This window comes from Ailuropoda melanoleuca, chromosome 11 (assembly GCF_002007445.2).
Source record: "Ailuropoda melanoleuca isolate Jingjing chromosome 11, ASM200744v2, whole genome shotgun sequence".
Taxonomy (NCBI): domain Eukaryota; kingdom Metazoa; phylum Chordata; class Mammalia; order Carnivora; family Ursidae; genus Ailuropoda; species Ailuropoda melanoleuca.
This window is the reverse complement of record NC_048228.1, coordinates 5,535,584-5,599,582: the sequence shown is the minus strand read 5'-3', so window position 1 is coordinate 5,599,582 and position 63,999 is coordinate 5,535,584. Positions and strand designations below refer to the sequence as shown.

Below are 63,999 nucleotides of genomic sequence, written 5' to 3'. Positions count from 1 at the left end.
ATAAGAGAATTTTTAAAGGCTGGATACACAATGAATATATAAAAGTATATATCTGCATTTCTACATACCAGCAACAATCAGAAATTTTTAAAAGGTCTTTATAAATCAGAAATTAAAAAAAAAAGAAATGAAAGATGAGAAGCAAGGAAGAACTAATAATAAATTTAATAAAAGATGTGCAAGCCTTTGCTGGAGAAATTAACAAAACTTTATTGAAAAGACATTAGATGTTAAAGAAGACCTACAGGAATGGAAAGCAGACTATATTCTTGGATAAGACTCAATAACAGAAAGATTTCAACTTTCCACAAACTGCTCTACAAATTCAATGCAACCCCAATAAGAATTCCAAGAGTATTTTTTTCTGAGATTTGGCAAGCTGATTCTAACATTTCTCTGGAAGAGCTGAGACTGCCAATAGCCAGGGTATGCCTGAAGGAAATGGGAGACTTGCCTCCACCAGGTAAAGAAATTCGGCTGTGGGGTATTGATGCCAGCAAGGAATAATAGACTGTTGAAACAGGGTATTTGGACAGGACTGGAACTGCAGGTTAGTGGGGAATAAATGGATTCACCAATTGGTGCCAGGAAAACTAATTAACCATGTGGGAAAATAATGAAATCAGATCCCTACCTCAACATACACAAAATTAATTCCAGGTGGCTTACATGTGAAATACAAACCTGCAAATAATTTAGAAAACAATAAAAGTGGAAGTCTTCATGATTTGAGATAGAATTTAGCACAAACTATAAAGACAAAAATTGATAGGTTCTATTATATTAAAATTAAGAATTTCCATTTAACATGGATACCATAAAGAATAAAAAGGGCAAGCCAAAATCCAGAAGATACTTGCAACATATATAAATAATACGGTTTTTTTCTTTATTATTCATTTAAACAAAAGCAAAAACACTGCACCCATTTCTCCCCCCTTTCTTCTCATATAAAGAGTTCCTAAAAATCGGAAAAAAAAACAAAACCAAAAACCCAACAGAAAAATGAACAAAAAATAGTCATTACAGAGAAGGAAAAAAAAACACATGGAAAGATGCTTCATGAATAATCAGGAAAATGCAAATTAAAGTTTCAAGGAGATACTATTTCACACCCACCATATTGGCACTAATTTGAAAGCTGGACCATAGCTAGTATTGTCAGGAAGTGAGACGGCAGTCATTCACCATGCACGGACTATAAAGCACCATGACCACGTGGGAGAGGGGTTAGCATTTCTTAGTGTGGGGATTCTTAACTTGGGGTAGACAGATGGAACTCGGGGCTCTGTAAACTTCAATGAGAAAAAAGAATAACTATATATTTTTGCTAATTTCTAGCTGCTAATAGGCAACCACAGTAGCATTAGTCATGCCTGTGACTGCCACCAAAACAATACAGATTATCACATTGTCATATTAAACGTGTTGCTGATATATCAAAATATCATTTATGCTCATCACAACTTCAAAATTAGGGTAGGTATGGGGCACCTGGGTGGCTCAGTTGGTTAAGTGTCCAACTCTTAATCTCAGCTCAGGTCTTGATCTCGGAGTTGTGAGTTCAAGCCCCACATTGGGCTCCTTGCTGGGGGTGGAGCCTACTTTAAAAAAAATTAGGGTAGGTATGAGACTGATTACTAAATATTACCATTTAATGGTAGGAGAACATATATTTTATCACGAATTTGCTTTCTTAATATTTTGAAAACTATATTCCAATATAATTGGTTTTCTTTGTAATCCTGTGTGTTCTGTTTTATATATTTTTAAATGTTGTTCTGAGAAAGTGTTCAATGGCTTCACTAGTGTGCCATGAAACAAAAACAGTTAAGGACCCCTGTTAGTCCTACAATAAAGCATGAGAAGTCCACAGCAAAGTGTCTGCCCTGGAAAAGCTCCCGCATGTGGATATCAGGAGACATGTGGACAGCACTGAAAGTGACCCAAATATTCATCAGTGTATAATGGGCAAATTGTGGGATATTCATGCAGTGAATTCATGAAAGTGGTTTTACCTTTGGGTCTTAGGTTGGGGATTATGCCTGGGAAGAATCATCCAGTAAAATACTGGTGAAGTTCCTTTTCTTAATTTGGGTGGTGAGTAAACAACCATTCATTTAAAACTGTACATCTGCATACTCCTTTTTTATTATTTTTAATTTTTAATTTTAATTTTATTTATTTATTCATTTATTTTTTAGAGAGAGAGCATGTGCAAATGATGGCAGGGTTGTGGGGGGAGAGGGAGAGAGAGAGAGAGAGAATCCCAAGCAGGCTCCATGCCCAATGCAGAGCCCAATGCCAGGCTTGATCCCAAGGCCTTGAGACCATGACCTGAGCCAAAATCAAGCCCAACTGACTGAGCCACCCGGGGGGCCCCAAGTACATCTGCATTTTCATCCAATCTTTGTATGTCAGCTATTTCACAATGAATATTTTTACATAAAAAGATGGATATGGAAGTAACCCCTGTGTCCATCAACAGATGAATGGATAAAGAAGAGGTGGTATGTATGTTCAATGGAATTATTACTCAGCCATAAAAAAGAATGAAATCCTGCCATTTGCAACAGCATGGATGGATCTAGAGGGTATGAGGCTAAGTGAAATAAGTCAGTCAGAGAAAGACAAATGCCATATGATTTCACTGATATGAGGAATTTAAGAAACAAAACAAACAGAGGCACCTGGCTGGCTCAGTCAATAGAACATGTGACTCTTGATCTTGGGGTTGTGAGTTCAAGCCCCATGTTGGGCATGGAACTTACTTAATTAAAAAAAAAAGAAAACAAACAAAGAAAAAAAGAGACAAACCAAAAAACAAACTCTTAACTATGGAGAATAAACTGATGGTCACCAGAGGGGAGGTAGGTGGGGGGAGGGGGATATACGTAAAGGGGATTAAAGATTACACTTGTCATGATGAACACCGAGTAATGTATAGAATTGTTGACTTACTATATTGTGTACCTGGAGGTCATGTAATACTATAGGTAATATATTGGAACTAAAATTTCGGGAAAAAAGGTGGTTAATAACCAGCGTTGCTGAGGATAGGGGAAGCAGGCAAATTGGAGAACAACTTGGCCATATCTGTCAAAATTAGTGTGCCTGCTTTTTGATCTAAAAACCTCTCTAAAAATATTCACAGTTGCACAAAGCTGTACACACAAATTTGTCCCCTAAAATGTTTTCTTAAATACTGAATAACTGTAAAAAAAAAAAAAAAACCTTAAAAATCCTTTAATATCACTGACAAAAACTCTAAACAACCTGAGTCAAAAATGGGCAAGAGACTAAACAGACATTTCTCCAAAGCAGACATACAGATGTCCAAGAAGCACATGAAAAGACGCTCAACATCACTAACCATTAGGGAAGTATAAATCAAAACCACAGCGAGCTATCACCTCACACGCATTAGGATGGCTGCTATCATTTTTTCTAAAAGAAGAAAAGCATACGTCTTAGGGAGGATGCAGAGACCCTGGAACCCTTGTGCACTGTTGCTGGATATGTAAAAATGGCACAGCCACTATGGAAAACAACTTAGTGGCTTCTCCAAAATTAGAAATGGAATTACCATGTGCTCCAGCAATTCCACTTCTGGGTGTGTACCCCAAAGAATTGAAAGCAGCCTCTCCAAGAGGTATTTGTACACCCATGCTCACAGCAGCATTATTCACAGTAGCTAAAATGTGGAAGCAGCCCGTCCATCGACAGATGCATGGATGAGTAAAACACAGTCCGTCTGCACAAAGGAATATTATTCACCTTAAAAGAGAAGGAAACTCTGACACGTGCTACGACATGGATGAACCTTGAGGACATGAGCTAAATGACATAAGGCAGTCACAAAAAGACAAATGCTGTATGATTCCACTCCTATGAGGTACGAGGAATAGTCAAAATCATAGAAACAGAAAATGGAACGATGGTTGCCAGGGGCTGGGAGAGGGGGGAATGGGGAGCTCATGTTTAATGGGGACAGAGTTCCAGTGTGGCAAGGTGAGAAGAGTTCTGGAGATGGAAGTTCACACAACAATATGAATATGCTTACTGGTACTCAACTGTGTAGTTTTAAATGGCTAAGACAGGGGCACCTGGCTGGCTCAGTCAATAGAACATGCCACTCTTAATCTCGGGGTTGTAGGTTCAAGCCCCATGTTGGGTGTAGTGATTACTTAAATAAAATCTTTCAAAAAGGGGGGGGGGAAGGAAAAACAAGGTGCAGAACTTCCTTTGGTGTTTAAAAAATTATTTAAAAGATGGCTAAGATGACAAATTTTATGCCATGTGCATTTTACCACAATTTTAAAAACTGGAGGAAAAAAATCCATCCGTAGAGGATTGGTTACAATACATCTGTGCTGTTCAATTGTCACATAGACAAGGTCAAGCTGGTATGGGCAGATCTCTAAGACATTTTAAATCTTATGTATTTATTTATTTATTTTTAAGATTTATTTTATTTATTTGACAGAGACAGCCAGCAAGAGAGGGAACACAAGCAGGGGGAGTGGGAGAGGAAGAAGCAGGCTCATAGCGGAGGAGCCTGATGTGGGGCTTGATCCCGTGACACTGGGATCACACCCTGAGCCGAAGGCAGACGCTTAACGGCTGAGCCACCCAAGTGCCCCAACATTTAAAATTTTTTAAAAAATTGAATCTGCAAGATGATGTACACAATAGGATCCTATTTTATTCATTCCAGAATAATTTTTAAAACCCTAATGTGCATATCTGTGTGCATGTGCAACCTATTAGAATGTGTGTGGGTGTGGATGTGATCATTAGACTCTGGGAAATTCATAGAAACTAGACCAGAAGAGAGACCCTAAAGTGGGACTTTGGGGCAAGGCTGGAGCGAGCGAGGGTAGGAAGGCACACTTTCGAGTCCTGCTTTACGTATTCATGTATCATCTGAGTCTTTTCCAATGAGCAGGTATTGACGTATCCATTGTATAATTAAATTTTTTTTAAGTGTTTTAAGACCCAGGTGGCAGTGAGCAAGATGCCTCATGGAGTAATGACATAGTATTATCCACAATCCAGAGATAATTTGCTCTGCCCTAAGTACATTGAGTGGCTGTCATTCTCGGATAAGGGACATAGACGCACAACCAAGTATTAGAAGAGAGGGTGATCTCATGCCTGCTGGTGAACTTGCACGTTTTAGTCCTGCACTGATTCACAGTGTAAAGCGAATCGGAAGGGATAGTCTCAGGCTCCAAAGCGCGGCTATCAGCTTACGTACCATCTTCTACCTGCCTCTCACCTGGTTAAGTCATCCTTCACAAGGCTGCCACCTTACAACCCTTCCCGCCCATCCCCAGCGTTGGTCATTCAGCAACGGGAATGGAGAGAATTGTGCTTTTTGTGAAACTGACCACACACCACACCACGCTGGGGCCCCGAGGCTCAGGGCAGGCAAGGCCCAAGGCCTCCTCCACCCAATGGCAGGGCTGAAAGAACAGATCTTCAGAACACAGGAATTCAGGACTGACACTGGCTACATTCCATCTGGTTGTAAAAACAAAGCACCACTTTCTCTTCAGTAAACTTGGTGAAATTATTCTCCCTTTGAAAGAAGAAACCTTAGCCAAGCATACTTTTTATGGCATACTCACCTTTGTTTGGCTTAAAAAAAAAAAAAATACTGAAACAGAGACGTGGCTCCAGCAAGGCCCAGGACCCTGATCCTGGCTGCTCTCCTGCAAGGTAGCTCCCAGAGTCTATTGTCCCCAACCCGAGGGCTGCGTCTGTGGATGGCTCCTGCATTACCTACACTTTTGTTCTGGTCTTTGTCTTTTAAGACAACGAACTTTTCATTTGAATGTTTCTTTTTTTAAATACTTTTTTTTTAAAAGTAATCTCTACCCCCAACATGGGGCTCAAACTCAGGACCCTGCGATCAAGAGTTGCATGCTCCACTGACTGAGCCAGCCAGGTGCCCCTCTCATGTTATTTTTAAGCCAAGTAAAAATTTCCAAGAGCAGGCTGAACTCAAAAACAGAATACTTTTTAAAAAGAGAAGACCCGAGGGGCACCTGGGTGACGCAGTCGTTAAGCGTCTGCCTTCGGCTCAGGGCGTCATCCCGGCGTTCTGGGATCGAGCCCCACATCAGGCCTCTCTGCTGGGAGCCTGCTTCTTCCTCTCCCACTCCCCCTGCTTGTGTTCCCTCTCTCGCTGGCTGTTTCTATCTCTGTCACATAAATAAATAAAATCTTAAAAAAAAAAAAAAGAGAGAAGACCCGAGGACATGGTCTCACACAGACCTGAGAAAGCAAAATAAAGCAGCAGAGCCATGAGGTCCAGTGGGGAGACCTCATCTGGTTTGATGATCGCTGCCGCTGGCCCAGGACTGGTTTGGGAACCTGGAACAGCCCCTTTGGGCTGCAGGAAGCAGAGAGGACCGTGTGATGAAGATGATAGTGATGGTGGAAATAGTGAGCAGGTGACGCCTTCCTCTGGGTCCCATGGGAGCCCCCAGGCCCAGGGCCTCAGGCCAGAGCTGGGACAGGGCAAAGCGCCAGCTCCAGAAGGACCGCACGCTAGGAGCACCCAGGGTGTGTCCCGGCCAGATGCAAACAGGATTTCCTGAGCCCCTTCCTGCACACCTCACTGCCGGCCCGTGCACGGGAGGACTGAAGACTCGGCAGGCAGGTGTGACTTAGGAAGGCCCCCCTAACTAAGGGCAAAGATGGGGAATTTCCTTAAAAAAACGCTGAGATTATTCTGCAGGAAAATTTAATGTTCTCCTCATTCCTTAGGGAACCAACATCCTAGAAAAGAGAACCCATAACCAGACTTTAAGATGAGACAGTTGGCCACAGTAAAAATACTTCACATTTCACGTTTCACAGTTGAAGAAAAGGTACTTCCCTTTCATTGTGGCCTTCGAGCCTTCTGGCAATCCTGTACAGCACAGGACAGACAGGTTCTCGGCCTCTGAAGAGACAAAGTTTCTCTCCTTTTTACACTGAATGGCAACTCCAGCCACGTTGTAAGGCTGCTGGCACTGAGGACTGGGTTGAATGGGGCAGCACGCGAGTCTCCCCGCACCGGTAGAGAACACGTGCTCTCTACGGCAGAATCAGTGCCCAAACAAGGGGCAGGACAGGGTGGTGTGCAGTATGACCCCTCTTGGGTAGAGTGGGAAAGAAATGAGTCACCCAGCTCGGAGCTCAGTACACAGGCGGCGCTCAGTAAGCTAGCTAGCCTAGTATTCAGCCCCTAGGGACCTGATCAAAGCCTTTCACATTAATACCCTAAATCAGAGCAAAAGACAGTCACTGACTTCCCCTTCAGAAGAGTAGGCTGGCCGTCACTTCCCTGGTCAGGCCCCAGGAATGGAGCCTGGCTGCCTTCTGCCCTGCACCAGGCCATGTCCCGCCAGGACATTTTCCCGTTTCTCAGGACCAAGCTCCCAGCTAGAGCTTAATTTCTGGACCCACTCTCCTCCCTAATCATCCGGGCAACCTGGACATACCGAGGGAGTTCTCAAAGCTGTGGCTAGTGTCCTTAAGGTTGAGCGGACAAAGTGGGGGCCAAAGTCCCTCTAACTTTGACCTTCGGTGACCCCAGGCCTAGGAGGGGTCATCCAGTCAAGCTGGACAGGCCACACCCCTAAACTCCAACTCCAGGTACTTTGAAATGTTCCTAGGTTTGGTTTGCCTCCCTCTCTCCCCCAGCTTCCTAGGAGGGCCGCAGGTGTGCTGAGCACAGAAAAGCTGCAGCGAGAGGGTGGAGGCTTCTACCTGTTATCAACGTGCCTAAAGCCAGTAATTCTTGACCTAGTCAGAAAGGGCCCTAGGGTTAGATGAGGCCGCCCTGCTGCCCCCGCCCCAAACGCTGTCAGGAAAAAACCCTTCCCGACAACACCTGAGCTCTGATAAAGGATCCTCTCAGAAATGCTCTTTCATCGTTGGCCATTCTGGAACCACCTTTTCTGGCTGCCCCAAGGGCACAAAAATTCAAATTATCTACTTTGCTGGTTCCCTTCCTGTAGATGCCTCTAAAATTCCAGGGAGCTGATTCAGAGCTAGGGGCCGCTGGTAAACCCTGGTAACTTGGATTTTACAAATGCTACTGTTCTCAGGTCAGGGACTTTCTGGTTTCTCGTTCCTTAGTGAAAGTGTATTTTATACACACCTCAAATTTGTCCATCTGATCTCTACATTCACCCTACCTACCCTTAACCACTTCCTCCAGCTCCTGACACAGACGCTCCATTTGACCTTGTGTTCAAGTCCGAGATGTGGCAGAGTGCCTTAGGCGACTCTTCTCCCACCCGCCTCCAGATGCCCCACTATTGCCTTTCCCCCCATGCCTCAAGCCTCCCATCCCGGGGCCTGCAGCGGCCCTTCTCAGCAGGGCCTTTGAGCCAAGTAGGACTGGGTCCCTCCACGATGGCTCCCTCTCTAAGTTCTAAGCCTTGGCTCTGGCTGCCTCACCAACTTCACCCCCTAACCCCCTGAGTTCCCCCTCAACTGCTTTGCAGTCCCTCCACATCCCACGTGCTCCTGCCTCAGGCCCTTTGCACTTCCGGCTTCTTCCTGGAATGCTACCAGACCTGCCTCATTCACACCCAAGTCCCCAGAGTTCCCGAGGTCCCTTCCCAGAGAGGCCTTCTCTAACCAGCTGCAGAAAGTAACCCCATCACTGCCTTCTTCCCCTGCTTTCCTCTCAGAGCACAGTCCCTCCTGTTCTCTCTCCCTTAGCAGTCTCTTTATAGCATCACAGTTTATCAAAATGTGCAGTTACACGTCTGTATTTTTAAAAAATTATCTGCCTTCCCTCCCAGTCCAGGGGTCAGCAAGGCATAGCCTGAGGGCCAAATCCGCACAGCTGGCTGGTTTTGTAAATTTTGTTGGAACACAACCACCACCCCTGCCTAACGTGTCTCGTCTGCAGCTTTGGTGCTACAAGGCCCCTTGAGTAGTTGTGACCGAGACTTTCTGGCCCACATTTAAAATAGTTACCAGCTGGCCTTTGTTCTCTGCCAGAGGAGGGAAGGGGGAAAAGGAACAGGAGGAAGGAACAAAAGGTATCATGCGATGAGGCTGTTCGGCTAAGAGTTTTACTTAGTAGCTCAGCTCCGTGTTCTGAAGCCTTGACCCTATTCCACCCTTTCAGAGATGCAGCCATCTCTCGTCAGGAGACGAAAACGCCCAGGGAATCTGCTGGCTTCCGTGAAACACCCAGGAGTCGTTCCTGCTCGGGTCCAGCTGGATCCCAGTTAAAGTACCATTCTCAGCCTTCTTGGGCAGGCTCTCCTGCCTGTCCTCTCAGCCACTCAGCAAACAGACCACCACCAACAGGCACAGAGGCCCCAGGATGGAGTCGCACGTGCTGGTGGGTCTCACCGGGGTCACGTGGGCAGGGACAGAAGGGGGCTCTGGCTGGTGGGCCCGGGGTGCGTGCGCGTCAGCCCCTGGTGTCTGTTAACTGAAGAAGGGAAACAGAGGCTGGGACAGCCTCCAAAGGTTTTCACTTCCATCTGAGGACCCTTTCTGCAACGGAAAAAGGAACTGGTGTACAATAATGCACTATGACAGCCAACTTCGTCGGTATTTTTAATAGCACATTAACGATACACAGTTAACAAATGGGAAAAAAAATCACAAGCTTCTTTAATCTTTGCTTTTACACTTTTCCTCCTTTGGCATGTCAAATGTGCTCACTGCTCGTGTATCTCAGTAGCTCTATCAACGGTTAACAGATTCAAGTGAAGCTGATCATGAATTTGGCTTCACACACAGAAACAAGGTGAAACCAGAAAAAAACAAAGTAACAATCGGTAGTCTGCTAAAGGCCATTTTCTGTGTCATCAAGGTTCAGGACTGTGGGGACGCGGGCACAGGCAGGAAGCTCTGCACGGGGGCAGCAACCAGGCTGCTCGGCACAGCAACCGCCCGTCTTGCTTCAAGTGAACATGGTGAGAATGATTACAAACGGCCTGTTTCTCTACTTCTGATTCAAGATTTCTACTCTAATCTTTAAGAACGAGCGGGGCCTTCACTTGGTCAGCCACGTCCTTGCCGTTCAGTGCCTCGACGATGGCGAGAGCAAACTCAAAGCTGGTTCCAGGCCCACGGCTCGTGAGGATCAGGCCGTCCCTCTCCACACGGTTCTCAGAGTAGCTGTAATGACCTTCAAAGTGAGAACGAAAAAGGGTTACATCCTAACGGGCTCTGCTGGACAACAGTGTGTACCGCTCCGCAACTCAATGCCCTCATACAGCAGGCTGGTCTCGCATAAATTCTACAAAACCCAAACCCACCACCGCACCCCGGCCGGCACTGGGGACCACGGGTGGCCCCCGAGTGCAGCGTGGACCACGGAAGTGGCCGCCGGCAGGGGTGAACACACACAGCCGCTGACGGGACGCAGATCCGCACACGCGGGCCGAATGCACCGCGAAAGCCCTTGCTGTGCGCGGCTGAGAGGGGAAGGCCGAGCATCCACACTTGTGCCCTCCACAGGGCTCAACGGTCCGCGCGGACACGCGGACAGTAAACGGAACGTGCCTCCCCACGTGACGCCTCGCGACGGTGACTGCTTTGAGCTGAGGCACTTGCACAACAGCTGGCTTCCTCTGGACCCCGTCTCCTGCCTGAAGACAGGTCCCCCTCGGCGGTCGTGTCCCCTCGGGAGTCCATCAACGAGGGAGGAGGGACTCGTGTCCCAGGAGAGGAGACCGAAGTCCACACCACACTCAGTCACAAACGATCACACCTCCCATCTGTGCTCCCAAGGGCCCCTTCGTCCTTCCTGAAAATCATTTATTCTCTCCTGAGAGGCCTACCTTCCCTTCCCCTTCTCTACAGACTGCCTGTCACACAGACTCCATGTCGGACTCCATGTCCCAGACTGCCCGCCATGCAAACTTCCTACCAGACTCTGTGTCACAGACGACCCGTCACGGAGACTTCCTGTCATGCAGACTGCCTAGCATGCAGAGTCCCTGTCACAGACTGCCTGTCTCTCTCTCTCACACACACACACACACACACACACACACACTCTGTTGTCTCAAAAACAAACAAGCAAAAACTACACAGGACACACGGGGGGGGAAAGGGAGATGCATGGAGGGAGAAACCACATTCATTTCTCGGGGACCCCTTTCCTTCTGTGTTCCCCAACTGGCTTTTTGGAGGCAAATATAATAAAACAAGAAGTGCTTCTCCTATATTCGAATTGAGTGAATGATGTGATATCTGGGCAAATCACTGCCACAAAGCTGGGCTTCCTTGGCATCAGCTCCCCAAGGCCGTACCCTCCGCACAAGATATCACCAAACCCTCCCTGTGCACAGACTGCAGGGGCAGCAGCACCCCCACGACTTGGCCCCCACACCTTCCCCAACCTGCCCCCACCGGGCTCCCACCTGGTGCTCCCCGGCCCCCTGCTTCCAGAAAGCTCTTCTCACCTCCTCCCACCACCCCTCTGAGGAGGTATATGTGACCCCTCCCAAGATCATCCCTTGGGTCGCTCCACCAGCGCCTCCCAGCACTGACGTGGTATGAAAACAGTCTCCTTGTTCACGGTCTGCTCTTTAAAAGGCTGGGCCTCCCGCCGGCTTCCTGTGGCCTAGAATACTAATGGTACCACAGAGGTGCCCCCAAGAATCAGGGGAACCTATGAACATGTCTGTTCTCTCCTCCGCATCTGCCTCTACTCACAGGATCTTCGCGTTCCAGCTCTGCCTTCCAGCTGCCCTTCTCTCCACTCACTGCTCAGCACCACAAAAAAGTCAGCTTTCCAAAGTGCACATCAGAGCATCTCCAGTTCTGCCCCTAGAAGGCTTTGCTAACTTTCTCCAGCACCTAAAGGTGACACTATATTCCAAGTCCTGGTGGGCAAACCCTCTGCGTTGGACCTGCACAGAGACTGGACTGGAAGGAACCAAAGGAGAAGACAGAAAAAAACTTGCCATCCTGGTGGGAGCTTATGGTGACCTGGGTGGGGACAGTGGGGACAGGGAAGAAACGAAGGTCTGAGAAACCTCTTAGAGACAAAATGCCCAGAACTTAGCCCAGGGCTGAACATGGGGAGGCAGTGAGGACGACTCCCGGCAGCCTGTGCTGGGCAACGGAGTGGGTGGGGGTGCCACACAGGTCCCGCTTGGCCTCTGCCATATTCACGAGCGTTAGAAACCACGCACTGATGTGCATGTCCTTTCCAAGTGATCCAGAACACCCAGGGTAGTTCATATCTCACTATCCTCAGTAGAAATCAAGCCACCCACTGAACTAACTGAATACAGCACATCACAAGTTTCTGAGTTATCCTACTATAGAGGAAAAGAGGACCTCTGGTTTGAAGGGAAAAGGTTTTCATAACTTAACCTCATTTACTGATGGTTAAACCGGGCCAAGGCAATTTTAGATGCTAAACCAGAAAACTGGCTGGGTCGAGTCTTCCAGAGCTGAGAGATGAACTGCCAGACTGCGGCAGTGTGAGGCAATTTCTAAGTGGCTCACTGAACAGTCTCTTCGTGGGCAAAACATTACAAGTACAACTCAAACTGGTTAAAGACGTTTCAAGGTTCCACGGTTCTTTTCACAATTTCAGCCACGAAGAACAAGAGGTCTACACTTACCAACTACCCCCACCTAGCGGCAATGACGGACAAAGACCAGGCGCCCACGCCGAGTGCGGGGTGCACAGAGCTCACCTGATCTGGATTTGGGAACTCTGCAAACTGACACCCCACAGCCAACTGGCATAAAGCATTAATTATTATTTTCTTTTTAACTTTAAGCAAGCACCAAAATCCAGGAAGCCTCTTCAGAGAAAAGGCAACCGGGGAGCCTAGACCCAAGGGGTCGGCACCGAACAGTGGCTTTTACTGGCACACGTCTCACCTACTTGGTCAGTGGCTCCGCAACAGCAGAGTGGCTGCCATCTAGACCGGAAGTCCCAGAAAGCCCAAAATATTTACTCTCTGGCCCTTCAAGGAAAAGTCTGACCTCTGAGCACAGCAGCTCTGGGTTCAAATCCCAGGGCTGACACTTAGTAGCTGTCTGATCTCTCTGAGCCTCACTTTTCTCTTCTGTAAAATGGGGAGGATACCACCCTCGCAGGGCTGCTGTGGGAGTCCAGTCCCGCGGAATACCAGGACCAAGCGGTGGGGTCGTTACCACAGACAGCAGCCGGCTGAGGGCTCCCGGCACTCGGCCCAGAGCTGGGCACTTACCAGCTCTCCCTTCCCCACGCCGGCTCGTGCCAGGCCACATTCTGCGGGCATTACACACAGTAAGTACCTCACGGGACCTGTCAACAGCCCTGTGAGGCAGGGGCCACCGGTACCCTCAAAGGACAGGGGAGAAAGCGAGGCTCGGCGGGGGAAGGAGACGCCGGCAGCCGGGAGCCACACCCGTACCGCCACCCGGGACGCAGCTCCCCGCGGCTCAGCTTCTTGCCGCGCCTCCAGATGCTTGCTAGAACCCCCGACACAGAGCAACTGAAAAGGCTATTAAAGTCACGGTTTCTTTTAAAGACTGAGAAACGGGAAAACTGTGCCCTTCCCACTGGATGGCTTAACTGAGCAAAACTTTCACGCTTATCTACTAAGTAGTGACAAGGACAAGGAGGACCAGAGGAGACACCAGGAGGTGACGAGCGCTCCCCTCTCCGAGCGCTCTGAAGGGCCAGATGTTCCCGGCTTTTCTTCTCACAGTAGGACTTCCTGGCTGAACTCAATACCTCGTAACTGAAACGTGTGTGGGAGCCTCACGAAGACAGAGGTGGGCCCGAGTGTCAGCCTGACGCTGGGCAAGTCGCCTGGCCTCTCAGAGCCAGCGTCCTCATTTGGGAAGTCAGTACCTGCCTTGCTGGGCACCCAGGCCTGCGAGGCTCCACGGAGATAATGCTTGTGAACGTACTTTATAAACCCTGGGAGTTAACAATCTAATCTACTTCTATTCCTAATCCACCCCAGTGTTCTTGAGGCATGACCAGAACAGACACAACAGATCCACCTTCAGATAGGGGAGGAACGTGGCTTCCTACTCGACCCTTCCCCCAATATGTCGTAACGACCTAGGAAGCCTGATTCCGATCTTTCTAACTCTCCAAAACCTGTTAGCTCCAAGTAAACTCTATTCCTTTATTTTTTTTTTTTTAAGATTTTAGATTTAAAGATTTTATTTATTTATTTGACAGAGAGAAAAAGAGAGAGAGAGAGAGAGAGAGTGCACGAGCAGGGGGTGGGGTAAAGGGAGAGGGAGAAATAGACTCCCCACTGAGCAGGGAGCTGGATGCAGGGCTCGATACCCGGACCCTGGGATCATGACCTGAGCTGAAGGCAGACGCTTCACCAACTGAGCCACCCAGGAGCCCCAAGTAAACTCTATATCTACATTAAAAAATGCCCAGCAGCCAGAGCCTTTAAAAAAAAAAAAAATCACTTTTCACACCAATGGTTTTATCGACAACTTAGTATCTTTCTAGCAACTCAAAGTTACAGATTTTCAAGAAAATACCACCTTGGATCAAATTTAAGAATATTCAGAATATCCAACAGCAAAAGCAAACCCTAACGTAAACAACGGACTGGGGGCCATGATGACATGTCAGGGCGGGTTCACGGACTGTAACACAGGCACCACTCTAGTGCAGGAGAGGAACGTGAGGAAGATGGTGTGTGCGTGCCTGGGAAGGGCGTGTGTGCGAACTCTGCACTTTATGCTCCATTTTGCTGTGCACCTAACACTGATCAAAAAAGCACGGTCTGTTACTTAGAAGGAAAATGCAGTACAGTGAAAATGCACAACTCGACTTGGCTGTAAAGACAACATAAGCGATGTCACCTGCCCTCCTTTCTGTCTTAGTTCAGAATCAGCCTCCAGCAGGACTGAGGCAGGGGAGAAAATGGCAGTTTCCAAATCAGCTACTGATGTCACCGCGTTGTCTTCTTGTTTATTCACGGAAATCAGATTGGTTGATGTTTTACCCAGAGCCAGCCACTCAGTCTCCTTGTTGGCTGAATGCCAACCAAACCACTTCTGGCTTCTAACTGGACATTTCAGATGCTCTTGCAATTATCCACACTAGTGTGAGTTTCCTTTCTCTTTGCAAGTTCCTGGGTCTCTGCCTCTCTGTTACAGGCACTCCAGGGACAGATGGCAGAGGAAGATGCCACCTGTCTGACAAAAGACACGACCTGGTTGGTGTTCTGACTCTCACGCTGAGAAGTGGTGGCTGATATGAGGAAGGATCAGTCAGTACATCGTTGTACGTTCAGATGCTTGGTTATACTGCTTTGCTGTGAATTATACATTCCCTTCTATTTAAAGAAATGCTTGATAGATGACCCCCGCCACACCCAAAGAATACAATCTTAGATTTAAAAAGCAAGCTGCAGAACAATATATTTAGCAGATCTCATCTGAGTAAAAACATTAAAATACAAAGGATAATGAGTATGTGCAGAGAAAATTCTAGCGTTACACAGGGAACTTTCTAACAGAAGTTACCTCTGAAAAGCAGAAAGGGGGTGAGGAAGTGAGAAAAGGCATATTTATGTTTTGACTTCACCCCTCTTTTGTACTTTTTGCACTCTGTACCACGAATAGAATTGTTTTTATAAAAATAAATAAAAGTTAGCTATCTAGCTGGTATTTTTATAAAAGAAACATGCCACCCAAGGGAGCACCTGGGTGGCTCAGTCGGCTGAGTGACTGACTCTTGGTTTTGGCTCAGGTCATGACCTCAAGGTCCTGGGATCAAGCCCTACATTGGGCTCCCTGCTCAGCAGGGAGTCTGCTTGTTCCCCTCCTTCTACCCTCCTCCCTCCGCTTGTGCTGTCTCTAAAAATTAATAAATAAATCTAAAAAAACAAAACAAAACAAAACCATGTCACCCAAGGAAACAGACCTGCCACCCAGGAAGAGAGCAATATTCACTTTACTTTGGACTGCGGGCAAAAGGGCACTTTCTGAAACTGCTGTCGAGGTTTAAAGTTTACCCTCAGGCCGCTGGCAAAGTGTTTAGTAAAAATTCCTAGTTAACCTGGCATTTCATAATCACTCCCATCTAGGACAATCGGATTTCTGGCGGGCCTCTGCTTAGTCCCTGAGCCCCTGGCAGGGCACACGCAGAGACAGGCACGTACCACCTCTGCCCCATTGCTCGCTCCCTCTCTCTACCCTCTCTCTAGTTGGAACACTTGAGAAGACAGCGAGGAACAGCCTGCACCTCAACCCACAGAGTCTCTCTGCATAGGGTTACCCTGGGTGGGAAACAACGCTAAATAGCAGCTTTTTGAGAAGGTCTTTCTGTACATTAAAATAGAAGCATGCACTTACTTCCATTCATCATTTTGTCTTTAGCAAGTGGGTGTGTTGTAACTTTGCTTCCAAAACCAATTTCATGAGCCAAAAGAGCTGTAGGACCTAAAAAGAAGATTAATAAAAAGATTTAAGTGTGGATACAGAAAAACCAATGGTTTAAAAATTGCAACAGCAGAAGTATTCTTCAAAACCAGGAGGCTCTTACTTAAAATACACTTACGATTCTGAAATTAAACACTTTTTCATATGAGAGGTAAAGTATGTTTTAATAAACCATCTGCTGAGCACATCTGGCAAAAGTGTACAAACTCAAAATACTTCAATACCCATCTAATCAAATCATACAGCGGAGCCTCCAGATAAACAGAATGTGGTCCCCCTCAAGGAAATGCAAGCGAGGGTCCCAGGGGTCCTAGAAGGAGAGACCACCAAGGTCTTCCTCTGAGCACATGAAAGGCAGCTGGTGCTCTCCCAACTTCTGGACTATCTCACAGACTAATTTTTTCTTCTTGAAAATGAAAGATTAGCACTCATTCCTCCATCTACCCACCCAAAGATCCCAGGTGGTAGGATTATTACAATGAACAGGGCATTGTCCAGTCCTGCGAAATGCCCACAAGTCTGAGATATAAGAACACTAGCATTTCTTTATTAAAAACCACTTAAGACCATGCACAAAGGTCAGTTTCTGATCCTCTAAAATATGCAGTTGCTAACTTGAGACTTTTATCCAAATGTATTCACTGAAAATGATCAATTTCATCGATAATCACAAGCATATTTCATATGTAATGGTCCTCAAATAAGGACTAAAACCAAAAATATCTTATAACTTTGTTATGTTACCTTAAGACTTTAAAAAGGTAGTTATTCTAACTTTTTTTTTCCAAGCTTCACACCACACCCAGGAAAACCTGCTTCAGCACAGAACGCCACCTCCAGCATGGGCTGGGGAGCCACGGTGAAGACCTGAGACAGAGCCTGTGTCCTGTAGCTTCAGCCAATGCACGCACCTGCTCTCACGGACCTTTCATGTATCCACACAGTTCCAAGGAAAAGGGAGTTATAGACCATACCTACCGGCTAGATCACAGCTGCTGTTCACAGGAAGATCAACAAATAATACTTAATTACATAAGCCTTCCGCCTGACACCAAGCCAAGTCCTGATTTATATCTCCTCAATCAAAAGCCTCAAATAGATTTGGTGTCTCTCACCACCTTACTTTTATGCTACATACTGGACAGCCATGTATGGGGGCAAATTTTAAGTCCGTAAAGACTGAATAATTACCATTCAATTTTTATTTGAATGGACTCATCAATTACCCTGAATTCTTACTTTGTAAGATTTTAAGAGATAAGAAGTAATTCCCTACATGATCTTGTACTGGAACGCAAACCTCGAGAGGTGATCGTACAGTGAGTTAGGAATTTTTAGGCTGCTCCCTTCAGCTGATGAAATCGCTGCCTACAGTAACGTTTATAAATTTATGTTTCGGTTGAATATAGGAACTCCATGATGGCTTACTCATCATGGTAAGCCCGTAGTTACTACTTTCTGGGGTTTAAGAATCCTATTTGGAGAATTCAAGAAGAGATATTTACTTGTCATTACTTGAAATTCTGATGGATGGAATCGTTGCTGCGTCTGCAGCAGGGACCGAGCAGGACTGTGAGTGGAGGGCACTGCAGGCAGGAGCCCCTTGGGCCACCACGACACGGAAGCCAACAGCGCCACCATGTGGCAACATGCAGAGAGAACATCAGGGTCACCCCCCCAACCTCCACGTCCGGGAGCTGGTACCCAGAGCCAGGCATCTGACAATTCCTGGGCCCTTCACCTCCAGGCTCCTTTCCCTTTTATCTTATCAAGATCGTCTCCCTTCCAGTTTCCGTCTCAGTGACTACATATTATCCCTCAATACCAGGGGCTAAGCAAACTGTCTTTTCAGTACCCGGTTCCCAGTTCCTAACAGCAACACTTAAGAATCACCTTGTTTTTCATCACACTCCTTATTTCTGGCCATACCCAGAGAAGCAGTACAGGACGTTCAACAAGACAAACACAAGGCTAGAGGGCTGTTTATGGCTAACGTCAATTTAAAGGATTATAAGGTCTGAGCTCCTTAGCATGGCATTCAAGCTGCCTGCGCACCAAACACTGAACCAGATGTGGCGAATAATTCTGCCACCTCAGTGACAAGAAGGACAAACTGACATGTGGTTTTTACTTTCAGCAGAGTCTTAAGGGAACAAATCCAGCCCAAACCCTTCCTTTCTTCCTTTGGTTAGAAAACCTAAGAACGAGGCTGCAGTGACCGCAGTGTCCTTCAGCAAGGAGAAAGCCCTGTGCCCAAAGGGCAGGTCACGAGGCTAGTGCTGACTGGAACCCGAGAACAGGGCTTGCCAGGGTGGTCACCTCTGAGGCCCTCACACAACCGAGTCGTAGGACCCCTGAGCTTTTACGTGGGTTACATCAATCAGTAACTGCCATGTTAGAAATTAAAACTGGGAAATTTTTACAACACAACAATACTTGAGCATACATGCCACACCCATGACGGCATCGTCCCACTCTCCTGTCACTCCTCTGAGAATGGGAAGGAAAAGGCCAAATAACGTCTTGGTATCTGCTTTCACCTTACGACCCCCTTGAGAGAACTCCCGAGAACCTCTGCTGTAATTATGCAAAGTCCCCAGGATCCCTGGCTTCTAACTTCTTTAACAAGTCCATCAAACTGAACAAAACGTCATGTCATTTTATCTAGCCATCCATCTATTCATTTATTTATTTGCTCTTTTGACAAAGATTTCACAAAAACCAATAACAAAAAAGGCCCTGGCCAAAATTACTCAAGATGACAGAATGCCATTAAGACTGGATTTTACAACGGAATCAGAAAACATAATATTACTAAGTTTCAAAGACGTGGGGACGTCTATGAAGTACCAACAACCTTCTTCTAAATTACGTGACAGATGACACAGTGCCTAAGATCTAAATTTTAACACTGAGGATTAGCGGAAAGCACCGCAAGGCCTCTGAATCTGCAGGGTAAGCGCAGGACAGAGCGGTTATGTTTATGTCTCACTGATTCTTGCTGACTGGGTGCTGGCAGATACACTTTCTGGCACAGAGATTTGCTGTAACAAGCTGTTTACTGAATTCCAGAGGGCGTTATTTTCCTCAGAGGTCAACCAAACACGGAAACCATTAAGTTTCACGGAACATAGACCAAAAACACGGAGAGGCAGAAAATAGAACAATTGTACTCATTTCTGAAATGACACCAACTTCATGCCACCCAAATTAAATATGCCAATACGGATGTCCTTCATGCTTTGTGAAGGGAAAGAAGTATTTGAACAAAATCTTCTAATTCAACACTACCCTGTCACATATTTTTTGAAGAAAACCCAACAACACATTTAACCCAGGATGGTTCTGCACGTTACCTGCACAGATGGCTGCGATGAGGCCCTTCCTTTTTTCTTGTTCCTTCAGTATCTCCTTCACAGCAGCAGACTATTCGAAGAAGCCCAAACACATCAAGTTATCACGAAGCCACAAGTTCAATCTCCAGCTGGAAGCTCTGGGTGAAGATCTTGCAGTTTAAACTAAAAGCAGATTCTATCTATTCTCTTACAATATTTCTAAATCATTAATAGAAAAATGATCAAATTCATACTGTTTCTACATTGTCAGACCTAAGGAAGGCATTTATTATAAAAGAAAGGCATCCTTTTTTAAAAGATGTTTAAAGACGAGATGAGAAAAGCAACTTCCCTTGGGCAAACTGACCCTTGCCATTTTGTGCTCCTGGGAGAAAGGAGGAGAAGGAAGGATATGTGGTGTTTTGGGTGTTTTCAGATGGCAGAGTAAGCAACAGGGTCCAGCAGAGTCCCATATGTCAGACTCAGCCTGCTTTGTAAGCTTGTCTGCCACGCTCCTCCCTCCTCTCCCACTATTCCTGCAGGCTGACTCTTCAGAGAGGACTTCAGTGAAGACGCAGAGGCCTCTTCTGAAGTCATTTTTCACCCCCACTGGCAGTTCCAGTCTCCTGCAGCTCCCAGCCCCCAGCTCCATGGTCTCTTAGCTTTTTATGCTTAAACCTTCATGAAACACAAAATTAGATTTATTCTTCTACCGTGAACTGTATACACAGAATCTGTTCACAAATAACTTTTCCACTAATTCCACTTACTCATGTAGTAAATGTCAGTAGAGATGTTTTTCTTAATTAAGCCAGAACACCACTTTTCATTTCACCTGCTACTAGTTTATTCCCACCCTTCTTCCTGAACTATTTTAGTAACAAAACCAACAGAACACAGGCAGATGCTGAAATACTTCCTTTATATGGTTTTTACCTCAGATAAATTCTGTGCACCCAGATTGCCTCCCGGCAGAACCACTACGTCGTAAGGTCCCTGTTGTTAAGGGGGGGAAAAAAAAGTAAAACATTTCATGTGAAATGTGCACTACAGTGACAGTCCGACAACACTTTCCTATTTTAAATGTCGGTCATAGCAAAAAACTGTTCACATTAGAGCAGTTAAATAAATGAAGGTGCAGCTCTCCGATGCAATGTTGTTGTAACTGGTAAAAAATCTGAATATCGCAACACGAAAGGACGTCCATGGTGCAGAATTACAGGTGTAGCATTACCTCATTCTTGTAAAGAGAAAAAACAAGGGGCATCTGGCTGGCCCGGTCGGTGGAGCATGTGACTCAATCTTGGGGGCCGTGAGCTCAGGCCCCAGGTTGGATGCACAGCTTACTCAAAAACACTTTTTTAAAAAGTATGTAGTTGTGTGTATACGACCCCAACACACATGTGATAGACGTGTATGGTCTGCAGATACTCACAGACAGAAGAGACAGCCTAGCTGCTACTTGGGGTGTGGTGCAGGATGGTGGCGAGGGGACAGTGAGAAAGGGACAGTTCCCATTTGGACTTTCTGTAGGTCTATGCTGTATAGGAGTTATTTTTTCAACACGAATGTACACAGTCATAAAAATAATTAAAAGAAAAACAAATGTTAAATTAAAGGCACAGAAAAAAAAGTTTTTACCTCTATGAAAAGTGATACTTAGGGGGGAAAAACAACGGCAGTATCTTAGTGTCCCAAATACCCAACATCCCAGAAACCTACTGAGTCCAAACTTGCTGAACTTATGAAATGGAAATTGGTTTAACAATACTAAGATGTGAAAAAAGATTTCTAAAAATTTAGTCATTTAGCAGATCACCAAGTGACAATTTAGTACATACTTAGGGCAACACATACTGCTTAGAATTACTCTTAAAGACAAGGAACATTCTATTGTTTTAAAACCAAGCAAAACTACAAACTAAACAGAAAGTGTGCATCGTGCAGAACTTCTTTCACTCCTTTTAGAATCTGAATAAGCAGACACAAAAGGTGACGACTGTTTTAAAATACCCAGACACTGCAAGATGAAAAAGAACAGAGAGGAGGGACTGTCTACCTCTACTCGGCCACTCTGAACACGCTATTCAGAACGTTTCAACAATTTCTATGTAAATGCCAATACTCCTACACTCCGCAATCTGGCACTGAAATATGTGACCTTATCAGACAGGAATAAACTCTTCTCTGTGTGAGGACAGCTGAGCAAAGGAATCATGCTCTGGACTCCTTAGCAGGGCACAAATGGCTGTCCACAAGCTGCCTCTGCTGGTTTTCCTGCCACACCAATGCTCCAAGAGCATACGGCCCACAGCCCCATCACACTGGCCATTAAGCAGTGAACTACGGAAGGGTGGCCAAGAGCGCCTATGAATGTTTGGGTGGGCTTGCTTCTGAGGAAAGGGACCTCAGCTCTTCACAGATTCCCAGGTGTTAGGTGCTATCAAAGGTGATTGTCAAGATAAAGAAAAAGCACAATTTAACTAGAATTCGTACTCCTCCCTTAATCCCACCACTACTCAAATACCAGCTGTTCCACATAAAATGAATAACACAACTATGTCTGTGTCACTGAAACCGGAAAGGCAAAAAGCAGCTTTTGAATAAAGGAAAAGAAACAAACAAGAAATGTGGCAGTTGATTCCTGTATCAGGTGATGAAGTTGTGAGACGAAGCAAAGTGGCCTCTGAAGCTAGAGGAACGCTGATGAAAGTATCCCAACCACCCCGAGTAAACTGCCAGCTTCCATGGATAGAGTGAAAAAGGCAGAATCCTCGACTTCCCAGGGCTTATTATAGTGGGGAAGACATCCAAGCAAAGTAACTTTCTTAAAATAAGTCTGCGCTAACAGCCTGAGATGTAATCAAAACACATTTGAAGAACTTGATAAAGAAGCCATAGGAATAATTCCAGGTATGGGGAACAAACCTCTTTTTTTGCATCTTCCAGACTGGCATCAGGACAAATGACGACGTCTCGACTACACTGTACTGGGTCTTTCCCAGCCAGACCCGCAATGGTGACTTTAATCTAAGAGAAAGATGTCATCAAATTTATCACTGAAACATAAATTTAGAGTAACATTTTCACAGCTGCTGTTTTAAAATAACTTGGCAGGAAATACTGCAACAAAACCATGCTGACTTCAAGCTAGTAAGTTAGCTAAATATATTTAATAACTAGGTCTGTCCCAGTTTGCCTGGGACAGTCCGGATTTACAGATGCTGTCCTGGTACCCTGCCTGGTTAGTGTCCTTTCTCCCACAAACGTTCTGCTTTGGGAGATCATCCTGTTACTAATCCATCTTGCAACGTTGTTGCTACTTAAATCTCACGGCATTTCCTTACGACAGGAGACAAGTTAAAACAATGAAACACTACTTTACCTTGCAAAGATTTACAGTTACTAAAACCAAGACCTGGCACTGGGAAAATGGGACTTTTCCTATACTGCTGGTGGGCCCACATGTTGGTACTGTGGGGGGCCATTTGACAAAATCTGGTAATGCCACCTACGGGCTGCCCTTTGGCCAAGCAATTCCACTTTCAGGCATAAAATCAGGAAAAACGTCCACACATTTGCATAAGGAAACCTGTACAAGAATATTAGAGTATTGTGATGCCCTGAAACTGCGTAACAGAAGAACGGATAGACTGCAGCATATTCACAGAACATAATAAGCAACAATTTTAAATAAACAAACCGAATCTAGATGTGTCTTCATTCATGAGAACCAGAGAAATGAAGGGTTAACAGACTGTGGGGTCAGACTGCTAGGGTCAAAGTACTGGCTCTTTTACTTGCTAAGTCTACAATGTGGACACCTTATCTAGTGTCTCTGTGCCTCAGTTTCTTCAACTGTACAATGAGAATGGCAATAACTCACAGGGTTGTTATAGGACTTAAGCTAGTTTATGTAAGTGCTTAGAATGACACCTAGCATAAGTAAACGTTATTTTAAGTGTTCACTATAGATATATGTAGAGTGAGGCAGAGAGGGAGAGACACATGCAATATGCAACTGCAGTCTAATGTTATTTTGAAGACATGCATTGGATGGACACACAACAATAAGAGAACAGTTATCTCTGGGGCCAGAAGGGGAATAGTATTGGGGAAATTTACAAAGAGGGCTGTGCAATGCTTTATTTCTTTAAAGCACCTGTTCCTTAAGAAGTAGGTCTACAAGAAATATGGCAAAATGTTAACAAGTATTACGTGTGGACAGCGAATAGACAGGTAACTATTATATAGTTTCTCTATCTTTGTGTGTTTGAAATATTTTATAAAGTACACTGATTATTAAGGATGACTTCAAAGCCCAAAAATGTTTGAAAAAGGGGAGAGCTAGAAAACGTTGGGGGGGGCCCTGGGTGGCTCAGTAGTTAGCGTCTGCCTTCGGCTCAGGGCGTGACCCTGGCATTCTGGGATCGAGCCCCACACCAGGCTCCTCTGCTGGAAGCCTGCTTCTTCCTCTCCCACTCCCCCTGCTTGTGTTCCCTCTCTCGCTGGCTCTCTCTATCTCTGTCAAATAAAAAAATAAAAATCTTAAAAAAAAAAAATTAAAAAAAAAAAAAGAAAGAAAGAAAACGTTGGGGGACTTACTCCAGCTCGCCTCATGACATCTACAGGGATGACTGTCTCCATCTCCTCTGCTCCTTTGGCCAGGATGACCAGAGCTCTTTTTGAAGCCATTTTTATGTTCTTTTTTTAAAGACTTAATTTAAAAAAGAAGAAGAAGAATTTCAAAAAACTTTGCATTGCAACCCTGAAACAGCCAAAAACTTCCAAGTTTAGGAACATTTTTAAGCAAAGTAACTAACTGCCTCCTAGGGAAAAGGTTCTGATACACAGAATGTGAAAAAAGCACTTTACGTTAATACTGTTTACACAGAATTTCAACTTCTGTAATTTTGAAATGAGAACACAGTAAGGTTGCTAACACGTGTTGGGACTGTTTGGATTTCCTTTTACCATGGTTTTTTTTCTTTTTTTTAATCCAATATACAGTAACTTACCGCAACCAAAATTTTCTAAAACACCAATGCATGGGTCTTGCATTACACACAATGCGGGGAGATAGTATTATTTTTAGAAACACTATTTCAGCCAACGACTAAACTTAATTTCATGGGCAAAAAGTTACAGACACAGTCTTTAGCAGTTAGCCGGTGAGATTTTTGGAGGGGATTTTCTTTTAAGTTCCAATAACTGCACTAAAAATTCTGGAAAATTAACAGTGCTAAATATTTCACTTTTTTTTTTTTAATGATCTAGAAAAGATGGGAATTCCCCCACTAAACTCAACCCAACTGGACCCGCTCTTTGCACTTCGCTCTCTCATTGTAAACGGGAGCCGCCAAGCTGCTGCGGGGGGGGCGGAATTCGAACAGTTTTTAGCATGTTCTTTTTGGGGATTTAGCTGTCCATGCAAAACAAACGCTAAGGAAACCACTTCAGCAAACACGGTATTGACCAGTTGCAAACCGGTGGGATGCCACGCACACAACCCCGGAGAATACGAGGCCGTTTTGTGTCTTCCTGCCGGAAGGCCGCCCGCGCCGCAACCGCGGCGGGACCCCGTCCTCCAGTGCCCCCTTCCGTGGCCCGCACCGGGCTGCCCGTGGCCCCCTCGCCACCCGCAGCGTTCCCCAGGCCCCGACCCGAACCTCGACGCTCTGCCCACAGACCCAGCACCTCGGCCCCTTCGGCAGCAATTCCGCGCCGGGGACGACCAAACCACAAACGGACTAAACGGGAACGCACGCAAGCACGCACACACGTCGCTCCGGCCCCCCCAGACCCGCACTGCGCAGACGCACGCCGCCCGGCCTCTCGTTCTGCCCCGCCCCTCGGTGCTGCGCAGACGCCCTTCGCGCAGACCCCTCCATGTTCTCCCCCCCGGCCCTCCACTGCGCAGACGCAAGCGGCCCAGGCCCCACCTCCTCCTGCACTGCATTGCGCAGACTAGTGCCGCTCGCTCGCTTACGTCACATCCGGCTGAGCCAACCTAGGATTGTTGCGGGGGGCGACCGGCCTTTCCGACTCTTCACTGAGTCTAGGGATGTGTCCATTTGGAACACCCAGCATCAAGAGAATCCCGGGGGTTCACGCATCCTCACGAAATCTCCCCCACCCCGAATGGCGCGGGCGTCCGCTGGAGTTAACCCGCTTGTCGCCGCAGCCCGGAGACGCGCGGTCCTCTCGGGAGCTGTGGGGGTTTGCTGTGAAGAGGCGTTTTCATGGAGCGGAGTTGTGCTTTTACGCTTCTTCTGCGCACTCGGTGTTCCTTTCCTGGAGTTCCTTCCCATGTCCCCCTCTGACCTGTTATGTCTTAAAGGTTTTCCTGATCTTGTGTCCCCACCGTGGGCCACCGGTCCCCTGAGCCTGTGCGACTCTTAGCATTTGTTTGCGTGCGGTGTTTTGACGTGTGTTAGTTTCTCAGAGATGTATTTTTCCCAAAGGTCCGTTGGCTGCCTCTGCACCCACAGGATTAGAGCACTGCTGACCACATGGACCTGATGAGTACTTGATTAATGACATTTAAGTTAGAATCTCAAATTTTGTTTTTAAAAGATTGAATTGAATACTGATACTTCTACCCATTTCAAAAACCAAGGTGATAAAAGTTACCTTAAACAGATGGACTTCTATCCTTGTCCCCATCCAGTTCCATCCCGGTCCCTGGCTCCCTGCGGGTAACGTCGTATTAGTTTCCTGAGCACCTTTCCAGGATTTCCTTATGCAAGCACAAGCAAATACATTGTTTTACTTCTTTCTCATAGAAATGTACTAGACTATGTACCTTGTTCTGTCCTCCCCCTGCCACCACGTTATTAAGTGAACATGTCGGAGATCTTTCCTTATCAAAAGGAACTTCCTTTTTTTCAGACAGTATGCTATTGTGACTTGTCTCATAGTTTATTTATTGGTGCGCTACTGATAACACAGGTTATTTCCAGCTGGTTTTTTTTTTTTTTTTTTTAGGTAGGCTCCCCACCCAGCATGGAGCCCAACCTGCAGCTTGAGCTCTCCACCCTGAGATGAAGACCTGAGCTGAGATCAACAGTCAGATGCTTAACTGACTCAGCCACCCAAGCGCCACTGCAGTCATTTTTTGTACAGACAGCATTACATTGAATAATCTTATTTATATGTCCTACTTGTGTAGGTAAAACTGGAGGGTAAATTCCCAGAAGTGGTAAATACATTGGAACAACTCCATACAAGTTGAGTCACTTATCACTCTCACCAGTAACATGTGAGGTCAAACAGTATTTTAAATTTGTCGGTGTTTTTGAAGTTTCAGTTTAGCTATCAAAAACATTTATTTTCAAGTAATAACTTACATTTCTTTGTTAGTTTACAAAGTGCTTTAATATATTTCATGAGATCCTTAGAGTGGCGTGAGAGTGGTTTTTATTAAGAATTGTAAATTTATAAATTGCAACACTGCATTGTGCAAAATTTTTAAGTGTCTTTAAATAATCATTTGGCATTTTAAGAAAACGTTTTGGGAGTTCTGGAAAGACTTCATCTTTGGTTATTTGCAAAGGAAGCAGGCAAAAGCCACCCACTTTCAGTTTTGAAGTATGGTGGGAAATAGGCAAGTGGTCAGATGTGTATTTCAAAAACTAAGGAGGGATTTAGGTAGATGAAGGAAAACTAACCGAAGATGGGCTTTTGTGTTCCAGTGCCCGTAGTAAACTTTTGTAAGGAGACAACCGTGCTGGTGGCCTGCTGCAGCATGAGATAACCAGTACAGAACAAAAAAGGCGAGACAGATGATCTTAGTGGTGAAGGGGAGAGAGAGAATGAACCTGACTTAATACTCCTGAGACATCTGCATCACCTCAAGATCTGAAATGGATGTGGGCCAGCGTCCATTTTTATCAAATGAATACATTGCACAGTGTTTACAACTCAAGTATTGCTTATGGTAGATTATCTTTTAGAAATATTCGTTCTTTCCTCTTTCACCTGCATGAGTGGAGGATATTCCCTGCCTCTTGACTTTGGGTTTGGCCTTGTTTTATTTTATTTTTTAAAGATTTTTATTTTATTTATTTGAGAGAGAGCAAGCGAGCAGGAGCAGGGAGAGGGACAGAGGGAGAAGCAGACTTCCCGTCAAGCAGGGAGCCTGATGTGGGACTCATCCCAGGACTCTGGGATCATGATCTCAGCTGAAGGCAGATGTTGAACCAACTGAGCCACCCAGGTGCCCCAGATTTGGCCTTGTTTTAGCTAACAGAATGTTAACAGATGAGGGGCGCCTGGGTGGCTCAGTCATTAAGCGTCTGCCTTCGGCTCAGGGTGTGATCCCAAAGTTCTGGGATCGAGCCCCACATCAGGCTCCTCCCCTGGGAGCCTGCTTCTTCCTCTCCCACTCCCCCTGCTTGTGTTCCCTCTCTCACTGGCTCTCTCTCTCTCTCGGTCAAATAAATAAATAAAAATCTTTAAAAAAAAAAAAAAAAGAATGTTAACAGATGAGACCTGATCAAAGCCTTGAAAAGGTTTGACCTGGAGACCAGGCTTGCTCTCTTGTACTTTTTCCTCCAGGGCTGCTGCTGCTGTCCGCTCAATCGGGGTTTCAGAATGAACACATGTGGAACAGACCTGCCTCGGCCAACCTGTGCCTGTGCCCGGGGCAGTCACCACAGAGAAATGGCAGACCGTAGTGCTCAGATTTTGTTACACTGCAATAGCTCAGTGATACAGCTTTAAGAGGTTCAAAATGGAAAACAGCAGTCTTCTGACTCAGTCCTTCCTACCCCCTTAAACCTGCTTTCCAGAGGCAAATATTTTCAACTCTTTAAGTTACTTCTTGTAGGGGCGCCTGGGTGGCACAGCGGTTGAGCGTCTGCGTTCGGCTCAGGGCGTGATCCCGGCATTATGGGATCGAGCCCCACATCAGGCTCCTCCGCTATGAGTCTGCTTCTTCCTCTCCCACTCCCCCTGCTTGTGTTCCCTCTCTCACTGGCTGTCTCTATCTCTGTCGAATAAATAAAATCTTAAAAAAAAATAAAATAAAAAATAAATTACTTCTTGTAATTGTCTCAATACAATTGACCCCTGAACAGCATAGGCTTGAACTACATGGGTCCACACAGGTATTTTTTGATGAACACAGTTCAGTACTTTTAAATGTATTTTCTCTTACGATTTTTTTTTTTAAGATTTTATTTATTTGAGAGAGAGCACAAGCAGGCAGAGGGGCAGAGGGAGAAGCAGACTCGGAGTCTCACAAGGGGCTCAATCCTGGGACTCCAGGATCATGACCTGAGCCAAAGGCAGATGCCCAACCAACTGAGCCACCCAGGTGTCCCTCTTCCTTATGATTTTTCTTAACATTTTCTATTCACTGCCTTACTTTATTATAAGAATACAGTATATATAAAATATAATGAACAAAATATGTGTTAATTGTTTATGTTACTGGTACAGTTTCTGGTCAGCAGTGGACTATTAATAGTTAAGTTTTGGGGGAGTCAAAAGTTATATGCAAATTTCTGACTGCACAGGCTTGGGGCATGAGGGGGTTTTGGTGGCCCTAACCCTTACGTTATTCAAGAGTCAACTGTATTTTTAAACAATATCCTAATACTATTATTTTTCCTTATTGGTTTTAGACATTATATATTAACTTCCTGGAAAACATACTTTTCATTTCACAGCTGCAGAGGTAGGGGTCTGGAGGGGTGAAATGACTGTAATTACCAAGGTCCTGCACAGTCTTGGTCAAATTCAGATACTCTGATACCAAAGTTCACACTCTACTCACCATAAACTCTATCAGTATTAGTAAGTCTGCAACACCCATGACATTCTCTTAACTTTCTAGTTTATGCCTATTTCTCATCACACATTTGCAGAATAAAACAAAAAATTAAACCATTCACCAAAAAATGTTGCTCTATTACTGGCAGTGAAGACACCTCCTATTTCAGTCCCTGATTTCCAGGCAGAAAAACCTCATCCTAGTCACTACTTTTTTTATTCAACATTTGACAAGTCTTTATGCTTTGTCTCTGGCTGTTTTCAGGGAGCCTAAAATCCCCTTTTTCTTGCAGCACTTGCAACATTTAATTAAATGCTACTGTTCTGTCTTGGTGAGCTCCCAATCCACAATGGAGAAATGATGTTGATGATGTGAGTGAAGGCGTTCGGGACATACTACCTCCAAATATGTCACCTTGGCATGTGGAGTATTTTGAGTTAAAGGCATTTTTTTAAACAAAAGGTGCAAGAAAGGCACTCAGAGCCCCATTTTTTTCATCCTGAAAGCAGAAGATGAAACTCTCAGGTGAGAACTGCCCTCCCAGTGACAAGAGGAAAGAAACACCATCAGAGAGGCACTTGAGTCTGGAAGAATTCGCATACGGAGACCTTGTTAAAATAACTCTTACCTTCCTTTAATCTCCTGTTTTCCTTTGGTTACCTTTCCACAGTTGTCACTCTTTGTTCAACCCAGTATGTAAACATTTAGCTTTTGCCACCTCTTTGGATCTTGAAGGCTCCTGGGTCTCATAAAACTTGCATTAAATAAATCTGTGCTTTTGTTCTGTTAACCTTTTTACGTCCATTTAATTCCGAGGCTCCACCAGAGACCCTAAGGAGGTAGAGCTGAAATTTTTGCCTGCCCTACATTAACAACAGCCACCAGTGGCCGTTCAGATCCTGGTTCCAAAAAACCACCCTCCCCCAAAGTAGCCTGATCACAATAAATAGCAAAGAAACTGCTGCCGGATTACTTATTATTTTTCCACGCATCACATTTAGCATCTCATCTCACTAAATACTCATTTTCAATGAATGTGGATGCATCTTTGACCTCATTGATAGTACTTTAGCATTTTGTCTTTTACCTGTTTCCCTCTAATCCTTTGAACTCAGTAGAACCTTCTTGTCTTGGTCAGTGCTGAATCCCTATCATCTACTACACTCCCTGGCACATAGCAGGTGCTCAATAAATACTTGCTCAGCATTACCTTCGTTTCACCCTAAAGATATTCCCTCCTTTGACTATCACTATAGATTAATAGTTTACATTTGTAGAACACTACCGTTTACAGTGGGGCTCCAACCAATTTCTTATTCCTATTTTAATCTTCTTTTCCCCATCAAATTCATTTCGCCGGACAGCGAATAGGAAACGTGCAGCGGAGAGGGTCACTTTATTTTCACCCTTTCCTAGGTTCACTAAAAAGGGCGAGGGGCTAAACTGCAGTCACTGGGTCTAAGGAAGGCATTTGCGGCATTGAGTAAACGGATTTTTCAACATCCACTAAAGGCTGGTTCGGGGCAAGCTCCAGAGAGGTCCCGCAGAAACGGCGAATTTCCCCTCCGGGAGCCCCCGAAAGGTTAGGTCGGCGAGACAGGAGAAGAGTAGGCGAGCCCTGACATTTGAGGCAGCGCCGGCGCAAGGGGGAAATTCTGACACCGAGGTCTGTGAGGGGCCCGGGCGGTGGCTTCGCCTCTGCTCCCAAACGGTGCGAAAGCCCCCCGAGCGTGGGCCACCGGCACCACGCCCACAGCCGGCGGGGGGCCAGGGGCCGGCGCCGACCCGCAGTGACGTCAGGCCCACTTCCAGCGGCCGGGGCGGAGGGTCCCCGGCCGGCGCCCGGGATTGGCCGAGCCGCAGGGCAGGGGGCGGGGCGGCGCGCGTTCCCAGCTGCCCGTGCGGTGCGCTCGAGCCTGCGGCTGCCGGCCTCGGTGCGCGTTGTCGGCCGGACAGCCGCTCAGCTGCGGGCGGCCGGAAGTATCCAAAGGACCTGTCGGCCGCGGTGGAGTCACCGTCGCACCTCAGCGACCCCGCGAACTTCCGGGGGAGGTTGCGGCCAGCGTAGGCGAGGCAGGAAGTCGACCCTTCCCACCTCCTCATCCCAGATTGGTTCCGGTGGCGGACGCCAAAGGGCGCGCGGGCTCCTGCGCCGGGAGCGCCGCTACGTGCAGGCTGCTGATCCGCCCAGCGGCGGCTTTCTGGAGAACCTGCAGAGCCCTGCGTCGGAAACAGGGCGGTGCCGTGGGCCCCGTCCGTTCTCATTTCTCCCTGGGTGTTGGTGGGAGACGCTGCCCTGCTTTGCTCTTCCTGCCATCTTATCAATAAGAATCTGATTAGGGTTTAGATATAGGGTTATCAAAAGCGTGAAAAACACCTTTCGTTTGTGAAATGTGAATAGTAATGCCCGCCCTTAGCTTGGTGAGGACCCACTGAGATCCTACGTAAAACAAGAGCTCAGACAACTTGAAATGTGGGGTCCCTTCTGGCTCTGTCCTGTGGTGGTCCTTTATTCTAATTCTGCTGCAGTGTTTCCAGATTCCAGAGATCTTGGAAACACGGTGATCCAGGAGCCACGACATTTCTGGCAGTGGTCAAAGTGATCAGTATTCCACCCAGCAGCACACATTTGAATCTAGCAGAACTTTGAGTCCTTGCTCCAGCCCTTTGACTGTCATCCCTTTCTTTCCCCAAGCCCACTTCCTGCACGTGGTGTTAAGCCGGGGCTGCACCCGCGGTGAAAACAAAATATTCTGGCGACTTTGGCGTGCCCGCCTGGTGCTGTGGATTTCCAGGCTTTGGCAGTACACGCCCACGCGGGGGATTACAATCAAAAGAAGGTATGCTTACGGTGTTCAAGTCCCTCCACACTGTGGTTCCTTATCTTCCACATTCTTAACCTCTTACTCTCCCTCACTCATTTTTTTCTGTTCCTTGAGCATAACCTGTACTTTGCCTCCTCGAACCTTTGGCACAAAGCAGTTCCCTCTAACTGGAATGCCATCTGCTTCCCTACCAGCCTTTCAGGGTACTTTCCATTTTGCAAAACCCAATTCCAGTGCGAAGCGCTCCGGGAGACCATATATTCCCACAGCACTTTGTTCTCCTATTATAGAATCTGTAAGGCTGGGCCACTTTATCTTAGTTATTTGTGTGAACTTCTTCCTTGCTGTCCAGGGTGTGAAGACTGTTGACACGGTGTCTTATCTAGATATGTCTCACAAGACAGCAAAACTCATTCAAGAAGCTTTGAGTGCGTGTCATGTGCCCAGCGCTGTTCTCGGGGCTGGGGATACAGCAGTGAAAAACCGTGCCCCCTCCGATGGCACTCATGACAGTGAGAAGACAAACAGTAGACAAATGCACGAAAAGCTTTGTGTGTCAGGTGGTAATATGTACAATCAGGAAAGTAGTGGCTTGAAAGGAGATAGAAACAGGGAGAAGAGGGAACCTAAGCGAGACGAGGGGACAAGTCATCTAGAAAGTGAGAGGATGAGATTTTGGAAGAGAGAGCAGCAAAGAAGGGCCCTGAAGCTGGCGTGTGTTTCCTCCATCAGAGAACAGCAGGACAGCCGGCTTGAGGGGAGTGGAAGGACGCAAAGTGGGAGAACTGACAGGTCAGATCATGTGCACACTTGCATGAGACATTCAGTAAATGCTTGTGAATTAAATTTATTGAATTGATAAGCGATAGAGAATAATTTAATGATAGTAATGAAACTTAGAAATTGTTGGAGTGGGATAGACCTTGTAGGCATATATTAGGTATTTGCAACTAACACGCGTGTCCATTGGAACTCTGATTTAGTGCAGTGGCATTTAACTGAAAAAAAAAATCTCAATGAAAACCAATGGTTTATGCAGTGGTCTTCCATTATAATGGAAATCTGGAAGAAAAGGACACAGATTTTGTTGAGGACAAAATGGATTGACGTGTGACTGGAGTTATTTGGTAGATAATACCAATCACCATTAAGAAGTTCAGAAGGAGGAGCACCTGGGTGGCTCAGTCAGTTGAGTGTCATGATCTCAGGGTTCTGGGATCAAGCCCTGTCTTGGGCTCCGTGCTCAGCGGGAAGCCTGCTTCTCCCTCTGCCTGCTGCTCTCCCTGTTTGTGCTCTCTTCTCTCTGTCAAATAAATAAATAAATAAAATCTTTTTTAAAAAAAGTTCAGAAGGAAACAAAATTCATCTGATGTTGTCTTGCTTTTGATTTGGAGGAAAAAAACCTTGTGTATGTTAGTTGACAAAAGTTGAGTTTGTGAAATAATTGGATACATTTGTGTATTTGTTCATTATAAAAGCACTTTCCTTCCCCAGGGCTAAGGTGAATGCTACGGAGAGGGGCCACAGGCAGAAGCTAGCTTTCAGCAGAAAGTCATAAGTTTCAGGACTTCTTTGCTTGTTGGGTTGATTTTTCTTTGATCACGGTTGTCACTTGCAGTCCAAAGAACATTTCCCCCTCAGTGACCTATGGCAACTGTCTCCTGAGGAATTTTAAAATCTAGAACACTTGTTTACTTAATAACTTTTGTTTACATGCTCTAAAATTTTTAAAAAGTCAATCTAGCTTCCTCCCAAAAAGTGGCTGCTATTGATTGCACTCTCCATCACATTTCTCAAAGTTGAAATCGACTGTCAGTTTATTGGCAATCATTCACGTAGATGAGCTCAAATGTGGTTTCCAGTTCAGCTCTCAAACCGCTGCGTCGGCCGTCTCAGGCTCCGCTGCTGAGTCAACAGATCTTTTTATTCATTCACAGGAATGAGTAGCTCCTGAGTTAGTCATAGCTCTTGGCCCAATGTGAAGGTAGCCTCGGAGTGAGAACAGCAGGGCTCCAACCCTGGCTTCTTTCCCTAACTACGGCTGTCCGGTGTGCCGAGAAAATACACTGTCCTGATTCCAGCCTGTCCGGGTTTAAGCCCAGCTCTGCCCCGTGCTAGCTGCATGATCCTGAGCAAATTAGCTGACCCTCATGTCTNCCCCCCCCCCCCCCCCCCCCCCGCTGCCTGTACAACAGGGATAACTTCACAGGGTGATTCTGAGGATTAAAGGAGTTAACAGAGATGAAGCTAGAACAGTGGCCTGAGTAGACACTCCAATGCTGTCATAATACTTGGCTTGGTGGCTTGAATTCTTTCAGCTTCTGTTTCTTTAGCACTAGAAGAGTACAATAGTTCTTGCCTTGCCGAACTGCGAAGAGGCTCAATTGCATGCTGAGTACAACATCTGCAATGCAGAAGCAACAGTAAGTGTTAGCTAGTGTTATCAGGAAACGTTTATCAACAGTCGCAATCTGTTTAAATTCATTGGTGAAGGGCCCATAGGAGAGGAACATAGGAAGTGATGGACCAGGAAAACATGCCATCTTGATGGGGATGATGAGGGATACAAGTTGCACAGACAGAGCTTTTGACTTAAGGTGCAGTGACAGGATCCACATAAGGATTCAAAAGAAGAATGAATTGGAGACTCTGCAAATTCCCAGAGCTAAAACTAAGTATTGAGTATATCTGTCTCAACATAAGACATGAAAGGAGGCTAGGTGCAGGGCTTGTGATCCTGGGGTCTGCAGAAGACCAAGGGGCACAGATAAAATTCAGGGGTCTGTGAACTTGGATGGGGAAAATTACATCTTTTATTTTCACTAACCTCTAGCAGAAATCTAGTGTTCCTTCAATCTTGAATTTAAAATTCCACAGAGCATAGCCAGAGGCACAGTACCTATGATAATCACACCAGTGGAAGTCAGTTATTTTCATATCATGTTACAGTTATTGCAGATATCCCAAGATACCATTTATACTAGTGATTAATTTGAAATTATGGCTCATGGTTAATTTGAAATTATGACAGATATGTGTTAATGACAAAGTCCATATAGTACCACATTGCAAGTTGGCCTTTTAAATATTTGGTGAGTATATTTCAAAATAATTAATTTCCTCTGTAATCCTTTGTATTGTATTTTACAAACTTAAAAATATTATTCTGTGAGGGGTGAGCATAGAGTCCAAAGGATGGAAGGGTACTGTGCACAGAAGCGTTAAGAGTCCTTGTCAAGAGCATGGGCTCCGGAGCCAGCCAGCCAGATGAACCCTTTCTCTGCTCCTTACCAGCCTGGTGACACTGGACAGGCTACCTGGGTTCTCTGCACCGCAGTTTTCTCTTCTGTAAAGTAAGGACAAAGGCTGTTGGAAGGTATAATTGGGGATACTATGTACACTTGCAGGATAGTGCCTTGCAGGGAGTAAGCTCTCAGTAAATGTTAGCCATCAGCAGTAAAGCATCTTATGTGAGACCCAAGAAAGGAAAGAGTACAGTGTAGGTGGGGGTACACACACCAGAATGATTTCTCAAGGGAGGGAGAGAAAGAAAAGTTTAGGGCATGAGGAGGTAGGCAGGCTATGAAATTGGAGTTAGCAAACTCATTCATTCATTCATTCATTCATTCATTCATTCATTCATTCATTCAATAAAGGTTTCCTGAATGCCTGCTACATACCTCTCAGCACTTTTGCTAACACTTGTGAGGTCTGGAGCAGGTGTAGAAATGGAACTCCTATACCATATGTCTGAATATTTAAAAGTGGCAAACCAAGCTAAAGATGTGTTAAATGGGTTCTGATTTTCTACTCCAACAGAGATGTCTTCAAAATAACAATAGTAATTGTTTTTATGTCACAAAGTTTGGAAAATATCAACGACAACCGAATTTAATTATTGCAGGTAGCTGAATGTACTTGGGTGGTCTGGGAATGTTCAATGGGTGGTAAAGACACATTAATTCATGAATTATTATGTTATTTGCTCCATAAGATTTCTTTTTTCTTGCCTTTATTTCATTTGTTGTAACTGAGAACTTCACATAATTTGTGTTTTGTTGACAGTGCTGACAAAGGAGTAAAAACACATATAATTGTACTCAAAGCATACAGAATTTATATACATGTAATGTAAAGTGTAAATGTAAATAGAATTTTTTTTCAATTAAAATTATGTTTCATGTCTTTAAAAAGTTACTCTACTAAAAGCTTTAAAATTATTAAAATAAAAATTATAATTGATAAATATCAAATATCTAAAATTATTTCAATATAGGTGAGACTTTTTGTTTTTGGAAGGTAATTAAATTTCTTTTTTTTTTTTTTTTTGAGAGAAAGCGTGCAAGTGGCAGGGGGTGGGTAGGAGCAGAGGAAGAGGGAGAGAGAATCTCAAGCAGGCTCCACACTCAGCACGGAGCCCAATGTGGGGCTTGTTCTCACAACCCTGAGATCACGACCTGAGCCGAAATCAAGAGTCAGACGCTCCACTGGCTGAGCAATCTAGGCACCCCTGTTTGTTTATTTATTCAAGTAATCTCTACACCCAACGTGGGGCTTGAACTCACGAACCCAAGAGGAGGAGTCACATGCTCTACAGACTGAGGCAGCCAGGCGCCCCCAACCTTGCAGTTCTTATGTTACTTACTGTGCGTGTGCATATTTAAAAGTATGAATTAATATTGCAAAGCGTTCCTCAGACTTCATGTGCAAATGTTATGAATTCCACGCCAATTCACAAGGACTTCCAGAACTGCAATCAGGTATATTAATAGGATCAAGAAGATGGACACTTGGGACTTTTAGAAACTATACTTGCCATAATATTCTTGCAAAATAATAGATTATACGAGAATCTATTACAGTCCCAGGTATTGCAAAATAATAGATTATACGAGAATCTATTACATTCCAGGGATTTGGCTAATGAATTTGCCTTTCCCAGCCGCAGTTCCCTGGGGTTCACACTGTGCCTGCCGCTCCGAGGCCATATCTCAGTACAGAGATGCTATCACCCTGTGTTTCCAGGCCACAGACCAAGAGCTGTGGGGAAGTGTTTATCTTTGGTCAGCTTGGATGGTACGTGCATCGGTTTAACTATAGAACTTGCCTTAGCTTCCTGTGATGGTTTTATCAAATAAGAATGTGTTAAATGAGCACTATACTCCTCACTCGAATCAAGCCATGTGTCGCCTTCAGGAGACTGCGAAGTGGTTGCTGTTGTGTGTCACAGGCTGGTGGAGCTAATCTTGAGAACCTTTCCTTTCAGTAAAACTTTTATGTCACTAGCCCAGCTTGAAAAAGTGAGCTAATTACTGTGCTGGGAAATGACAGACGTCACTTTCAGAGGAGGTAATATCTCTGCCCACAGACTATCCAAAATGTAGATCAGTAAGTAACATTTAGTTAAATGAAAATATCGTCCAGTTAAATGTCATGTGGTGATGTTAAACAGAGTACCACATGTAAATGAGGAGGGAACTTGGTTAGATCGTGACTTTGAAAGTGTTAGGTGATCAGCAATGTCATTTTTATATGGTATGAAACTCCTACATGGGGCCAACTCTACTAAAGCTGGTGGAGGGGATCCCATAATTATCACAGCTAAAGTGACTCTTGGCGGACTCTCAGATTTTGGGAGTAAGTTCTGTGGACAGCCCACGCATTTTCTTTCTCTTTTGCCACTTGCCCTGGTTGCTTTACTGATGACCAGCATGGAAAGCTAGGGAAGGCAAATTTTAAAGCAGTAAGTCTTATAATAACAGTTACTGTGTTCTTGAGACCTATGTGCCAGGCATGGAGCTAAGTAGTTCAAATTCATTGTTTCATTTAGTCCTTACTAAATGGGGATGAAGCACAGTGTTACTGTATCTGTAAGACATGGTTGGAAAAATTGACTCAGGGAGGTTAAGAAATTTGTCCAAGGTCATATAGCGGAGTCTAGATTCAATCCAAGACAGTCTAACAGCCAAGCTTGGGCTCCTGCGCATGCGCTATGCTCTACGGCTCCCATTATGTGTGGGGGGGGGGGACAGCGGGGGGGCGTAATAAAAATGTGCTAACGGCAGCACAGGAAAACGAGGATGAAGTACCACCTACCAGGATGAATATAATTAAAAAAATTTTTTTTATTAAAAATAAAACGGAAACATAACAAGTGCCAGCAAGGATGTGGAAACATTGGACTCCTTATCCATTGCTGGTGGGATGTACAACGGTGCAGCTGCCCTGGGAAGCAGTCTGGCATTTCCTCGAAAAGTGAAACAGAATTACCATACAATGCAGCAGTTCCAGTCCTAGGTATACACCCAAGAGAACTGAAAACATGTCCATTCAAAAGTGTACAGGCACATGATCGGGCAGCGTTATTCATAGTAACCAAAAAGGGGAGCAATTCAAATGCCCACCACTGATGGATGGAGAGACAGCATGTGGACATCCACACAGTGGAGCAGTATTCTGCCAAGTGAAAGAGGCCTGGTGCAAAAGACAAGATGCTGTATGAGTCTATGGATATGGAATGGCCAGAACAGGCAAATTCTTAGAGACAGAAAGCAGACTAGTGGTTAACAGGGTCAAGGTCAGGGTGCACTGGGGAGGGACTGCTCATGGGTGTCTTTTGGGAGCAATGAAAATGTTCCGGAATGATACACTGATGGTAGTTGCACAACATAGGGAATATCAGTGAATTCTGTGAAATAAACACTTTAAAATAGTGAAATTTATGTTATTTGAGGTGTATCTTAATTTTTTTAAAGGCAACTTTAGATCAGGTCCCAGAAGTCCTTGAATAGTGGGCTATAGGATCCAGGTGTCCTTTAGTGGACGACAGGGAGCCACGGAAAGCTTCTAAGGAGGACGTTGGCATGATAGGAGTCATGGAAACATGTAAGTTCTTAGCACATAGTAAGTATTTAATACACATTAGCCTCCCCCAATTTGACACTAAGCCCCCATGTCTCCTGGGGGAAAAGAGCTCTTTTCTGTTTGAATCCCAACAGAAAGCCATCGGTTTTCGTTGAAACCACTCTTGCTATGGTTCCCCTGGTTGTCTTTCTGAGGGCCCTTAGCCTCTCAGTGCTGGACAGGACTACCTTAGTATCCTAGAGCATCTTCCTCCTCTTCCTCCCTCCTCTTCACCACCCCTTCCTCCTCTTTTTCCCTGTTTCTTCTTCCTTTTCAATTTTTTTAAAGTTTTTATTTATTTATTTAAGTAATTTCTACACCCAACGTGGGGCTCAAACTCAGGACTCTGAGATCAAGAGTTGCATGCTCTTCTGACTGAGCCAGGCTTGTGCCCCCTTCTTCTTCCCTTTTTTTTTTTTAAACTGAAATAATGGTTTTCTAAAAAATGCTCATAGATCTCAACTTTACCCAAAGTCATCCCCCATATAAGTTCTCTGCCTTCCTTGTCTCCACTTCTCTTCATTTCTCCCTCCTTCTTCCCCCAACTCACCCACATAGCAAGGAGCTCAGTAGCAAGGAATCAGGTTGCCCTGGGTTCTAATCCCGGCTCCCCATCCTGCTGATTATCTGGCTAGACTCATAGGCTCAATGTTCTCATTTCCGTAACGTTACTCTAATAATAATGATAATGTCAATTCCTGGGGTTCTTTTGAGGACAGTGTTCATTAAAGTGCTTGTTAGAGTGACACTGGGTACGTCAGTGCCCTCAGTGAATTATGGCTAGAGCATTACTATTATTATACCAGTGGGGGTACGTTGTGGCAAAAGTACTGATACATCTTCAGAAGTGGCCTTGCATCCTTCAAATCTCAAATGTGTGTAGGACACATTAAAGGCTTTGACCTGGAGGGCTACTTGAAGTGACAACACCCTTTCCCAAAGTCATCTGAAAGATGTCCTAACACCACATAGCTGCTTCCAAGAAATGGTTTGAAGTGCCATTATCAAGAGAGGATGGGGGCTCTAGGGGATTTTGGGGTCAGCAAACATCAAATGAGCAACCTCACAGAATCGTGGCGGGAATTTCCCACGAGGCCCCGCCCCCAGCTGAGTCACCAAACCCCTGTGTTTGACTTGCAGCGAGTAAGAGGAGAGCCTCACTGCTCTGAAGATCAAGGAGTGGAAAGTTCTTCACCAGCTCAGAGAGCTTAAGGTTTGTCCGTGTGGGGCAGCTGGGGGAGCGGAGTTGGGGTAAGGATAGAAGCTTTATTCCTTTTCTCCGTGTCTAGACTTTTTGCCCTTCTAATTTCTAATAACTTTTATTCCATAGCCTATTAAATAAAGATCAAGCACCTGGCCTAAAGAGGTTTCTTATTTATTAGTTTTGTTACTATTTGAACTTCAAAACTCAAAATGGGCAAATATAGGTCTATTAAGAAAATGTGATCACGAGTTGAGCAGATCAATGCTTCAACATGTTAGCAACTGGGTGTTGAAATGTTCACATATTGTTCTGACAAAGGGGAAAGAGTAATGAGATATCTCCCCAGTGAGCTGAACTGTTAGATAAGACTGACAGATTGTCATTTTAAGAAATCTGTCGCAGTGCCAGCAAACAGCTGGCATTGTTGAACTCTGGATGCTAATGTTAAGTGTCTATGAAAGTCCCCAAAAATTCTTGTTACTGTTATTTCTGCATTTTGGCAAAACATGTTGGAGAGTGCAGGCTCAGGCTTTGGCAAACCTGCACAAAACTATGTGTGTAGTCATGTTTGTCTTATCATAGAAGTGTCTGTGCATTTGCCACCTTTTCCATAATATTCCATCAATGAAGTGTTTCTGAAAAACCTTGAGTTATGGTCTTGTGGATTGCACAGGTGATAGTTGAAATGTAGATAATCCTAAAAGGAGAAACCACCTCATTCTTGGAAATTTTTACCTTTTGCAGAGTGGAATTTGTGAAACCAGCTACTTTGATTAAAACCCTTTTGGAATCTGCTTTGCTTGTATCCGATCTATGCAAGATTTCACCATGGGCAGTGGCTATTACAACATAGTGGCTACCATGTTGTTGGTCATGAATTTTGAGAGGACAAGATCAGTGCAGGATTCCTGTAATAAATGCCCAGCTGGTAAGAACCAAATTCACATGTGTGTTTGATCGGTTTTGTTGAATACATGGTTCAGGGTGTCTAGTAGTCAGGGTAACTGAGCTCTGTTTCAGTGATTTGTTCATTCATGTACAAACATTTCTTGGATGCTGCATCTTAGCTGTGTGAACATAGCCATGTCCCTTAATACCTTGTGTTCCAGCTTTGGCATATGGGGATACTGAAAGAACCTATCTCATAGCTTTGCTGGGAGGATCCTATGATAGGTTCTGAACAGTGCATGGCACATGGCAAGACCTCAGTAAATGTCAGCCTTCTCCGTGAGGACCTGTGCTCAGACTGGGGGGCGCAGCAGGGAATAAGAAATAGCAGGGTGGGGAGAAGCAGACACATCTACATTGCTAGTATACCGATGAAGGATACTGATCCCCTGAACCCAGTCATATTGATCTCCTGGATCAATCAAGAGAAATCATTCTTTTTTGTTCAATAGATAAAGGAAACTGTTTTCTTTCTGTTGGTTTATCTGTTGCAATATCGATACATTGTTATTTGTAATTCTGCTAAGGGCAATCTTGCAAATGTATAATTATTAACAGTCAATCAAAGTAAAGCGTATCACTGTGCCACCTAGAAACTAATCATTGTTTCTTACTCTAGTTTTCTGGAGAACTTCATAATGCTTTGGGCGATGGCTGTGCATTGTCCAACAGTACACCTATTATCTACCTTCTTAGGTACTTTCTGTGGGAAAAGCAAGGGTCAGATCTGCATTCCTTGTCCTCAAGATAGTTTCTCCAGCACCAGTGGACAACAGGCCTGTGCCATATGCAGGCAGTGTGAAGGTATGATTTAAAAGATATATGTTGGGGGGCGCCTGGGGGGCGCAGTTGTTAAGCGTCTGCCTTCGGCTCAGGGCGTGATCCCAGCGTTCTGGGATCGAGCCCCACATCAGGCTCCTCAGCTATGAGCCTGCTTCTTCCTCTCCCACTCCCCCTGCTTGTGTTCCCTCTCTCACTGGCTGTCTCTGTTAAATAAATAAAATCTTAAAAAAAAAAAAAAGACGTATGTTGATCCAAACGTGTTGGGACCACAGGTTTTTATTCTCTAGTGTATTGATCTTGGTGGAAATGTTAACTATGCTGGTTCCTCTGTCAAAAGGCAGGTCCAGTAAAATAATTTGCTGTAAAAGCAATAATGTGTAGATGGAGCTTTTAAATATTGGGGGAAACACTCATTTGAGAAGAGAGAAGCATTTACTTAGGAAAATGTAAAAATGTCTTGTACAGAGATTTAAAAATGAACTTTCTACTCTAAGGTCATTAGGAACATTGTGAGAGTGAGCACGGTTTTTGTGGGTTTTCTTTCTTTCTTTCTTTCTTTTTTTTAGCATGATTTTTATTGCAGAACATAAATTTGCTTCCTGGATTCAGAGGTCAAGAGTAATGTAACTTGGGAAACTTTGTAGGTGTTTTCAGGACCAAGAAGGTGTGTTCGCCCATCAGCAATGCAGAGTGTGAGTGCATCTCAGGATTCCACTGCTTGGGGGCGGGATGCACCATGTGTAAACCGGATTGTAAACAAGGTCAAGAATTAACCAAAGAGGGTAGGTTTGCTCTTCTTCAATCTAGGGCAAGTCTGTTTATCTAGACATATGTCATTCGTTTAGGTCTTGGGCCTTTGAATATAAAGTAAAACATGGATTAGTAAAACCTTAAAGCAACATACAATGAACCACTGAGTCAAGTATATGACACTCACAAAATTATTTTTCAATCAGTGGAAATAATTTGAGATCACAACATTTGTTATTCACCAGGATCATGCATTTCCATACATTCTATATCTATACACAATACTGTATGTACACTTGGAATAAAAACTTCAGTCAACTTGGGGTTTCATTTCAAGAAGCATTGTGGAATAGCCCATGTAGATTGTGTTAATGACTTTATTATGTAATTATGACTGTATTATTATGTAATTATGCTCATCACAGGAAAAGTTATGAAATCATCAAAAATTCCATTTTTTTATTGTTGCTTTAATTTTTATGCAGGCTGTAAAGACTGTCACTTTGGGACATTTAATGATCAGAAACATGGCACCTGTCAACCCTGGACAAAGTACGTATAATTTCCTTTTGCTTTCAAAATAGAGAATCTGGGTTAAAATTTTGTTTGTTTGTTTGTTTATAAAGTTCTTTTTAAAAGATTTTATGTATTTATTTGTCAGAGAGAGAGAGAGAGAGCGAGCACAAGCAGGGGGAATGGCAGGCAGACAGAGAAACAGACTCCCCACTGAGCAGGGAGCCTGACTAGGGACTCAGTCCCAGGGCTCTGGGATCATGACCTGAGCTAAAGGCAGATGCTTAACCAACTGAGCCACCTAGGCGTCCCTGGGTTAACATTTTTAAAGACAAAGAATATTATCATTGAAGTTTTAAAAAAATCTATCTGGGGCACCTGGCTGGTGTCAGTCGGTGGAGCGTGTGACTCTTGATCTCAGGGTCATGAGTTCCAGCCCCACGTGGGCCTGGAGCCTGCTTTAAAAATCTAGCAAGCATAGGCATAGAAGAGCATACGAATAGGCAACATGTGAACAGTATGAGGTAATAGTGATTTGATAACAAAGTGGGCATTTTCTCCAGAAACAATGCCCAGAGCATTTAGCTCAGATTTGCTGTCTGTCCCAGCTGTTCTGTTCTGTTCCCTTCCAGTCTCTTTGCTGCCTCTTACCTTTCCTCACTGATCACTCAGCCCATCATCAAGGGTGCAAGGCCAGCATGGAGGATGATACAAGAAGGGTAAATTATGTTTCCTACCCTCAAAAACATAACACCTCCTTGGGCAAACAAGACCATCACAGAAGTCAAACAGCCAACAGCATACATGGGAATCTGCCTGTTGACTTGTGTGATCAGGACCAGAGCTACTCAAAGTGTGGTCCGCGGACAGGTGCTCATCCACAGACAGTTTGTGGTATCCATGGCAGGAACACCACACACTCTAAGAGTGAGCATTTAGAAACGTGTAAAGCAATTGGCAGAGTTATGTGTGTCTGTCAACTCTAAAAAAAAAATTGAGGTCTTGTATTTTGTATGCCTTTGTTCTTTTTTTTATTTGATTTTCTTACTAGAAAATCATTTTGATTATTCTTTTACATTTACATTCTTAGGTTTTACAAAAATATTGGTTTATACAGATGGGGAAAGGTTTTTTTTTTTAAGGTCTTTCAACACAAATAGCTCAGAGAAGTCTATGAGTCTGCATGGAAAGTGGGATTGAACTGGTTTTGGAGGAAGAGTGGGTTTGCATTAGGTAAAGGGAGGAGGGGAAAGACATAGGACAATGATGATGGTGATGGTGTCTATCATGGTGATGATGATGATGATGGTGTTGATGGTGGTGGTGATGATGGTGATGATGGTGATGGTGATGATGGTGATGATGGTGATGGTGATGATGGTGATGATGGTGATGGTGATGATGGTGATGATGGTGATGGTGGTGATGATGGTGATGATGGTGATGGTGATGATGGTGATGATGGTGATGGTGATGATGGTGATGATGATGATGGGGATGATGATGATGGGGATGGTGATAACAGCTACCATTTGTTGGGTCTGGGTTCATAAAATCCAGACCCTGCAAGCGTGTCCCTCGGGTCATTCATTTGCTCTTCACAACAGTCCTTGGAGCATGTATACCTTATTTTACAGATGAGAAAACCGTCTTAGAGGGATCTTCTTAACTTTCCCATGGTCGTTCTGCACAGGGACAGACCCTGGGCTCAAACCCTTGTCTGTCTGATGCCAGCACATCATAGGGTTAGGAACTCCTAACCCTTACGCTAGGTTGTCTGTCCTTCACGTATGCCAGAGATGGTTGAATATGCTTAGGAAGTAGAGGGTGAGAGACTAACCAGGCAAAACAGTCTGGGGACAGTTGTGGGACAGGGCTCCCCAGCCTGGGAAGAAAGAAGAATTCAGTTAGGTGGGTAGAATGGAGTGGATCATGGAGAACTGTGAAAGCTAGAGGAAGCCAGCCAGTCAAGTGTATATTTTCCATAATATCTTTATGAACCCAGACCCACACATCTTTGTCACTGGGCTGCTTTATTGGATGGAAAATGTCAATATTTTTAATTAGAATGACCTGTACTTAAATTAATTATTTGAACTCTTCATTGGATGGTCCAAGCTGTTCCTTGGAAGGCAAGTCTGTACTTGTGAATGGGACGAAGGAAAGTGATGCAGTATGTGGACCAGCTGCGGCTGACTTCTCTCCAGGTACAACCTCTGCCACCACGCCTGCCCCTGCAAGAGATCCAGGTAGCTGGTTCACTGCTATTAAACCAGAGTGGATACATTATGGCTCTTCTGATTGGAATCTAAATCGCCCCCATACCGTGATGTCTCACATCTCTGCCTACAATGGGCACCTCCTGCATGCCTTCCTTCTTTTATCCTGGCATCCAAAACCCCATCAATTTCTTTCAAGTATTTGTCATGCAATCTGAGATACACATTAGTAAGCAGAACAAGGTGAAACTACCCAGACAAATACTACACCTTTGATAATGTCAAATTAAGGGGATTATAGAGTCCCATATTTTCTATATTCTAGAGAGGCCAAGCCGCTTAATTTTTGTGGGCCTCTGGAAAAATTATTTAGGTTCTATGAAAAATTTTCATATATGCAGTCAAGTTTATTAAGTTACCTGGTTAGAGATGTCCAAGGCACCACCTCTCCTTGTGTTAGGGGTTTACCAATGTAACTATAAATATACCTATATTTGCAAAACTATATATCTGCATGCATTTCTCCTTTTCCTCTTTTTTAAAGGACATACGCCCCAGATCATCATCTTTCTGGCACTGACGTCGGCTGCCGTGCTGTTCCTGGTGTTCTTTCTCGTGCTCCGTTTCTCTGTCCTTAAACATGGCAGAAAGAAACTCCTATATTTATTCAAACAACGTAAGACCATTATAATCGTATTCGATATGAGCTCTTTTGAGGCAAAGCTTTTTACGGTAGAAAGGAAAAGACACTTTTTTCTGGTTAGTATAGCACAGAAGTTATCAAGGAGGGCAATTTTGCCACCAAAAGGACGTTTGGTAATGTCTGGAGACAGTTTTGGTGGTCACAACCTTGGCGGCATGGAGGGCATCTAGTGAAAGGAGTCAGAGATGCTGCTGAAATTCTACAATGCACAGGAAAACAGTTACCCCCCCCCAAGTGCCCACCAAAACCTCTGATTTAAAGAATTATCCTTCCCACCTTCACCCCACCTACAACACAAATGCTTTTCAAGAGTAGTGATGAGTAATTAGTGAGTTGCAATGAAACTGCAATCCATTTTTTAAATTTTTAGGCCATTTAAAAAAACTTTCTATTTTGAAACCATTATAGGTTTACAGGAAGTTGTAAAGACAGTACAGAAAAGTCTCATGTGTCATTCATGGGGTTACATCTTCTGTAACTAGAGCACAGTATGAAAACCAGGTAGTTGACATTGACATGTCCGTGTGTGTGTAGCTGTATGTCATTGATCACATGTGTAGATTGGCCTAACCTCCAGCATAACCAAACAGAAATATACTCTCACCACCAGGATCCCCTCCTGCTAGTCCTCTGTGGTCACATCCACTCCCTCCCCCCTCCCTCCTGGCAGCACAAGTCTGTTTTCCATCTCTACACTTTTTAAAAAATATTTTATTCATTTATTTGTCAGAGAGAGGGAGCACAAGCAAGGGAAGCAGCAAAGGCAGAGGGAGAAGCAGGCTCCCTGCTGAGCAAGGAGTCCAATGCAGGACTCCATCCCAGGACCCTGGGATCATGACCTCAGCTGAAGGCAGACACTTAACAGACTGAGCCACCCAGGAGTCCCCCATCTCTGTACTTTTGTCACTTAGAGAATGTTTTATAAATAGAAGCATGCAATGTATAAGTTGATTATAAGCATGTGACCTTTTCGGATTGGCTTTTTTCACTTAGCTTAATGCCGCTGAAATCCACCCAAGGCACGATGTGCTTCAACGGTGGGCTATTTCTTTTTTTAACCCCTGACCAGCGTTCTGTGCCATGGTTGAACCTGTTTGTTTGACCATTCACCAACTGAGGGACATTCTGATTGTTTTCAGTTTTTGACTGTTGCATATAAAGCTTTTGTGAATAATCATGTACAGGTTATGTGTGGACATAGTTTTCATATAGCTAACATAAATGCCCAGGAGTGCAGTTTCTGGGCCATATGATTTGTTGTTTTAAGAAGCTCCTGACCTATTTTCTGGAGGAGTTGTACCATGTAATATTCCATCATGGCTTAAGAGCAATCATGTCTCCTCAGCCTTGCCAGCATTTTGTACTGCCACAGTTTCTTACCCAGCCGTGATAACCCATCGTGGTCATTTGGCTTCCCCTAAGGGTCAAACATCTTTTCACATACTGATTTTCTTTTTTTTTCTTTAAGTTTTATTTATTTATTTATTTATTTATTTATTTATTTATTTATAAATAACAGAGAGAGAGAGAGCAAAAGCGGAAACAGGGGCAGAGGGAGAGAGCAAGGGAGTAACAGGCTCCCCGCTGAGCAGGGAGCCTGACGTGGGGCTTGATCCCAGGACCCAGAGATCATGACCTGAGCTGAAGGCAAATGCTTCACCGACTGAGGCACCCAGGTGCCCCTCACATACTTATTTCCCACCTCTGCAATTTTCCTCAGTGAAAAGTTCCTTCATGTCTTTGGTCTATTTTCTAATTGGATTTTTGTTTGTTTGTTTTCCTGTTGACATTGGAGAGTTCTTGATGCCTTCCTGGTGAGTCCTGTGGCAGGTGTGTGCTTTGTGTTTCTGCCCGCTCTGTAGTTCGCCTTTCCCTCCTCTTCACAGGGTCTTCTGCAGAGAAAAAGGTTTTAATTTTGATAAAGTACAATTTGTCAGGTTTTTTTTTTTCATTTATGGAGTCATATCTGAGAACTCTTTAAGTCCTGGACCGCAAAGATTTTTATTTTCTCCCGTGTCATCTTCTAAATGTTTTANCTCTTCACAGGGTCTTCTGCAGAGAAAAAGGTTTTAATTTTGATAAAGTACAATTTGTCAGGTTTTTTTTTTCATTTATGGAGTCATATCTGAGAACTCTTTAAGTCCTGGACCTCAAAGATTTTTATTTTCTCCCGTGTCATCTTCTAAATGTTTTACATTTATTTATTTTTTTTTTTAAAGATTTTATTTATTTATTCGACAGAGATAGAGACAGCCAGTGAGAGAGGGAACACAAGCAGGGGGAGTGGGAGAGGAAGAAGCAGGCCCACAGCACAGGAGCCTGATGTGGGGCTCGATCCCATAACGCCAGGATCACGCCCTGAGCCGAAGGCAGACGCTTAACTGCTGTGCCACCCAGGCGCCCCCTAAATGTTTTACATTTAAATCCGTGGTTTATTTTTAGCTAAGTGTTGTTTAAGGTGTGAGAGGTTTAGGTCAAGAATTTTCTTCTTTTTTGCCTTTGGATGCCCAGTTGCTCCAGCATCACTTGTTGAAAACATTATTCTTCCCTCATTGCATTGTTTTTGTGGCTTTCTCAAAAATCAGTTAGCTGTATTTGTGCAGGGGCTAATTCTGGTTTTTCCCTTTTGTTCCACTGATCTGTGTGCTTATTCTCTGCCAGTACCACACTGTCTTGATTACTGTGGCTGTAAAACAGGTCTTGAAAGTAGGTAGAGGGTAGATGGATTTTTCAACTTTATTCTTCTTTTTCAACATTGTTTTAGCTATTCTAGTTCCTTTGCATTTCCAAATAAATTTTAGGACAATCTTATCTGTATCTACAAAAGTCAGTTGGGATTCTGATAGTAACAGTGGTAAGCCTGTATATTACTTCAGTGAAAATTGATGTCTTTACTATGTAAAGTATTTATGTCTTAACATAGTAAAGACATTTCTTTTATTTATTTTTCTTCTATTTTCTTTCTTTCATCAGCATTTTGTAATTTTCAGCATACAAATCATGTACATATTTTATCAAATGTAGGCTTTAGCATGTAAATTTTTTTTAAGAATCGCAAATGGTATTTTATCTTAAATTTTGATTTCCACCTGCTCATTGTTATTCTATAAGAGTATAGTTGATTTTCATAGATTGATCGTGTATTCCATAATTTCGCTGAACTCACTTATTAGTTCCAGGAGCATGTTGTAAATTCCTTGGGATTTTATATGTCCTATAATGCCCTCTGCAAATAGAAGCAGTTTCATTTTTTCCTTTCCAATCTGCATTTCTTTTATTTCTTTTTATTGACTTACTGTGCTGGCTAGAACTTCCAGCACCATATCCAATAAGTGTGGTCACAGTGAATATCCTTGCCTCACTTCTAATATTAGGGAAAAAGCGTTCAGTCTTTCACCAGAAAGTATGATGTAAGCTATAGATTTTTAGAAGCTCTTCTTTATCAAGTTGATGAAGTCCATCCTTTATTTCTAGTTTTCTGATATTTTTTAAAAAAATCAAGAATGAGTGTTTAATTTTGTCAAATACTTTTTGCATCAATTGATATGATCATGTGACTTTTCTTCATCCACCTAAGATGATGGATTACACTGATTCATGTTTGAATATTGAACCAGCCTGGCATCCCTGGACTAAATTTCACTTGGTCATGGTATATAGTCCTTTTTATATATTGCTTAATTCCATTTGCTAATATTTTGTGAAGAATTTTTATAGCTATATTCATGAAGGATAGTGCCTGTGGTTTTCTTTTCTGGAATTGTCTTTGTCTGATTTTGGTATCGGGGTAATACTGGATTCCTCAAATAAGTTGAGATGTGTTCCTTCTCTTTTAATTGGTATATTAAACCATGTATATTTAATGTAATTATTTATATGTTAGGGCTTAAGATGCTATTTTATTTTTCTTTTTCTGTTTGCTTTCTCTGGTTTTCATTTCTCTGCATTCCTGGGATTACCTGAACATTTTTAGAAATTCACTTTGATTTGCCTATAGTTTTTTTTTTTTTTAAGATTTTATTTATTTATTTGACACAGAGAGACAGCCAGCGAGACAGGGAACACAAGCAGGGGGAGTGGGAGAGGAAGAAGCAGGCTCCCAGCGGAGGAGCCATGTGGGGCTCGATCCCAGAACGCCGGGATCACACCCTGAGCCGAAGGCAGACGCTTAACCACTGTGCCACCCAGGCACCCCTGCCTATAGTTTTTTTGAGTGTATCTCTTTGTGTAACTCTTATAGTGGCTGCTCTAGTTATTGTACATAATTTATCTGTCTACTAGTATCAACATTATAACTCTTTGAATGAAGTATGAAGATATTACCTCCTTTTGCATCCTTTTAACTTCCTCCAATTTATAATATACTTATCTTAAATATTACCACTACATACGTTGAGAACCATATTAGACACTTATAATTTTTGCTTTAACTGTCAAACATAATTTGGAAAACTCAAGGGAAGGAAAGTTTATTGTATTTACCCATATATTTGTTCATCTCTTTTTTTCTTTATTCCTTCCTGATATTCTAAGATTCCTTTTTTTTTTTTATCATTTCTCTTCTATTTAGAGAATTTCCTTTAGCCATTCTTTTAGGGTAGGCCTTCTGGTGACAAATTCTCTTAAATATTCATCTGAGAATGTCTTGACTTCCCCTTCATTCCTGAAATATATTTTCACCAGGTATTGAATTTGAGCTTCCAGGAGTTGTCACCAGCCCTTGTGGTTAGACAGGGCTGGAAGACATTCTCCATAGCAGGTGGGGCTATGATTCAGCTCCTTGCCTGGGCATGGGCAAACCAGGCTTTACGGTGGGCAAAACTCCTTGTTTGAGGGTCTGAATCAGGCAGATTTGCACCCCATCAACTTCTCTGGTCAGGGTGAACCCTGAACTTGGCTCTGCATAAACAAAGCTGCTGGTTGGGATTGTTCCTTGGACTTTGCAAGTATGTACTCAGTCTGCCAAGATCCGTGTGCTAGTTGCTGCAAGCTCCTTTCCCTTCTCCATCAGATTCCCAGTGGTTGGGCCCTGCAGATTCCCCTGCCATTCCTGTGGTGCAAGATCAGAATAGGAGCTCCCCTAAAGTGACCCCAATGCTAGGAGAAGCCGGTGGTTCCCTTTGGGTTCTTTTCCCACTGGAGGAGCCAGAGGCTCAGAGAGACCCCTCTGTGTGGCACTGCACGGGCCTGCAGGAGGGGCAACGTGGTCAACGGTAACTGCTTCTCTTACCCTCCTAACACAGTCCATCTTGGTCTCTGTGGTGCAGAGGTGGGGCTGCCGCAGCCTCATCCCCATGTTCTAGGATTCTCTCAGTGGTGTCTTGTTCTTGAATAGTTGCTAGTTGTTCTTCTTAGGAGGGAGACCAAAGACAGGAACAAGCTATGTGGCCATCTTGTGATGTCACTCCCCTTGGTTATTTTTTTTTTTTTACAGTAAGAAGCATGTAATATTGAGGCAGGCCCTTTTAATTGTTGGGCTATTAAAAAAAATCTGTTTAAGATGAAAAGTTGCCTGGGGCTGGGTGGCTCAGTTGGTGAAGCATCCGACCCTGATTTCGGCTCAGGTCATGATCCCAGGGTCCTGAGATTGAGCCCCACATTGGGCTCCACACTCAGCACAGAGTCTGCTTGTCCCTCTCCCTCTGCTCTTCCTCCCCTCCACTTGCACACACACACACACACACGCACACACTCTCTCTCTTTCTCTCTCAAATCAATAAATACATGAAATCTTTTTTAAAAAGTTGAAAAGTTGCTCAGCAGTAACACAAATACTTCACACTAACATGTGAAAGGAAACCAGGAAGCTAAGGCACAAATCAATTCTTTAATTGCCGATAGACGGAAGTAACGGGAGTATCTTTAATGTCTTGGTGCCGCAAGCATTTCATTCAAAAGAAACTGTCTAGTGTGTAATCTAAGTAACCCTCAAGACTAAAATCCATACTGCTGAATTGAAACTATGGTTACGTTTGGGATATGACTAATTTTGTGCTATACTGATTCACGCTCAAGTTTTTAGCCATCGTAGAAAATAAAGAAAATCGTTTTTTCAGGACCAATAAGAGTAATTGATAAGAAGAAATTGTAAATAATCCTGAGAAAAAGCTCCTACTTGCTATCACCTCTCTTATTGATAAACTTGTTCAAATTAGAGTTGAGCACGGTTGCGACTTAGAGATGTCCTGTGACTGTGATTGACGGAAACTGGATGTTAAATGGTTAAAACAAACAGCAAAAGATAAGTTACTTTTAAACTGCTTTTCAGCATTTATGAGACCAGTACACACTGCTCAAGAGGAAGATGCCTGTAGCTGCCGATTTCCGGAAGAAGAGGAAGGAGAATGTGAGCTGTAAAGCAGAAATCCAAAACTCCGCTGGAACTGTCTTGAGAAGAATCACAGGAGAAACATGAGTGATCCCACCATCGGATCTTACTAAATTGAAGACACCGTCCTAGAAAAGACTCAGGATTACCCCCAAGTTTTCTCAAAATGCTGACGGGTTGGCCTTTAAAAATGTACCCCTTTTAGTGCATGTATGGGACAGAGCTGGTGGGAAAGGGGCATTTTCCAGATAATGCTTAATAGGCTTCAGCTAGTTTGTTTTTGAAATCCAAAGAGATTTTAAAATTACATCACGTAGGCCAATAGTCCAGCCAAAATGATAGTCAAAAATCAATTCCATTTGAGTGTGTGTGTGTGTGTGCTAATATGACATATGACAAAAAGCCACAAGATGCAGGAAATACCCCCAACCAAATTTTCCATTGGTTCGGATAGTCAACACAATGAGCTCTACTGATGTGAGGGAGGAAATTATGACAGTGCCCAGATTTGAGGTCAAGAGAAAAATATCTCAGACCTTGAGGAAGAGTTTTGGAAAGAGTTCCTATGTCTGCACGTTCTGTGGTCCCCTTCGTCTCCGTGTTTCTACTTTATGCTGCTTCTCTCTGAACCAGGGCTTACGTTTTGGTTCTTTGTTGTTTAAAATTCTTTTAATTTATTATTGAAGTATAACCAACAAACAATGTAATATTAGTATCAAGGGTATAGCATAGAGGCTCCACAATTCTGTACGTTACTCAACACCCAACACGGTAAGTGTTGTCCCCTTCTGTCACCATACGACATTATTAAAGTATTATTGATCGCATTCCCGATGCTGTACTTCTCATTTCTGTGACTTATTTATTTTATAATGAGAAGTTTGTGTCTCTTAATCTACTTCCTCTGTTTTGCCCATTGTTAAAAATTGGCTTATGTGTTTCTAATTCTTAAGAACGTTAAAAATAAGATGTGGTACATATACTAAATAAATGGAACAGGTGGGAATGAGCAATTGCAGAATGAAGTCCCACGAACCCATAGCCCGACCAGAGTACAGAGCAGGAGCTGTCAAACTCCCACAGGCCAAATCTGAGGGGTCATGTGTCTCTGTATGGCTTATGAGCTAAAAATGATTTTTACATGTTTAAATAGTTAAAAACAAATCAAAAGAAGACTAATATCTCATGACATGAAAAAGTGTGTAAAATTCAAATTTCAGAGTCCATAAAGGAAGTTTTATTGGAACACAGCCACACTCAGGTGGCTTTTGCATTACAACAGCAGAGGTGAGCAGAGACAAGAGACTGTAAGGCCCACAAAGCCTAAAATATTTAACATCTGACCCTTCATAGGGTCAGAGTCAAGGTCAGAGCGTCCATCTGTGTGTTGCTTCCCTCCCTCATCTGCCTACCTCCCCACCTTGCCCCCAGCACCCTTCCTTAGAACCACCATCACGAACCATTCCCTTGCTTGAAAAAAAAAATCGCTGCTTATATATTTATGTACCCCAAACCATGTTATTTAGTTTTGCTGGTTTTTGAGCTTTATGGAAATGGTATTAGGCTATCTGTGACTTGCTTTAATCACTCAACATTCTATTTATAAAGACTCATTCCTGTTATTGTAACTAGCATGCATTCTTTTCAATGATTGTATAATTTTACAAATATACCATAATTTATCAATCCGTTCTGAACCAAAGGACATTTGAGTTGTTTCCAGGTTTTTTTGCAACTGTGAACAGCGTTGATGTGCGTGTTCTTTTGTGTGTGTCCTGTGGGAGAGTGTCGCTAGGGAAACTTCCTCAGAGTGAAATTTCTGGATCTCCGAAGATGCGTCCTAGCACAGAAATGTTCAACTTCATGAGCTAAGTTATGCAGAAATAACAAACGACCCTCCTTACGCCCCCCCCACCAATCTTAACGGACTACAGCAAAACCACATGCATGTCTTGCTGTCATCACATGCCCATGGCAGGCTGGCCGCGGCTCCGTCCCACATTATTTCTTAGGTGGAGGGAGCAGCTTCCACTTGGAACGTTGGCCATCTCAGGGCAAAGGGGTATCAGCCACTTTGCTCACGGCCGGTTGGTTAGATTCTAACCTTTAGAGCCAGCCCTGCGGTGAAGCTGTGCGTTCACGGGCGGAAGGCAGAATCCTCAGCCAGGGAGGACCAGGGACTATGCCTGAACAAGGAGTCGGCTGTGCTGCTGTTCAGAGCAGCGGCTCTAAGTCATGCACCTGTCAGCCTCACTGAGTCCCATCCTTGCTACCCTCCGGGATTGCTAGACTCTTAATTTTGCCCGTCTAGTGGGTTTAAGAGGGCTTCTCACTGTTGTCTCATTTTGCACTTCCCGAATGACTAATGAGCATCTTGTCACATGTTTTTCTATCATTTGTGTTTTTTTGTGTGTGAAATGCTTGCTCATGTTCTTTTGCTCATTAGAAAAAAAAAAGATCTATGTATTCGAGAGAAAGAGAGCACCCGTGGAGGGGCAGAGGGGGAGGAGGAGGAGAGAGAATCCCCAAGCAGGCTCCCTGCTGAGCGCAGAGCCATGTCCCCAAGATCATGAGCTGAGCCGAAATCAAGAGCCCGATGCTTAACCGACTGTACCACCCAGGCGCCCCATTTTCTGCCCTTTTTAAAAAACTTGGTTGTCTTTTTCTTGTTGGTTCATAGTTCTTCACATATTCTAGATGTATTATAAATATCTGCTTTGTTTGTAATCTTTCTTTCTTTTACATTGTGGCTTTTTCAGTCTTTTTAGTAATAAGCAAAAAAAAATTCTTAATTTGGTTAAATTTGCAGTTCGTTTCTTATATAGTCAACACTTTTTTGTTTCCTGGTTATAGAAGCCCCTCCCTGCCCCAGTATCATAGAGATACTTCCTCACCGTTTATTCTGAAAGTGCTAACTAAGTGTCTGCGTAAGTCTAATCTATCAAGAACTGGCTATCGCACGTGTTGTGAGCTCGTGGTCCGACTGTGAGTTCTGTGTGTCGGTAACCACTAGACCCAGTGCCACTTAGTCCGTGGCCCATCTTTTCCCCGCGGATCTGCACCACCGTCTCTGTCCTTCATGGAGTCTCCACACGTCCGTGCATCCGTTCCTGGACTGTGTGTCCTGTTCCGTTGGTCAGGGAGTCTGTCTCCACGCAAACACCATACTGTCTTTGTTACAGCAGCTTTATAAAAGCTCTTGATACCTGATAGGTCAAGTATTTAATTTAATGTCCCACAAAGTTTTACAAACTCCAGAAACTTTGTACATCTTTTTATCAGATTTCTTTCTAGGTACCTTGGTTTGTGTTTGCTTCTTATTTTAAATTTTTATTTATTCATTTATTATTTATTTGTTTTTTAAAGTGGGCTCCGGGTCGCCTGGGTGGCACAGTGGTTAAGTGTCTGCCTTCGGCTCAGGGCGTGATCTCGGCGTTATGGGATCGAGCCCCACATCAGGCTCCTCCGCTATGAGCCTGCTTCTTCCTCTCCCACTCCCCCTGCTTGTGTCCCCTCTCTCGCTGGCTGTCTCTATCTCTGTCGAATAAATAAATAAAAAATCTTTAAAAATAAATAAAATAAAGTGGGCTCCATGCCCAACGTAGGGCTTGAACTCACAACCCTGAGATCGGGAGTCACACACTCTACCAACTGAGCCAACCAGGCGCCCCTGTGTTTGCTTTGTAGTGGTTTTATTTGTTGTCCGCGTATAAAGATGTAGTTGATTTGCTTGTTAGTTTCTAGCCTGTCTCCTCACTAAACTTTTCTTATCATTTCTGATGGTATGATGTAGATTTTTTTGGGTTTTCTGTACAGACAATCATGTTATTTGCTATAAGAATAGTTTCTTCCTTTTCCAATCCTTTGTTGTTTGTCTTTTCTGCTTGACTTCATGCTGGGTCTTGTAGTAGAATGTAATAGTCTTCTCTGTCTTATAGGGGATATTTTCAGGATTGGGGGGGTGTAGATATGCTTGATCAGGTTAAGTTCGCTTCTGCTCCTGGTTTGTGAAGAGGGTTAGCTTTAATTTTTTTTTTAATTTTTTTTTTAAATTTTTTATTTATTTGACAGAGATAGAGACAGCCAGCGAGAGAGGGAACACAAGCAGGGGGAGTGGGAGAGGAAGAAGCAGGCTCCTAGCGGAGGAGCCTGACGTGGGCTCGATCCCATAACGCCGGGATCACGCCCTGAGCCGAAGGCAGACGCTTAATAACCGCTGTGCCACCCAGGCGCCCCAGCTTTAATTTTTAAATCATGAATGCGTGTTGAATTTTACCAGATGATTTTTCTGGGGGAGAAAAGAATAATTTGCTGATGAGTCAGCCAGTGGTTCTATCATCTTTGACTTGGATCTGAGCTTCAGCTGCCTTCCAAGAAAATTACTGCCTGAAAGAAATCTAATGTAATAATAGGTATTTCCATTTTCCTCCCTTCTTTAAAGGATGCTTTTTTTTTAATGCTTTGGCATATGATGTAATTATATATGTGCTCAGAAAAAAAAAACTGTTGTTTTAATTTAAATAGATGAAGTACCTTCATTTGTCTTTGAATCTTTCGGATTACCAGCACCACTGCAGGAACAAGACTGGGGTACAAATTCTAACGTGGCTTCCCCTCTCAGCTTTGGACACCTGGTGTATAATTCTCTGTGGTCCATTATCCATGTACACAAAGGGATCGGTCATGCTCTACCATCGTGGGTCACCCTCAATAACTCAACTAAACTCATCTGTCCCAGATTAGAAACACAGAAAGTCCACAGTTCATTCCGTACTTACTACACAGACTGTCCGATCCTCCTATCATAGTATATTTTAGTGTAGTGGGTAAAACTTATAAATGAAGAACACAGGAACTTGGGGTATGAGTCATTTTCCCCCTAAATGACAGTTAGAAAGAAAATCAAGACAGACTAATATGATCCCCTTCGGGGATTAATTTAGGAATCTGAGGGTGAAGTTTGATAGAAATGAGTGTACATTTTTACCAAAATAAATGAGCGTAGTTAGGGATGTACAAATTAGAAACAATTTTCTAAATGCTTAAAAGCAAGCTTAGGTTACTTCTGAAACAGATTTTTCTTTTCTTGTGGAAGGTATCATTCTGATGGAAACTTTTGATATGAGGGGCGTATGGCTGCTAAAGTGGGTGTCTTTCTTCCATGCAGAGCAGACCTTTCCATTTGTGGGTGACAGGTACCCACGGACCTCAGCTCGGGTGCGTTATATGTGGTCTGTGTGTGGTGGTGGAGGGGAGACTGGTCATTTCTGACATTTTAAAAAAAGGACTCTATAATAAAACACAAAGCTATCATTTTCACAGAAAAAAAGGAATGAGAAAAAAGCATTTTTTAAAAAAACCTTCATATTACTATGGCAACATCAAATCATAAAGGCTATTCATGAAATAACATGCCATTCTTTGTAAACCACGGAAGCAGACTTTAGTGCCAGGGTATGTGAAAGATTTAGAGTTTGGGATTTCTTGCTCTCAACATTTTAGTTACATAAAAATGAATGCTATTTTTTTTTTTACCAATATTGATTCTGATAGCTGTATTTCAAATTAATTGTCAATGAAACCTTTCAAATATGTCTCTCACAAATTCACTGAAGAGGCTGATGCTGACTGAAATACCCCTCACCCCTCTGCTGAACCAGCATCCTTCCAGGGCTCTGCACCAGGCACCACGCGAGGGCACAGAGACAAAGGACCCGTTGCCTACCTGAGGGCTTTGAGTCCAGGGGACGGACCGGTACCACCTGTGAAGAGACATAGTGTCATCAAGACCTACCGTGTGCTGGGAATACCATTGTGAAAGTAGTTGGAAGGAGTCCCCAGCCTGGTAGGAAGACAGCTGTTGTGACAGGGTGGGGGTGGGACTCCTTGTGGTGGGAGGCCCACGGGGAAGAGGGGGGACGGAAGGCTTCTGGGAGGGGGTGGTGAGGAGGAGTCATCTACTCCCCCTGTGTGTTCCCAGAAGGAACAAAGGGCCCAGGCAAGGGGGAGGGAAGGCAGGGGCTGGGGACTGAGGGCAGATGAAGGGCAGGCCAGCAGGGACCAGATACCCAGATTTAATAGGCTATGTTAGGAGGCTTGGATTTTAAACTGTGGGCCCTGACTTTGGAACCGGAGAAGGGATTTGGTCAGATATGCACTTGGGAAAGGTCTCCCTGATTACAGTCAGGAAAATGGATTAACGACAGGCAAGACTTGACTTCCAGCCAAATGAAGGGGCTCCTGCAGGAGTTGGGGTGAGTCTGTTGGGGTGGGGCATGAGGCCTGGTTTCTGACCAGGGCAGCTGGGGGGAATGGTGCATAGGCAGAGCCAAGGCCCTGCAGGAGATGCGGGGGAAGGAAGGAGCTGGTTCAGTGTCAGCATGGACCGTGGGGGTGCTCCGCAGAGGGCCATGTTGGTGGTGGGAGAGAGTGGTGGGGGGAAAGTGGTCTTGCAGAAGCCAGGATATGAGAGAAGAGTCAGGACGGCCAGAGGTCACCTAGAGACCAGGAAGTGACAATAAAACATGCCTTAGGCTTAGCAAATAAGGCAGTCCCCTTACTGGAAGGCCCTGTGAGGGAGGGTTAATCGTGAAAGCCAAGCTCTGGGACCGAGAAAGGCACAGGGAGTGACAGCAAATGCACTCACACTTTTCAAGAGTCAGATGGTATAAGAAAGGAGACGGTGTGAGACCGAGGGGCTGCCTGTGGTCTTGGGTAGAGCGGGCCATAAAACAAGGATGCCCAGTTCAATGTGATCTGCAGAGAAACAACAATGATTTCTCAGTATAAATATGCCCCAAGCAACACTTGGGACATGCTTTTACTAAAAGTTATCTGTTGTTTATCTGAAATTCAAATTTACCTGGGAGTTCTGTATTTTTATTTGCTGAATTTGGCAGACCTAGTGAAAGGGGGATACAGTTGATTCTTGAACAATGCAGGGGTTTAGGGGCACCCACCCCTCTGCCCCCACAGTCAAAAACCTGCCTAGAACTTTGGACTCCCCCAAAACTTAACTACTAAGTTGGGAGACATGGTGTGGGCAGGGGTCTTCTGGAGAAGGGGCCTTCCTTGCTAGGACTGAGGCAAGCGTGACTGAGAAGCACAATCCCACCAGCGTGGGGATGGGGTGGCACCTGGTCTAAGCAGGTTAGGCAGCCAGTGTCCATGCTGTCTGCTTCCTGAAGGTGGCTCTGTGTCTAGGCTGAGGGGTAAGGGAAGGAAATGGTGCCAGCGAATGACTGAATTCATACAAAAGTCAGAGATGGCCAGAGGGTAAATCAAGTGATTTACACTCACACTCTTGTGTTCTTAGGTTTCTTTCTCTCTTCCTTAAGTGCTTAGGAGAGGTTTCTAAAAATTATCCAGCTTGGCAGAATACACCTTTTTTTCCCCTGAGGTATTACATCAAACAAAAACTCAAGAAAAACACGTGCCCTCTAAGAACTTGTCTGGTCTCACTTTGGGGGCCTCGTCCTCCTGCCCTCCTCCCCCGCTAGACATCTTCCTTTCTTTCTGCACTGGCTCCCCTGGAAGCTCCAACCCAGCTCTCTGCCCATTCAGGCCTTGGGACTGCATTTCCAGGGACTGGCATCCAAAGAAATCCCCAGGATCATAAGTGGCATGTAATCGTGCTTCTATACGCCACATCTTAAGGCCATAGCTTTATTTTTATAACTTTTAATTTTTTATTAGACAAATAACTTGTAGACAATTAGGAAATACTTAGATGTGTAAAAAATAATAAAGCCTCCATTTGCTCACATGGCTTTGCAACAGAGGCAGCGTCTGTCGAAGACGATCTGTGTGTGACACGGGGTACGGACCAGGGCATCTTCCCGTCAGTGTTAATGAGAGAAGAAAAAATACCTTTCCGTCTGCTCTAATTTTTTTTCTAGGATAATCTTAGTGTTGAATTAAAATTTTCTGGTCCCAATCAAAGAAAGGGAATCAAACACTTATGGTGCCTGTCCCATATACACCACATTTCAGAGCAACCAAATACCCCAGCTCAGGAGGGACATTGTGGTAGCAGAACACGCAGCAGCAACACCATTTTACAGCCCATAATGAAGTAATTAATTCAGACAAAGTCCGTCAAAGGATGAAACCATCAGATAAAACTGGAGACTGAAAGCGGGACGGACAGATGGAAACATGTGTACAGATGTAGACACATACAGACGCACAGAAGAGGGTTGGCTGGACAGAGGCGGTAGATAAAACCTCTAATCCACACGAAACACGTTTCGTCTTCACCTAGATTTCAAAGCTGAATTCACTATGTAATCGGCTCGAACCTGCCCTTCCTCCGGCATTCTCTCTCTCTTGCTCCAGGTGGTCCCCCCCAAACATGCCCAGGCAAGGAAACTGGGGGTCTCCCGGGCCCTGTCCCTCACCCCCAGCCTCACCATCCAGCCAGTTTACACCCTCAGGCATGTCTCCAACTGCACAAATGTGACCCCATCACTGTGCTGCCTACCCTTGATCAAGGGCTTGCCAACATCTGTAGGGTGAAGTTCAAAATCCCAGATCACCATCCCAGCCAGCACCGAGTCAGTCTTCCATTGACTCGCCGGTTCTCCACACACACAGTGCTGTTCCACGACACTGGGTTTGACCACAGGCTTTTCCATCTGCTTAAAATGCTCTTATCTGCCTGACAAAATCCTGCTCTTCCTTCAATATCCACCAAAGCAGCCTCCTTCTGGGAGTCTGACCTCCCTCCACACAGCCCTCTCTCCCTCCTGGATTCTTCCCTGGGCCTCCTATATCACCCCATCCCTGTGCCTCCCACAGTCTACACATTGCCCTATGTCCACCTGTCTGTCTTCCTTACCTGGCTGTAAATCTCTTGAGAGCAGGAACTGTGGCTTACTCATCTCTGAATCTTCAATTCCTATGTAGTATGCAGTAAGTGCTTAATAAATGCTTCCCAAATATATTGAATGTCTCCTTTAAAATGGAGTGGGGGAGGGGTGGGGGGAATGGGTGCCTGGGTGACTCAGTTGGTTAAGCAGCGGACTCTTGATTTCGGCTCAGGTCATGATCTCAGGGTCACGGGATCAAGCCCACGAGCTCAGCATGGAGTCTACTTGAGATTCTCGCTCTCCCTCTGCCTCTGCCCCTCTCGCCCACTCATGCTCTCACTAAATAAACAGAAAAACAAATAAAATCTTTTAAAAAATAAAACAAAGGTGGGGAAAACCTTACATTTCATCTTAAGGAACACTACAACAAAAAAAGAGATTTATCTGCCTGATTAAACTTCTGGTGATTCTAGACGATGACCAGCAGTTTCTTCCTATGGAGTTAGTAAATTCTTGACTACCTGCACTAAAGAAAGCAGCAGTGGTGTGAGAACCGAGTAATTTATATTTGAATTGTAACTAACCTAGGAAGGTGTTTGACTAAGGTTTTAGATTTACTTTTGCATTTATACTCTTTTATTATATGACATTCTCCACGGTTATCCGTGTGCCGTAAAGGAAGGAAGGCAAGGCTCACCGACCTGCGATTTTCACTTTGTCCCATATCATCCATGTACGGATTAGAGCTGGTACACAGGAAGTTCAAAAACCTTCCAGACCGAAACAGTATGGAGGTTCCTCAAAAAGTTAAAAATAGAACTACCCTGCAATCCGGTAATTATGCTACTGGGTATTTACGCAAAGAATACAAAGGCACTCATTCAAAGGGATGCTCGCACCCCTATGTTTACAGCGGCATTATTTACAGCAGCCGGACTATGGCAGCGGCCCAAGCGTCCATCAATAGATGAGTGGATACAGAAGATGTGCACGCGCGTGTGCGCGCGCACACACACACACACACGTACACACACGTGCGGTGGAATATTACTCAGCCATAAAAAAGAAAGAAATCTTGCCATTTGCAACAACACGGATGGAGCTACAGAGTATAATACTAAGCAACATAAGTCCGTCAGAGAAAGACAAACACCACATGATTTCACTTGTATGTGGAATTTAAGAAACCAAACAAATGAGCAAAGGGAAAAAGGGAGAGAGAGACAAATCAAGAAAACAGACTCTTTTTTTTTTAAGATTTTTTTTTATTTATTAATTTGACAGAGATAGAGACAGCCAGCGAGAGAGGGAACACAAGCAGGGGGAGTGAGAGAGGAAGAAGCAAGGCTCATAGCAGAGGAGCCTGATGTGGGGCTCGATCCCATAACGCCGGGATCACGCCCTGAGCCGAAGGCAGACGCTCAACCGCTGTGCCACCCAGGCGCCCCAAGAAAACAGACTCTTAACTATAGAGAACACACTGATGGTCACCAGGGGCAGGGGGGTGCGGGGTGGGTGAGGAAGGGGATGGGGATTAAACAGTGCCCTCGTCGTGATGAGCGTGAGTAACGTAGAGAGTGTTGACCCGCTGTATGGTAACGCTGGTACACGTAACGATACGTGATGAACACAACTGTACTGGAATTAAAATGAACACTTCATTAAAAAATTAAAAATAGAAAAAACCTTCAGATTTACAAATATTTTAATCACAACCTTCCCGGCATAATTTGTAGAAGTTGATTTCTGGTCATTGCTTCCCTGCCCAAGGTCTGACTTGGATGAGGCCGCCGTGTAGACAGGCTGAACTGGCTACAAATTCGGCCTGGGTGCTGCTGCCTGCTGACCACAGGCTCACTCGTCTTCGCCGAGTCCTACATGAACTTTTCGTTTGTGCAACCTGCTTTCTGGACGACCCAGAACAGAGCTCTGCTTGCTTTCACAGACTTTCATGCATTGCTCCAGCTGCATCCGAAAAAGCTAACGCTGGCTAACATAAATATTTATTTGACACATTCCTTAAAAAGCAACTGTGAAAAACAAATTTCTATTAGCACTGTAAAAATTAAAATATACTGAAATTGATAATAAATAGATTCTAATATAATTTAAGAAAAAAATGTATCCTAAAATCCTAATTTAAAGATCGCAAAATCTTAAAATTCTAACTTTGGCAGTTGTCGGCCAAAAAATTCTTTCGCCTCATCTTTGTTGTGAAAAGTGCACATGGGAAATACAGCACATGAAGCTCATTTTCCAAATCCAGATTCGGAGTCCTGGTCTAGGAGAAACAAGGTAACCATTTGTTTGGAGCCCCTTGGGTTCTTGCTCAGCATCTAAAAGGTGGTGGCTTCTTAATTTTCTTTGCTTTTTCTTCCCTTCCTCTCTCCCTCCCTCCCTCCTCCCTCCCTCCTTCCTTCCCCCCTTCCTCTCTCCCTCCCTCCTTTCCTCACTTCCTCCTTCCTTTCCTTCCGCCCCCTCCTTTCTCTT

At 44.3% G+C, this 63,999-nt stretch overlaps 3 protein-coding genes across 9 annotated transcripts; 2 read left to right on the top strand and 1 right to left on the bottom strand.

The window, feature by feature from the left end:
* Positions 1-9,568: 9,568 nt before the first annotated feature.
* On the bottom strand, positions 9,569-25,576 carry PARK7 (Parkinsonism associated deglycase). Of its 5 annotated transcripts, none has more exons than XM_019799075.2 (7): positions 25,443-25,576; positions 24,351-24,462; positions 22,674-22,775; positions 20,682-20,741; positions 19,767-19,836; positions 16,324-16,410; positions 9,569-10,159 (listed from the first exon to the last, which is right to left on the bottom strand). In XM_019799075.2, exons 2-7 carry the CDS (start codon positions 24,438-24,440, stop codon positions 9,999-10,001), a joined length of 570 nt encoding a protein of 189 aa, XP_019654634.1. In that variant the 5' UTR covers positions 24,441-24,462; positions 25,443-25,576; the 3' UTR covers positions 9,569-9,998. The 5 variants fall into 5 exon arrangements, with proteins under 5 accessions (XP_019654634.1, XP_002918719.1, XP_019654637.1 ...); XM_002918673.4 differs by having other exon boundaries at positions 25,415-25,542; XM_019799078.2 differs by having other exon boundaries at positions 25,512-25,534.
* Positions 25,577-30,553: 4,977 nt separating this feature from the next.
* LOC117804459 lies at positions 30,554-33,596 on the top strand. Its single transcript, XM_034672060.1, has 3 exons — positions 30,554-30,586; positions 31,158-31,776; positions 32,219-33,596. Exons 1-3 carry the CDS (start codon positions 30,554-30,556, stop codon positions 33,205-33,207), a joined length of 1,641 nt encoding a protein of 546 aa, XP_034527951.1. The 3' UTR covers positions 33,208-33,596.
* Positions 32,227-53,526, top strand: TNFRSF9 (TNF receptor superfamily member 9). Of its 3 annotated transcripts, XM_034671159.1 has the most exons (10): positions 32,227-32,363; positions 37,291-37,424; positions 40,392-40,464; positions 41,200-41,383; positions 42,100-42,207; positions 42,831-42,968; positions 43,422-43,488; positions 45,568-45,698; positions 46,213-46,344; positions 52,640-53,526. In XM_034671159.1, exons 4-10 carry the CDS (start codon positions 41,269-41,271, stop codon positions 52,726-52,728), a joined length of 780 nt encoding a protein of 259 aa, XP_034527050.1. In that variant the 5' UTR covers positions 32,227-32,363; positions 37,291-37,424; positions 40,392-40,464; positions 41,200-41,268; the 3' UTR covers positions 52,729-53,526. The 3 variants fall into 3 exon arrangements, with proteins under 3 accessions (XP_034527050.1, XP_019654632.2, XP_019654631.2); XM_019799073.2 differs by lacking the exon at positions 37,291-37,424 and having other exon boundaries at positions 32,237-32,363; positions 45,568-45,656; XM_019799072.2 differs by lacking the exon at positions 37,291-37,424 and having other exon boundaries at positions 32,237-32,363.
* The last annotated feature ends 10,473 nt before the right edge of the window (positions 53,527-63,999 follow it).

Excerpts from the sequence above, each read along its gene's own strand:
- PARK7 (XM_019799075.2), bottom strand. The coding sequence starts at position 24,440 with ATGGCTTCAAAAAGAGCTCTGGTCATCCTGGCCAAAGGAGCAGAGGAG. Across the intron at positions 22,776-24,350 it reads ATGTCATGAGGCGAGCTGGA|ATTAAAGTCACCATTGCGGG; the intron begins GTAAGTCCCCCA and ends TCTTTCTCTTAG. Across the intron at positions 16,411-19,766 it reads CATCGCAGCCATCTGTGCAG|GTCCTACAGCTCTTTTGGCT; the intron begins GTAACGTGCAGA and ends TCTTCTTTTTAG.
- LOC117804459 (XM_034672060.1), top strand. The coding sequence starts at position 30,554 with ATGAATGTGGATGCATCTTTGACCTCATTGATA. Across the intron at positions 30,587-31,157 it reads CATCTTTGACCTCATTGATA|CGCCGGCGCAAGGGGGAAAT; the intron begins GTACTTTAGCAT and ends CATTTGAGGCAG. Across the intron at positions 31,777-32,218 it reads AGGGCGGTGCCGTGGGCCCC|CCCACTTCCTGCACGTGGTG; the intron begins GTCCGTTCTCAT and ends TCTTTCCCCAAG.
- TNFRSF9 (XM_034671159.1), top strand. The coding sequence starts at position 41,269 with ATGCAAGATTTCACCATGGGCAGTGGCTATTACAACATAGTGGCTACC. Across the intron at positions 42,969-43,421 it reads TCAAGAATTAACCAAAGAGG|GCTGTAAAGACTGTCACTTT; the intron begins GTAGGTTTGCTC and ends ATTTTTATGCAG. Across the intron at positions 46,345-52,639 it reads CCTATATTTATTCAAACAAC|CATTTATGAGACCAGTACAC; the intron begins GTAAGACCATTA and ends ACTGCTTTTCAG.